A 72,089-nucleotide genomic window follows, 5' to 3' on the forward strand; every position below is an offset into this window, starting at 1 on the left:
GCCTCCTCATTTTGCCTCTTTCCCTGTGCTTGTGTCTATGTATTAGGTAGGTCAGCTACATCTCCTGCTCTTGGATAGGTGACCTTATATAAGCGATGTCTTAGGAGGCCTGCAGTGTGCTTCTCTCAGTTCTCATTGTTCCAGGGGTGACCCCTATGTGGGCTACGTGTGTCCTTCTGTTGTGGCCTGTTTGCTCTCCCTGTAGGCACCCAGGGAGGCTGAGTTATGCTCCTGTCCAGCTGTTGTAATGCTCAGCTGCTTGTAGCTGTTGTGGGCCCTTCAGTCTCTTTATTGGGTGTGGGGAGCCCCAGCACAGTTGGCTGCAAGTTCTATTAGCACATTTGTGTTGCAGTATTTCTTTTAAGTGAGTAGGCCCCCAGCATGGCAGGTTGTTAGGCACAGGGGCTTACAAATGTTGTAAGCCTCCAGCCTTTAGGTCTCTTGTCAGCTCTCTGAGGATTGCAGCTGGGTGGGGCTGGCCTCAGGCATGGGAGCACCCAATTGTTTCAGGCTTTGGAAGATGAGGCAAACCCCCTATGTGGGTCTTTGAGAAGCACAAGTCTTCTGCAGCTGACAAGCCCTGCTGCCCACTGGTCCACAAACACAGTCACCACAGTCCTGCCCCATGTGCATGGCCTGACCTCCTGAAGTGGACTCAGTCTCTCCACGGCAGGAGCCCCACACACTCCACCACTGCCCCACACTCTCCACCTGCTCCTTGTGCACGCCCTGCCCCATTGAAGTGGGCTCACTTCCCAGGCTGCTGAGAATCCAGTCACCAATCTATGCGGGCCCACAAGTTGCCTGAGGGCTTGTTGTTGGGTGAGGCCAGTCTTTAGGGTGGGCTGCCTGCCCTGGCTGAGCTGGATTAAATCCGTGCTCTAGTGGGTGGGGAAGACCCTGGGCTAGCAGGCCCCAGGGAGAACTCCAATGATGTCTGTGTTAGCACGCCCTCACCAGGCCACAACAATGGCCGCCGCCAATGTCCCAGTCCCTGGAGAGGTCTCACTTCTCACTGCAATGCACTCAGAGCCTATCAGGTGAGTCTCTTTTCACCAAAGCACTGTGCACCTTTCTTTCTGGTGATTTTATGTTGCTTTCTGAAACGGGTGGGTTTGTGCGTGGGCCCTTTAAGAGCCAGTTTTAATTTCTTTGTGAACCAGCTTTTTTTGGGGTACTCCCCAATGTTTTAGTAGCAGGCAAAGTCAGATATTATGCCACTCGTCTCGATTGTGCTGGGTCCACAAAATGCCCACAGTGGGGGCTCTCCCCGGCTCAGGGCCCCGCTCCTCCAGGGAGGGCTGTGTACCTGTGGGCTGTTCCTGGGTGGCCATGAGGTGCTGCAGCTTGTGAAGGCGGCATTTTTTCTCTCCAGAAGGGAGTTTCTGCCTCTTCCACCTCCATTAGGATTGTCCTTTGTTGGAGGAGTTCCTCTTATCCAGTTTTCATTTCTGTCTCCGGGGTAATTTTTCCACGAGTAGTTGTAAATTGGCCGTGTCCATGGGAGGAGGTTAGTTCCTAGTCTGCCTACGCTGCCATCTTGACCTCTTCTTTTTTTCTGTAAACGTTTTTTAATAATAGAAAAATTAGGGAAGGCAGCTTGTCATTTGGAAATTATAAACATTCTTACCTGTTTACAGGTCTGAGACTTGTGATAGAGGTAAGCACACAGTACAGTGCTAGCGCAGAAAAGGGGAACTTGGCCTAGCCTAAAGGTTCAGAGAAAGCTTCCTGGAGGAGGGGATAGCCAGAACTAGGTCCTGAAGGATGCACTGGAGTTAGCCAGGCTGAGAAAAGAGGTAAGAGTGATATGGATGTGAAATCTAACATGAGGCAAACCCACAGAGGCCTTTGCATAGGAAAATCCTGGTGTTTCAGTTTTACTAGGGAGTGGGAGATGAACATTGGTCATGGAGGGCATTATATTCATTCATTCGTTTACTCACTCATTCATTCAACAAATGTTTGCTGAGTGTCTTCAATGTGTCAGGCAGTGTTCTAGGCATTTGCAGGTTACAGCTGCAAACAAAACAGACATAATTTGCTTCTTAAGGAGCTTACATTCTGGTGGCAGGAGATCTTATAGTCTTCGCTAAGTCATGAGGTCTTTCTCCAATAGAATAGACACTGGGTAGTTGCTGAAGGGTTTTTAAGCAGCAAAATGACATGGTCAGATTTCTGTTTAAGAAAGATCATGCTAGTCTAGACAGATATAAGTGTGGCTCCAGATACTTGGTGGCTATAATCAGAGTAGCTATAACAGTGCTGATGGGAATTTTGATGATTGGGTTATTTGAGTATAAGAGACATTTGGGTTACATAAGAAAGAATTTATTGAGGCTAAAATGTTGAAATATGGAAGGGTTTGTCATTCTACCTCTAGAATTATTCAAGAAAAGAATGTCTATTCTTTCTCTGTGAAAAAAAATGAAGAAAATGTCTTGAATGGTCCAATTGTTCTCTTAACTAAAGAGAGAAGGTTTAAAGGTTTAACAGATGACCTTTTAGAATTTCGTATGCCTTTATTACTTTATGATTTATGAAGTGAAAATAACTACAGTATTCACTGTACTCAAGCATGGGAGTAAGGATGTGATCAAAGTTCTGCAGGCCTTGTCAGGGTAGGAGGTTTAATTTGCTTTCTATTTTACAGAGAAACTATTTACAGAGAACTTATCACAGGGTAGCTGGCCCATGGAGTCCTCAATAAATATTATGCCTAGTCACCGTCTCCTCCTTCTCCTCCCCCCTACTCTCCCTCTCCCTCTCCTCCCCCTCCCTCCTTCTTCCTCTTCTTTGATCCCGCTGTTTTCATCTGTCCTAGAGGGACAATATTGCTTTTACCATATTATTGTGCATGTTTTAGTTGAATGAGGGATATTAGGAATGTCTACTAAATGGGTTTCATTTTTATTCACCGTGGATGACTATAACATTGTTCTCAATTATTCAGTCCTGCTTTCCCTATAGGAGAATTGTATATCCTCACCTATTGCCAGGTAAACTCACCATGGCTCCCTGAGGAAGACTATATGTCCCCATCTCATTGTCAGGCTTGACTGTGTGACTTGTTTTGGCCAATGAAATATGAGCAGAAGCTTTAAGTGCATTTGCTAGCTCTCTTACTCTTTGTTCTCTGTCCCAGATAGGGGCTGCTCCTTCGTCTTGGGTCCTAGAATGAAAACAGATAGCTGGAGCCAACCCATGGCAGACATAAAATCTGGAGTAAGAAATACCCTTTGTTGTTGTAAGCCACCAAGATTTTTTCAGGTTATTTGTTACTGCAGCATAACATAGCAAAAGCTGCCTGATACACATAATCAATAGATGTTAAACTCAATTACAATGAAAGATAGTGAGAATGAAAAAAATCTTTATTATTACAGATTTCCAAGGTTTATGCTAAACAGTGTTTATTGCAATGAAATTTCACTTTCTTGCAACCCTTGCAAATTTAGAGCATTCCTTGATATTCACTTGTTGAACCCTAAACTGTGGTCCTTAATGGCATAAAAGAGCCCACCCTATGGAAGGATTTGAGGTGTTTAGTGGTGCTGTGTTTTTTTCCAGTTTTACTGGTATAACTGACAAAATTGTAAGATATTTAAAGTGTACAACATGATGATTTGATATATGTATACATTGTAAACGGATTTGCCCCACTGAGTTAACACATCTATCATTTCACATATTTATCTATCTTTTTTTTTTTTTTGGTGAGAACATTTAAGGTTTACTCTCTTAGCAAATTTTAATTACACAATACAGTGTTATCGACTATAGTCAGCATCTTATACATTGGATCCTCAGACTTTACTCATCTCATAACTGAAAGTTTGTACCCTTTTACCAACCTTTCCCTATTTCCCCCACCCCTAGCCCCTGGTAACCACTTTTCTACTCTCAGTTTGACTTTTTCTTTTTAAAGATTCCACATATAAGTGATACCATGCAGTATTTGTGTCTCTGTCTGGCCTATTTCACTTAGCATTATGCCCTCTAGATTCAACCATGTTGTTGCAAATGACAGGATTTCCTTCTTTTTTAAGGCTGAATAATATTTCATTGTATATATGTACACAACATTTTCTTTATCCATTCCTCCATCGATGGACGCTTAGGTTGTTGCCAGCATTTATTATCTCTTGGCTTTGTGATGATTGCCATCCCAACAGGTATGAAGTGATATCTCATTGTGGGTTTGATTTGCATTTCCCTGATGATTAGTGATGTTGAAAACACCTTTTCATATACCTGTTGGCTATTCATATGTCTTCTTCGGGAAAATGTCTATTCAGGCTTTCTGCCCATTTTTAAATTGGGTTATTTCTTTTTTTGCTATCAAGTTGTATGAGTTCCTGGTATAGTTTGGATATTAAACTCTTATTGGATATGTAGTTTGCAAATATTTTCTCCCATTTCATAGGTTGCCTTTTCGTTTTGTTGATGGTTTCCTTTGCTGTGTAGAAGCTTTTTAGTTTGATGTAGTCCCACTTGTTTATTTTTGCTTTTGCTGGCTTTTCATTTATTGTGAAATCTGAAAAAATCGTTGCCAAGACCGATGTCAAGGAGCTTACCCCTATGTTTTCTTCTAGGAGTTTTATGGTTTCAGGTTTTAGTTCAAGTCTTTAATCCATTTTGTGTTGATTTTTGTGTAAGGTGTAAGAGAGGAGTCCAGTTTATTCTTTTGCATGTGGCTGTTCCAGTTTTCCCAACACCATTTATTGATGAGACTATCCTTTCCTCGTTGTATATTCTTGGCTCCTTTGTCATAAATTAACGGACTATATTTTATTTTCTGGTTTAGGTTTATTTCTGGGCTCTCTGTTCTGTTCCACTGATCTTTGTGTCTGTTTTTATGCCAGTACCATACTGTTTTGATTATTATAGTTTTATAGTGTAGTTTGAAATCAGGAAGTGTGATGCCTCTGGCTTTGTTCTTCTTTCTCAAGATTGCTTTAGCTACTTGGGGTCTTTTGTGGTTCCATGCAAAGTGGTGCTGTATTTTAACACATATACTAGCACTGAGGTCTGTTTGAATGTGAGCTAGTGGTCCACAGTAGTAATCCGAATTTCCTATCATAGTTAGAAATGGAATGAAAGTTGCAAAATGTTGTCTTAACTCCTTAAACAGCCAAAGACCATGGCATTCACTTGATTTAATGATCTTCTGGTTTCTAACTCCTATGACTTGTGAATGCATCCATTTTTTGAAGCTGAAGATGATTGCCTAAGTTTTTTTTTAACTGACCTCTCTATCATCAGAATGTGACATTATTAGGAAAGTGATATGATTAGAACACTCTCCTGTGCCTCTTGGTCTGCTTCTTCCCATGCTCGCTTTCCGAAAGGGCCACTTCCTCACTCTGATTACTCCTCTTTCTGTTCTCCCTTCTTCCTACCTTATGATGCCTCAAACCTACATGGCTTCTTTTTTTCTCTTGGGAACTGTCTATGCTGAGCAAGCATTAGGGATTCCTTGATGAGACAAATGCATATGAAGGTAAAATCTCCATTTTTTTCCTTTTAAAAAATTGTGAATGAATACTGAACTGCCTCAGTGAGTGATATGATTGAGTGGCATGATAGAATTGGCTGCCAGCAGAGGGAAGGAATGTTGTGAGGAGGGAGGGACCCTATACTTGCCTTCACTCTAATCCAAGGGGACCCATGACAGGCCACTAACCCAGCCTACCCACTGTCATTAGTTATAAGAGACAGAAGCTGACTTCAAGTTAGCTTAAGCTACAAATATATGGAATATAAAGGACTGCCAACTATTTATCTATTGTTGGGAGGAAAACTTTTCCTCTACCAACTTGTGTTTGAGTAGTTGGGGGCCTGTGAATTAGCTGGCAACAGATATATTTATGAGAAAAGTTTATTTCACGTGCATGTGGGGATACTCAAGAAAAGTTGGCTTGCTGAACAGCCATGGGTAAGGGTTTGTATAGCAGTTTAACAAAAGTGGGGTGCTTTAGGGCTTCAGTATGAAAGTATGGAAGATTCTATTGGTCTTTTTCATCCCGATGCTAATGACAGTCTCCTTCCTAGCTGGAAGCTCCTCAGGAGGGGGATTTATGGCAGCTGAATTCACACCTCCAGAGTATTAAGGGTCAGTCTTCTCCCAAACAGGAAACACACTTGGAGGGAGGTTAATGGCAGCTGTATTTTCAGGAGGCTCTGCTTAAGTTTAGATAAGCTTTCTTTCTGCGGCTGCTGTTTGTTCAGATGTTTTCAGTTTAAAGTAATCTTCATGCCACTCTGGTGGGCTGTTAGTCCCTTTGTCTCTCTCTCTCTCTCCCTCTCTCCCTCTCTCCCTCTCTCCCTCCCTCCCTCTCTCCCTCTCTCCCTCTCTCCCTCTCCCTCTCTCTCTCTCTCTCTCTCTCTCTCTCATCTACTTATCACCCATCCATCCATCCATCCATCCATCCATCATCTTTTAAAAATCACTAATAATTTCAGAGGTAGAACAGCCTGAAGGCATAAGGACAGAAAAGAAATCATCAGGGTTTACTCTATTTTTTTTTTCATCTTTTTGACAGCCTCTTTCCATGTTCGAGGCTTAATGGCTGACCACTACTGGCCCCAAACTCATATCTTGCCAGGTAGGCAGCTCCAGCAGAGAGAGTGCCTTCCCTGCATTGCTCTGGCAGCAAAGTCCCAGAGAGGATGCCAATTTACCTGATTGAGTACATGTGCCCATCCCTGACTCAACTATGACCAGGTGGAAGGGGTGTCCTGACCCGGTCTTGGGGGCACATCTCCCGTTGTTCACATGAAACCACACGAAATGGGTTCTTCACAGGTTTCTGTTTCTAGAAGAGATGGGTTTCCCAACAGGGAATCTCCTTCTGTGACTTTTCTGCCTATCGTCTTTGCCCTCTAATCTCCACCTCCATTTAATGAAACTCTAGTAAAATAACTGGATGTTTCTGAGGGAAATGTTATAAAATCAGTGAGATGGAATAAAATCTGAAATCATGTTTAAAGATTTGTTTCTCCCAGACATAGTTACTCTTAAGTCTTAGATCTTCTCTCTCTTGAGTTTTGTTCTGAGCTTTTGTCTTATTGCAGAGACATACAATAAGCCGCTTCATCTTTCCACTTGGTAATTACACACCCTTAAATTAAGACAACGATAATTTCACAGGGGTATATGAGGTCTAATTAATTAAGACCTGTAAAGCTCTTAGAGATCCTTGAATCAAAGCTACTTGTGAAAGTACACAATGGTAATGTTATGAGTAAAGTTCATGATAATGAGCTTCAGGTCTTTTGGTTGTATTAGAATTGGTATCGAGTATCATTTGAAATATGTGGGCTGAAACTTGGAAATCTTTTTAGTATACAGAGAATATGTCGTATCGTGGTTCGATTTGTATCACAGCCTCTAAATAGTGAGATTCTCTTTGACAGATGGTCAACTGAGGCAGGCTATCTAACTTAACTGAAAATTAACATTGGCAGCTGTTCCTGCTAAAAAGATAATCTGTCTCTCAAATTGAGTGGAGCAATGCTGACCCCTTTCCAACTCCTTTCCTATAATTGCAGGCAAATGACAGTTTTCCTCCTGCAAACACTAAACTCAGAGACATCCAGGGCCCTTTATTCTAGGTCATGTCAAATGGAAGCCACAGCTGCCCTCTATAGTAACAGCCACTGATAGCAGTTCTCATCTCTGTTCAACCCTGTTTTCATCGTAATACTCACTGAATGAAGTAGATCACCACTGGCCTCTTGTTTAGTTTTAATACCATCTAAAATACTTTTGATAATCTTTACTCACAATGTAAAAAATTCCAATCACCATGTTTGGTGGACATGAATCTCCTTCTCTTTTTTAATTTGGAGAAATTTGGAAAATACCTATCTTAGATGGGCTTCCTGAAACCAGACTCTGAGATGGAGATTTCTATGCAGAAGGTTTATTGGGGGCTGTCCCTGGGAACACCACCTGTGAAGGAGTGAGGGCAGAAGGGTTAGGTAGAGGAAGAAGCTCAGCTGCAACGTAGTAACAGAGGCCTCAGCTGAAGCCATGGGCAGTTCCAGAGTTGGGCTGGCCCCTCAGAGATGTATCAAATGAAGGCAAATGGGACAAATTAAGGAAAGCTGTATCCCTATACTGACTAGTGATTGATGAGGGCTGTCCCCAGGGAAGGAGAGTAGCCTTGGATGAGGCTGCTCCCTTCAGTAGAGAGCAACTCCTAGAGAGGGACTGAGCTGTGAGCCATCAGCAGCCAACATTCCCAGCAGCTGGGAAAACAAGTGCCTTGTCCTGAAGGGGAGATCTGGTGATACACTGCAGTCCACTACAATACCAGAAAGTACAGTGATGCAAAGAACCATCACCCCTACCCCTTTGACCTGAAATGAACACTGGTGACATTTTGCCACATTCAATTCGTCTTTCTTCTATGTATATATTTAAAAATTACTCAAGTAACATGAGCATAATCTTCTAAGAGTTAGAATATTACAAATCAAGTTATTTTGATTATCTCCTCCTTTCCTAGTCCCGTCTCTGTGACTCCAGCGGGGCCAGGACTAGGATGAAGCAAGTGAGGCACTTGGCTTGGGTGCAAAATGTGAGAGGGCACGAGAAAACTCAGTAATCAAGATATGTAGTATTTTTTTTGTGTGTGAGGAAGATCAGCCCTGAGCTAACATCCGATGCCAATCCTCTTTTTTCTGAGGAAGACTGGCCCTGAGCTAACATCCGTGCCCATCTTCCTCCACTTTATATGGGATGCCGCCACAGCACGGCTCAACAAGCAGTGCGCTGGTGTGCGCTCGGGATCCAAACCGGCGAACCCCGGGGCCACCGCAGCAGAGCGTGTGCACCCAACCGCTTGCTCACCGGGCCAGCCCCAAGATATGTAGTATTTTAATGTAATATTTAAAAAAATCAAAAATAGTGCAAAAAAGTGATATTTTGATGAACGAAATATCAAAATTTTAAATACAGACAGGATCACTAACTGTGCTATGCGAAGTATACCAGAGCCTGAGGCAAAAGGAAAAATTAGTAATACTGATCCTGTCTGTATTTAAAATTTTGATGTTTTGTTCATTGTGCACTTTTGCATTAATTTTGATTTTTAAAAAATGATGGCATTGAAATATTATTTATCTTACAAACACATGGACAAAGAGAACAGATTAGTGGTTACCAGAGAGGAAGGGGGTTGGGGATGGGCCTAAGGGGTAAAGGGGCACATATATATGGTGACTGACAAATAATAATGTACAACTGAAATTTCACAATGTTATAAAATATTATGACCTCAATAAAATAAAAAAAATTATTTATCTTGATAACTGTTTTGATACTCCCTTAAATTTTGTGCCTCACTCCCTTACCCTAGTCCCAACTGTCAGATGTAGCTGCTATTATACATATAGCACGTATATTTCCAGGCCATTAAAAAATTCTTTTACATATATATACATGTAGTCATCAGCCATCCTGTTGATTTTATCTCTAAAACAGATCCCCAGTCCTCCAACATCTCTACATCCCACCACTACCATCCCAGATTAAGTCACCATCTTCTCCCGAATTTTGCAATGCCCTCCTAACAACAGTTCTACTGGTTTCTACTCTGGTCCCTCTCGAGCCTTTTCTCCACAATGCAGTGATGTTTTAAAAACATAATGCAGGGCATGCTACTTCCCCACTGAAACACCTCCCCTCCCCCCAGTGTCATCTAGAATGCAAGTTTCCCACGTGGCCCCCAGCGGCCCTACATGAGCTGGGCTCTGCCTATTTCTCTGTCCTCATTGTGACTACTCTTCCTCTTGCTCACTGAGCTCCAGCCACACTGGTCTTCTCTTTGGTCCTCTAAAAAACTAAGCTTCCTCTCCCCCTAATAGGGCCTTGGTACCAGCTGTCCCCTCTGAATGGCCTGCTCTCTGTCCTCAGCTCCACATGGATGCATCCTTTTGTCATTCACGCCTCAGGCCTTCTCGGACCATCTAATCAAAATAGTCCCCAGTCACATTTGGACATATCATCCTGTTCTGTTTTTGTCACAGCATTTATTACTGGATATTTTTTTGCCTTTGTTTGTATGCTGCTTCCTTCTACTAGAATATAAGCCCCATGAATACAGGACATTGTTAGGCTCTCATAGTCTTGTTTACCGCCATATCCCCAGTACCTGGAACTGGGTCTGGCACAGTTGATGTTTAATAAATATTTCCTGAATAACTTAATTAATGTAGTCATATAATATATAGAATATTTTCTGTGTAAGAGTTCTTGTTTTTTTTTAAGTAGACTTTATTTTTTATAACAGTTTTAGGTTCACAGCAAAATTGACTGGAATGTATGGAGAGTTCCCATATACCTTCTGTCCCTACACATGCACAGCCTCCCCCACCATCAACCTTCTGCACCAGAGTGGTACATTTGTTCCAATAAATAAACTTGTATCAACACATCATTATCACCCAGAGTCCATAGTTTACATTAGGCTTCACTCTTGGTATTCTACATTCTATGGGTTTGGGCGAATGTGTAATGACATGTATCCATTATTATTGTATCATACAAAATAGTTTCAGAGTCCTAAAAATCCTCTGTGCTCTTCCTATCCATCTCTCCCTCTCCCCCAACCCCTGATATTTTTACTGTCTCCATACTTTTACCTTTTCCAGAATGTCATATAGTTGGAATCAACAATATGTAGCCTTTTCAGATTGGCTTCTTTCACTGAGTAGTATGCATTTAAGATTCCTCCATGTCTTTTCACGGCTTGATAGTTCATTTCTTTTAAGTGTTGAATAATATTCCATTGTCTGGATGTACCACAGTTTATTTATCCATTCACCTACTGAAGGGCATCTTGGTTGCTTCCAAGTTTTGGCAATTATGAATAAGCTGCTATAAACATCTGCATGCAGGTTTTTGTGTGGATATGAATTATCACTTCATCTGGGTAAATACCAAGGAGTGTGATTGTTGGATCACATGGTCCACATGGTAAGAGTATGTTTAGTTTTGTAAGAAACTGCCAAATTGTCTTCCAAAGTGGCTGTACCATTTTGCATTCCCTTGAGCAATGAATGGAGAGTTCCTGTTGCTCTACCTCCTCACCAGCATTTGCTGTGGTCAGTGTTCTCGATTTTGGCCATTTTAATAGGTGTGTAGTGATGTCTCATTGTTTTAATTTGCAATTCCCCCATGACATATGATATGGAGCATTTTTTTCGCATGCTTATTTGCCATCTGTGTATCTTCATTGGTGAAGTGTCTGTTTAGGTCTTTTGACCACTTTTTAATTAGGTTGTTCATTTTCTTACTGTTGAGTTTTAAGAGTTCTTTGTGTATTTTGGATAACAGTCCTTTATCAGATGTGTCTTTTACAAATATTTTCTCCCAGTCTGTGGCCTGTCTTCTCTTGACAGTGTCTTTCACACAGCAGAAGTTTTTCTTTTTTTTGTGAGGAAGATCAGCCCTGAGCTAACATCCATGCTAATCCTCCTCTTTTTGCTGAGGAAGACTGGCCCTGAGTTAACATCCGTGCCCATCTTCCTCCACTTTATACGAGACGCCGCCACAGCATGGCCTGACAAGCGGTGCATCAGTGCGTGCCCGGGATCCGAACTGGGGTCGCCAGCAGCGGAGCGCGTGCACTTAACTGCTACACCATGGGGCTGGCCCCAGAAGTTTTTAAATTTTAATAAGATCCAATTTATTAATTCTTTCTTTTATGGATTGTGCCTTTGGTGTTGTATCTAAAAAGTCATCACCACACCCAAGGTCACCTAGATTTTCACCTATGTTATCTTCTAGGAGTTATATAGTTTTGCATTTTACATTTTGGTCTATGATCCATTTTGAGTTAATTTTTGTGAATCTTTTTTTTAAACATTGTTCTGCTAACTCAACACAGAGTTTTTGAGAGCTCTCTCTCTGTCTTTCTGGATATATACATATAGTTTCACTCTTCACTGCTGTGTAGTATTCCATCATGTGTATATACCACTTTTTATTGATGTATATTCAGTGACGGGCATTTGGGTTTTTCCCTTTGTTTTTTTCATATTGCAAGCAATGCTGCATCCTTGTCCATGTCTTATTGTGCATGTATATAGGTATTTCTCTAAAGGAGATGCCTGGAAGTGGAATTGCTGCATCAGAGTGTGTGCTCTCTGTATGCAAAGTGTATTTCCAGTTTCAATAGATCCTGGCAGAGTGCTGTCCAGAGGATGAGAATACCTATTTCCCCACAACCTAGCCAACATTTGATGTTGTCTAAGTTTAACTTTGCCAATCTTATGGTTGAAAAGTGGTATCTCATAAAAAAATTATTTTCCCCTGATTTTTGGTGAAGATGACCATATTTTCACATTTATTGATTTTTTAATATTTCATCTTCTGTTAAATGACCATTTTCTTTTTTTTGCACATTTTTTTCTGTTGGGTTGTCTTTTTATAGTTAATTTGAAAGAGTTCTTTATACTGGTTATTAATATTTGACTGTTATATTTATTGCAAATACTTTTTCCCAATCTCCTCATTGTCTTTTAAAATTGTTTATGATATCTTTTGCCATATAGAAGTTTCTAATTTGCCTGTAGTCAAATATATTGATTTTTTTCTCTTATTGTTTTTGCTTTTTGAGTCTTATTTAAGAAGGCTTTCCATACCCTTAGATTACAAAGCTATCACTCTATATTTCCTTATAATAATTTTAAATATGTATTTGTTTGTTGATTTATTTATAGGTCTTTTATTGACCTGCAATTTATATTTCTGTGTGATGTGAAGGATTTACTTTTATTATTTTTAATTAATGAGTTTCTAGTTATTTCCTTATGCCCTGCACATGAACTTGTTTCTTCACCGAGTTTATCTTTGTGGGCTGAGTCTTGGTGGGCGTGATGGAGAGGGTGCCATATCTACAGAATCTGAACCACCCACTTACTACTCCTTTCTGCAGACTGTAAATACTTATATTTTTAGTAGTCGTTCGCTGAAAAGGAGGATACTAAGTCACTAAATGGTCAGGATGATAGAACTGTCCATTGTATCAGTGCAGGCTACCCAAGGCCTGACAAATGTCCTTGGGTCTAGATTGGAGAAAACATTCCTCGAGGAAGGCAAAATAGTTGTCCCTTGGTGTCTGCAGGGGATTGGTTTCAACAGCCCTGTGGGTATCAAAATCCTCGGATGCTGGAGTCCCTTGGTTGGCCCTTGGCATCCGAGGGTTCCGCATCTGCGGGTCGTAAACATAGTACACGATCTGAGGTTGGTTAATCTTCGGATGTGGAACCTGCGAATACAGAGGGCTGACTGTATAGCACAATGCTTTCGCAATCAGACAGAATTAGCTTTGAATTTTAGCTGTAATTTTCATCTGTGTAACCCTAGGCAAGTTTGTTAATCTCTGAGATCGAATTTTGATATCCTTAAAAACATGATTATAATTCTTATTTTGCTGGTTAGTTGTGAAGATCTGAGATAATATTACAAAGTACTTGGCACATGTTTAGTGTTCAATCATGTCAATCATTATTATTTCTGGTTATGATAATGACTTTTGCAGAGATGTGAATATTTGTGTGGGGGGGGGACGCAGCGGAAGAATAGGAATTGAGAAATGGCAACCATTCTTGATGGGTTGAGGTGGGATGGATGTGAGGCTGTTGGCACTCCCAGAGAAGCCCAGAAGAGGTGTTGGAGCCTGCCCCACAACAGTGGAGCACTCATGCTAGGCCAGCAAAAAAGCACCTGGGGCTCTAGGCTCTTGCCTAGAGCTCTTACCTATAGTGTGGGAACCCAGAGAAGGAATGTATGAACAGATGGTCTATTGTCTGAGAGCAAATAAACTGAGGCTATCTTCAAGCAGATGTGGAACAAATTATCACATGGGAATGACTTAATAGGGCCTAATAGAAAGCTGGCTAGGGCCAAAGCCGGGAGTTGCAAAAAGGAACTCCAAGGGCTTCCATACCAGGGCACACTTGGAGAATCATTACATGCTTCTGCAAGCGTTGTTGGTTGGCACTGGGAAGCCCTGCACCATTCTCTAAGTAAGGCACAGTGGCTCCTGGCTCGCTGGTGGACTCAGGCTAAAGTGGTTTAGATGTGGTAAAGACAAAAGAGGGAAGAGTAGGTTCTGGAGAACATGGCCAGAGAGCAAGACTTGGTGACCTGTGTAGACCCTTTGTACTCAAAGTGGAGTCCATAGACTGGGAGCATAGGCCTCATCTGGGAGCTTATTAGAAATGGAGAATCTTGGGTTCCATCCCAGACCCACTGAATTAGATCTGCATTTTACTAAGATCCCCAGGTGATTTGAATGCATGCCAAAGTTTGAGAAGCACTTATCTAGGCCAGGAATAAAATAGGCTTAAGTGGGAAGGAGGAGTTGCTTGGAGGATTTGCTTGTTAGACTTCTCAAAAGCAAATACGTACAATTATGCAGCATAAAACATTTTTTTTACCCTCAGATTTCAAATAATCCTATTCCAGAAGTGTTGCATCTATTTCTTGGTCAGGTAAAGAATACTTTGGTTTGGGATTAATTTTATACCCAAATAATCAAAACATTTTCTTCCCTTAGATAAGATAGAAATCCTACTTTAATTTTTTCATAGGGCAGAAGGCTTACCAATATTATCAAGTACTGTGTTTAATTATTTTCTTTGTTTCCAATGAGACTCGTGCTTAATTATGGAACTGTTGTGTAAGAAAAAATGCCTACTAGATATTTACTGAGATAAATCTACTCAGTTGAAGAAATTTGCTCCATTGGGATCCCCTCAAACACTATGTCTTAACATTAAAGAGCCTTCTAGAGTTTTCTTTTCATTTTGGTAATTCCAGGGGAAAGTACCTGGTGAAAATTCATTTCGTTCCAGTTGCCACACTTTGTAATAAAAACAAAACTTCACTTGGCTTCCTATCTTCTAAAAGAGAATTCTCAGAGCATGGTCCCTGGACTAGTAACTTCAACATCACCTGGGAGCTTGTTAGAAATGCAAATTCTCAAGCCCTATCCAAGACCTACTGAATTAGAACCTCAAGGGTGGGCCCAGCAAACTACATGTTTAACAAGCCTTCCAGGTGATTCTGATTCACTCTAAAGTTTGAGAACCACTTTTTGAAGCCCTGTGGTCCAAGAGATGAAAGGTCTAGAACATAAGCAATGGAAGAATGTGCGAGTTGATCCAGAAGATGTGGGGTCCAGTCCCACTGTGACAGTTCGCTGTGTGACCTTGGATAAGGCATCACATGACTCTGGGCTTGAATTTCCTCATTTTTAAAATGGAGGAGTTGGAATGCATGATATTTGATTGCTTATGTCTCTGACAGCAGATGCAGCCATTGGAACAGAGTGAGTTTTCACTTAGGCATTTTCCCCTGGAATTAACAAGATAAAAAGAATAATCTAAAAAAGATCTTTAACGGTAAGGCTTAGATTTTGAGGTGATCCTAACTGAGCAAATTTTTAAGAAATCGAGTAGACTTAATGGTCTTCATTCATATATCAGATGTCTGTTAGTGATAGATAACATTGCCAGTTATCTATCAGATAATCATGTATGGATCCACTTTGCTACAAGTTAGGTATGATATTTGACTCCTTGTATGGCAAACACTTATAAGATCTAACTTATGAGAATTTACTTTCCTTTCTGAAATATTTCAGCTTTTGCCTTGGAATTATACAGAATATGTCCCCACGGGGTTGAAATAGTTATCACAAAGTCAATAGTCAAGGCCTTTTTTTTTTTTTTAGCTCACTTGGTTACACGGTTTTCTTGCACATGAGTGATTAGAAAAAACCAAGTCTAAGGTGATATCAGTGGTCATCAAGAAAGGGCTGCACCCTGGCAGCAGGAAAAAGGATTGCTGACCTCCAAGGATATGGAGAATGCTATAGAATTAGGCCCAATTATCAACGGAATAGGGCCATTTAGTAAAGAGGGCATCACTCTACTGCTCTGTGTGATCACTGATGGTGCTACTGGCGGCTTTCAGTCATGAAAAGTTGAAAGAATTTATGAAAGTCATAAATTCTGTTCAGTATCTCTTTTAGAAGGTAGGGAAGATCATTGTGCATGTTTCTCTCAAAGCCTTGTTTCTCAAAGAATTATGTTTCAGTTACCTGGAAGTTGAACTTACGTAACACACTGTTTTTCCTAACCATGGATTGAATCATGACTGTACACAGAAGGAAAAATGTAAATGGGTACAGGCCGAAAACGGAGACATATCACATCAAATAATTAAAAGACTTAATTTGTTATTTTAAAAATAGCATTTATTGAGATACTTTGAAAAAGATACTTGTAAGTGTGGATTCAGGTGTATTTTATGTGTTGTGGGGTGTTATGTGTGAGTTCCAGAGGCAGAGCCAATCCTTTTATTAAACTATCTTTTTTTCCCCTGGAGATTGTTTCAATAGGTGAGCACCTGGAATAAAAATGAAAAAAATATAGCAGAACATTATCACCTAGGTCTTGGGGAAACAGAATGTAGCCCTCGTTATCCTTTGTCAATTATAGGGGGAGATATCCACCCTATATCACTGAAAGTCGGGGGACCTGGCCTCTTATTTTAGAGTAATTGCATGACCTTGGGAAATTCATAGATACTTTTTGGGTTTCACTTCACTCACCTGTAGAATGGTAAAGACTAGATAAAATATAAGATTTGACTAGATTAGTTAAAATATAAGACTAGACCTATATAAAGTGTAAGATTATAACCTCTATGTAGGTTAGACTAGATAAAATATAAGATCTGCTTCAGGGCTGAGACCCCATAATTTTTTATTATGCCCTCCACTCCATCTCAGCCACATTTTGTCATGGTCATGTTCAATGGCTTTACCCGCTTCAAGCTCTCAGTCTCAAGCATCTCACTCTTTGACTACTACCTCCCATGTTTTTAGCTTACTTCAAATGCACCCACTCTAACAATTCTTTTACCCCACCAGGACCTCCAATGCATTGACTGTACCTCCTCTTCACCTCCTTATATATCCTTATAAACCTTAATTAGAATTCATGGTATATGATTACAATCTTCCCTTTGCTTAAGCCTTCAATTCCCTTACTCCTCTCTTTCTCCATCCCGATGACTTGGTGAAATCATAACCCTGGTGTCTGAGGTCAGGATCATTGGGAAATAGACTCAGATTCTTGTGCAAGAGCTTTGTGGGGGAGTGCTTTTGGGAACATCACATGGGAGGAGTGAAAGAATTAGGATTGGGCAGAAGGAAAATTTGAACTGCAATGCATTTGCAGTAGAGGCTTCAGCTGATCCTTTGGGGTATGCTGAAGAGCTGGGATGACCCTTTAGAACCATCTCACCGTGGGATAAAGTGACTGGGCTCTTTTACCCCCTTCACTGACCAGTCACTAGGTGTGGGAAGCCCTGGGAAGTGGGCACACGGCAGCTTTCTTCAGCTGAGGGCAATTCCTGGAGAGTAATTCAGCTGAGGGCTGTTGGCCTCCGACACTCCCAGCAGCTGGGAGAATGAGTGTCTCAGTCCTCAAGGGGGAATCTGGGTGGCGCAGCACAACATCCACTCTACCTAGTGAAGGCCAGCTCTCCACTTACTCTAGGTCTGCAGCTGAGCAGTTGATTGAAGCTGGAAAGAAAGTTAGAACCAAGCTGAATAATCTCACTTCAAATTCATCATCGCCAACCTCAAGTAAGCCTCAGTCCTGCCCACAATGCTACTACATTTCCCTATTTTCACCTTGCTCCTCCAATACCTTTTCCTCATCTTCACTTTTGAGTGAAAACCTTGTGACTTCACTTGAGAAAATACAAATAATTAGAGAACTTCCATGTTTTTCTTCCACCAATATAGACATGTACACACGAACCTATCCTTTTGCTACAATGGTGAATTGTTGATGTTTCCAAGTCCAATTCCTCCTTGCACTGGATTCCATTCATTCTAACCTACTCAAGGGAATCCCTTTTACAAGTTTCCCCTTTCTCTCTTGCACTGTCGTTTTCCCTCTTTGCACTGGATCATTCCCATTGACATAAAAACACATGGGCAACATTTTCTATCTTAAAAGTACCCTGCCTTGACCCACATCACTCTCTTCAGCTGCCACTCCTTTTCTGCTCCACTTTACAGAAAAACTCACTGAAAGAGTTATCTGTACTCTCTGACTTCTTTTCTCTACTTCTCCACTTTTCTCCTCATTCTTTTTTAAACCCTGTCCAATATCTCCTACTACTTTGCTGAGACTGCATTTGTCAAGGTCTCTAACATCTCCATGTTACCTTACTTGGCCCGTCTGCAGCATAGGGCATAGAAGACCATTCTTTCTTTGAAACACACTTTCCTCACTTGGTTGTGGGGATACCATCATCTCCTGGTTTCCCTCTTATCTCACTGGCTGCTCCCTTTCAATATTCTGTTTTGGATCCTCCTAATCTTCCCAACTTCTAAATTTTGGACAGCTGCAGGGCTGAGTTCTCTAACTTATTTCCATCTCTTTCTACACATAGTTGCTAAGTGATTTCATCTAGTCTAGTAGCTTTTAATTCCAGAATTTTCTCCCAAACTCCAGACTTACATATCCAACTGCCTATTTGATATCTCCACTTGGATAATAATAATAATATGTAATAGCTAAGTGAATTGAATGTTTCCTATATACCAGGTATTGCTCTAAGCCCTTTATGTATGTTTATTCAAATATTGAATGTCCAATAGGCATCTCAAACTTAGCAAGTCTAAAACTGAACCTCTGATTCTTATTCCCACCAAAGCCAGCTCCTCCCTCAATATTTACCACCTCAGTGAGTGGCAGCACCTTTCGTCCAGTTGTTCATGCCTCAAACTTCGGCATAATCCGAACTTCACTCTTTCTCTCATATTTCACATCTAATGCATCAGCAAATTCTGTTAGTTCTATTTTAGGAATACATCCCAAACCCAAACAGTTCTTATCACATTTATCACTGCCACCGACCAAAGGTTCCATCATCTTTTGTCTGGAATATTGCCTCCTTACTGGTCTCTCTGCTTTCACTATTGTCTGCTCTCCAAACAGTGGCTACAGTGAGCCTTTAAAAACATGGGTCAGATTATGTCTTTCCTTTGCTCGAAACCACCTAAGTCTTTCCCATCTCAGAAAAAAATTCGAAGTTTTTACTGTGACCTACAAGGTCCTAAATGGCAGGCCCCTAGTCAACTCTCTGGCTTCATCTCCTACCACTCTTCACCTCCATCACTGTTGTCGTGCTGCACTGGCCTCTTGCTGTCCCCCAAGCCCCCTCCCTAAGCAGGTTTCCATCGTAGCACCTTGTGCATTTGCAGTTCCTTCTGCTTGGGAAACAGGTTGACATAGGTGTCATTACGCCTGATTAAAATTGGCATTTTTAGATTGCTCACTGGAAGAGTTTTATTTACATGTATGGTCTGATTATCTTGAACTAGCAAGCAAAGCCATGAAGTTATTAATTATTTTTGCATGACCTTTTTAGGTAAACAGACATTCTCTATATAGAATTCAAAATACAGAAATAGATTAAATATGGAATTGCAGCTAAGGCTACATCTTTCTACTATTAAACTCAATAATCGTGGTTTAGTTTTAGCAAACCAACGTAATCCATTGTATTAAATTAATACTAATCATTTGAGTTTTATTGACTCTGTAGTTTTGTTTGCATTTAATTTATAAATTAGTTTTAGTTTTATGTTGAATAAGAGCAATCCGCATAAGGAGGTTATTTTTAGTTTTATGTTTGTGATTATATTTAAGTAATATTATAATAGAATGAGACAAACTATAGTCTGCAAGCATATTTGTCCTTTAAAAGAGGTCTATATATTAAGTCAAATTTGAAAAACACATTTTAGGTGATTTCATGATGACTTTTACAATAAAATTCCTTATAAAAGAGAAAGCAAGGGAGAAAGCGTAAAAGGCTTAAAAGTTTCAGACCAAAGTTAAAAAATAGGAAAAGTATTGACAGTACATTTAGCCAATTATAAAGAGAACTGCAGAAAAAGAAGTTGGTAAAATTGAAAAAAAGTATGTTTCCTGGCTAAGGAATTATTAAACATTTAGAGCCAGGAAAGAAGTCTATATTAATTTTCCAGACACTTTCTACTTTGCATTCCTCCATTCCATTAAACACCTCCAAATAAGAAAAAACTAGAGACCTGAAGACGAAATCAAATAGCATGGAAAATACTGAGAGAGCTTTTTCCTATAATAAAGCTAAATGTATCCTTGCCTTTTTGGTTTTTTTGGAAATGGTTCTCATAAAGAGATATTTGAAGTTGGTGCTGTGAGTATCTGGTGACTGCAAGACAAAATGAAACAAAAACAAAATACAAGGCGCTTCTATAAACTTGGCCTTCATTTAAAAGGGATTCTTGGAAGGAGTTTTGAAAACTTCCAAAGTTTCCTCATAATTTTACCCGCCCCCCCCATTGCTGGCGGAATGAATAAGCTTTATAAAACACAGTTAAAGTCATTGAACAGTTAGTTAAATCAGTGTCTGGCATTATAGAGAGATTGCAGTAGGCCGAATTCTAAGATGGCCCCTCAAGATTCTGGATCCCTGGTGTACATGCACCTTCTCCCAGTTCTTCACTCAAACAGTAATCTCAGTGTTGTTATGAAGGGATTTTGCAGATACAACTAAGGTCTCAAATCAGTTAACGTTAAGATTATCCAGGTGGACCTGACCTAATCACACAAGCCCTTTAGAAGCAGCGAGTTTTCTCCCAATGATCACAGAAGAGGATGTCAGAGAGACACACATTGGCTGGCCTGGAAGAAAGCAAACATCCGCATGAACTGCCTATGGGGGATACAGGTCAAGGAATTTTGTGCAGCCTCTAGAAGCCCAGAGCGGTCCCCAGCTGACAGCAGGAAAAGAGGACCTCGGTCTGACAACAAGGAAATGAATTCTGCCAACTTCTTGTGAATTTGGAAGAGGATTGCAAGCCTCAGAGGAGAACCACAACACTGGCGACACTGTGATGTCAGCCTGGCAAGACCCGAGCAGAGAATCCAAGTCACACTGTGCCCAGAATCTTACCTATAGGACTGTGAGATATGAAACATGTGTTGTTGTTTTTAAGCCAATAAGTTTGTGATAATTTATATAACAATAGAAAACAAATACAGACATCATTTCTCTTTTCAACCATTTATATTAGAATAGTATAGAAACTGTCAATGCTGCCTTTTAGAGCAAGAATGGGTGGAAGTAAAAATCATTATTCTTATTTATTCCCTGTCCCCAAATTTAATTAAGATAGGACTATGTCCCAAAAAGCTTCATAATGCCAAAGAATACGCAATAAATAATAGAAACCCAACAGCAACAAGGAAACCACAGGGTATAACACGGGGTGCTGAGTTCCACCAACTCCAGCTGTGAACATCCAGCTGGGAGTCTAGACTTAGTCTTGAGGAACCTCTGATGAACTGTGCCAAATTACAGGTATAAGCTCAGTTAACAAGGCCTCTGGGGATGAACTTCATTTATAAGAAGTCAGTTTTAAGTAACAGAGACTGTTTGTGGTAAATCAACAATATAAACTCTGACTGCATACAAGGCATACACCAGGTGCTATGAAGGCAGAATTGTTGGCATATCCTGGTTGGTGACAAAAAATACCTCTGAGCAGGTACAAGTTGAAGAGCATCTCTTGTCTTGCAGATTTATTCAGTAGGAGGCTGTCTACACCAGAGGCTGGCAAACTTTTTCTGGAAAGGATCAGATTTTAGGCTTTGTGGGCCATGTGGACTCTGTACTAAACTCTGCTGCTGTAGTGTAAAATCAGCTATAGGCCATACATAAACGAAGGAGCATAGCTATTTTCCAATAACACTTTATTTACAAAAACAGTGCGCTGGATATGGCTCAGGGCTGTAGTAGTTTGCAGACCCTGCTCTAGACAGGTGAGTGGCATCTGGGGGAATAGAAAGGAGGGTACAAATGTCTGAGAGACGTTATGGAAACAGAACTCACAGCACCTGACAACTAATTGGCTTTGAGGAGAAGGAGAAGATGAGAAGATGACTTCAGACTTTCTAGTCTAGGAGGACAATGACACCACTATCTGAGATGGGAACAAAGATGGAAGAGATAGTGTGTGAGAGTGTGTGTGTGTATGTGTGTGTGTTGGAGGGGTTGTGGAGAAAATGGGTTGGGTATTGAAGTAATAAATTTGAGGTGCCTTCAGAATATTTCTGTGGAAAATTCTAGGAGGCAGTTAGAAGTGTAAGTTGAGAGAGAGAGAGAGAGAGAGAGAGAGAGAGAGAGAGGCTGATTTGGGCAATTTGGGAGTTATCTCCACGGAGGTGAATGTCTTGAAGCCATGGGTGTAGATGAGATCACACGTGGAATGTATGTAGAATATGAGCTAAATATAAAAGTGCTCTTTAAACTGTAAGGCATTACACAAATGTAAAATATTCTTATTATTAAATGTGACAAACAGAAGCATAAAAGGCAGTAACAACCGTTTTATGTCTCAGAATCCCTGCTAGTTCCCAATTATTGCATTTTCATCCTGTGATGGCCTTTGAACAGCTTTTTTTCCCCTCTCCTTGCGTGCACACTGAGATGCTAATGCATTAAATAGTATCCATGTGGTGGCATAATGCCTTTTTTTCCCCCAACAGATACTCTCAAACCTCTTTTGGTAGACATAAACTTCTAAGAGGGCTAGGACAAAGACACAGAGATACTGCTTTGATATTAGGGTCCAACGCTTGGAGTTTTATTTAAATGAGGAATGAGGCAGTAAGTTTAGGAGTATCAATATTTAATCACTTAGGACAAGAGACACAGAATGTAGGAGCAGAGTAGAGCAGAGATAATATCAAGTTACAGATGAGGAAGCCCTGAACCCTTGAAAAGTCTTTCCTGTGGGGAATTGCTCTTTTGCCTAATCTCAAGGACAACAGTGCTATCCTTTAAGCAGGCTTGACCTGCATTTCCAGGGCATTTCAGTTATCTATTGCTGCTGAAAAAATGATTCCAAAACCTAGTGGCTTAAAACAGCAACCATGTTACTATATTTCATGATTTTATGGGTCTGGAATTTGGATACGGTTTGGCTGGCTGATTCTTCTGTTCCATATAGAGTCAGTGGAGGTCACTTGCTGGTATTCAGCTGGTGGATGGGCTGGTCTGGGAGGTCCAAGGGAGCTTCACTCACATGTCTGGCACCTTGATCAGATGCCTGGAAAGGTGGGCTCAGCTGGGACTGGGGACCAAGGCACCTACACGTGGCCTCTCCAGCATGGTGGCCTCAGGATATTCAGATTTCTTACATAGCAGCTCAAGGTCTAAGAGGAAGTGATCTGGAAAACAAAGTATATGCTGCACGGGCTTTCGTGAGCCAGCCTTGAAGTGACATTGTGTTACTTCTGCCATATTCTACTGGTTGAAGTGATCATGAATCTTTGAATCTGCCCAGATTTAAGGGGAGGGATGATAAACCCTACCTGTAGATTGGAAGAGTGTCAAGTAATTTGTGACTGTGTTTTAAAACCACCACAAAGGCCATCTGGCAGAAAGATGTGCCTCCTTGATGACAGCTCAGATGATATGGATGCTAGGAAGCCCTGCCCTCCCAGGCCTAGCGTTTTCTGGAGCGATGGAGATTGCAGCATTCCACGTGGGTTACATATTGGTGGGATGGGTTCCCCTACTGGGAGAGCAGCTCTTAAGATCAGGACTTAGATGCAGGTAGTTTATTTTGGGAAGTGAGCCCAGGAAACAGTAGTGGAAGACTGGGAAGAATGAAACAGGCAGGAAGGAAAGCCAATCCCAGGATGCATTGTCAAGTTGGTCACTGCTGTGGGTTTCTGAGGCTCAGTTCTGCTGAGATCTTCTGAGGAGCTGTGTGGCTGCACCTCAGAATTGTCTGTCTAGAGCACAGAAGATAAACTCACCAACTCCCATCTCCCATTGATCAGGGGCTGCCTCACGGGATGTTGGCTTTCTCTTTCTTTCAGCTCTACACATGCATAAATCTTGATGGTAGCCCATACTGTAGCATCAGAAAGATCCTGGGTCAGGCAGCCAGACATACAGTGAGCTGAATTGAGGTGCTGTCAAATTACACATGCATGAAACTTGTTGCCATAGCAACTGATGGGGTAAAAAGTGGGCTGGGAAGATGTGAGGTGGTCACAAGAGGTACCTGATATGCATGCATATGCTTGAACTTCCCCATTGATTAATCCAAGGATGCAGGCTTTAAGGCAAGGGAGTTACACAGCATAAGCAGATACAGTATTGCTTGTTTCAGTTTTTTCCCTTCCCCTGGATTCCCGACTGAGACAGAGCATGCAGCTGCCAGGGACACTCTCCTCAAGGCTCCTGTCACCATTCCAGAAGAGCTTACATCAGTAATTGATGAACTCCTGTTTAAGAAAAGGTTTGCACGGATCAGACTTTCCTAGTTTATGAACAAACAGCCCTAGCAAGGGCCACATCCTTATCCCAGAGAAGAAACCAGAGTCAGTGACTGGTCCAGATGTCCCCAAACAATGCCCCTGCCCTCAGCTCTCCAGTGGACAGGAAAACCCATTCCCCATAGTGGCGGACTAATAACCATTCTCCATTCTCTAGTCCCACGAGGGGAGTTAAAACCCATCATGGCTGCCGATGTTTATCATTGTATCTGCTTGACAGTATCAGAGGATGAACCAATGGATGGAAATGGAAAAAGCAAGGAGATTAGTGTAATCTCAGAGGCCAATTTCAAGGCCCCTAGTGGGGGAGATGATAAGTTCACCTTATTCTAAGTGAATCCGTGTGTGAAATCCATATTTCTATATAAAAGGAGGGTGGTTCATCTCTTTATAAAAGGAGTCTCCAGGGGACTAATTTGCCTATTGAACTCCCCTGGGGCATTTTATTTGTGGTTTCATTTTATTGAAAGCGTAGGCCTGCGTGGCACGCTGTAACGGTTCTCAAAATGATTCTAGACCGCGGATATTTTGTTTCAATGAAAGCTTTTGTGAAAGTTCAATAAGTGACTCAGATGGAAAAGGGCTGCTCTGCTTCAAGTTGGGGATAGGCACCTGTAATTGCAGATTCTTTTCTCAATCTCTCTTCCTCCTTCTGCTTTCCTTGACCCTTGAGAGATAGCAACACACCTTGTGTAGCTCCTAAAATCACAGTTTGGAAGTCTCTGATATGTAGTATGAGTTAGAAATGTGTCCTCCTGCAAACAATAGAAAATTGGACAACAGTGGCTTAAAGAAATAGGGAGTTACTTTTCCTCACTTATCAAGAAGTTTGGAAGTCCGTGAACACTATTGTTTCAGCAACCTCAGCCCTTTCTCTATTTCTGCTATGCTTATTCTATTGACTTGTTGCCTTATGCTTGCAAAAGAATTGCAGCATCTCTAGGTGTCACATCTGAGTTCAAGGCAGAGAGAGAGTTGAAGGGGAATTTTTTTTTTTTTTTGCCTTCTGAGGCTCTATTTTTTGGGAGAGAGGGGAAGTGACATATTACCAGAAGACTGTCCTTTAGATCTCATTAGCCAGAAATAGGTCACAGGCCCGTTGTAGACCAACACTGACCAAAGAGCATGAAAGGATAACTTAATCCAATAATGATTTATTTCCTGAGGCTAAGAAAGGGGTCTTTCCTCTCTGAAATCACAGAATCTCTGCCTGGTTCTTGAACAAATCAGGGTTTTATTAGCAGACAAGTAGGGAATGGGGAAGGGCACTTGGATGGGCAATTGCATAAACAATAAATTGTCAGAGCCAGTGGGCCAGGAAACCTGACTGTGAGTTCTAACTTGGCTACTTGACATATTGTGAAACACTGGACAAGCCACTTGACATGGCCTGGCTGCAGTGACCTCATGTATAAACTGGAAAACTCGAGTGCCAAGTTTCCTTGTTGCTCCTGTATTCAATGGTTCTGTGCAATTTTAATAACTTCCTGAATGTTCATGACTAAACCAAAACTGGTTTGTAATTGAAACAGATGCCCTAATGGAACTGTTCTGGCTCTAAGAACTGGCTGCTTGTATTTTCATGCAGTAAATTATGTGCTGTGGATTTCAAAGAAATTCCACTTTTTTTTAGCCTTTGAGGAAAAATCAGCTCTCTATTCCCACCTCCCCCCACATAGTTAAATTCTATATTTGAATAGTACAGCTTTCTTCCACATAATTCTTATTTAGTTTTTCTTAATAGAAAAAAGAAAAAAAACAACCTTCCTATTTGGTATAAAGCTCCTTCTAAATAACAGAAAATTATGACCAGCCCTCTGATTGATTGTCCAATATTAAAGTAGATGTATTTTTAAATATATAATTGCAATTAGTGTTTGGCTGTATTGAGCATACAATTTTTACCAGTTGCTAACAAAAGTAAAAACTGAAGATTCCTATTGGGTGATAGACCTATGGTTAGCACAGTATCTGGCTTTGGTAATTATTAGGTAAATGGTTTTTGAATTAATGAATTATAATAAGAAGCATAAATGAGCCAGAGTAGACTAGGGTAGAATCAATTCCTCAGAGTTAGGTTTTCATAGTTTTAATATCCTTGATGTTATTAAGGAGAGCATTGGAAAAGAGCTTATTGAAAACATTTGATTGATAGCTAATATTATTTGTACATTAGTTAACGTACAAAGGAAGTCAGAAATAGCATGGCGTGCCAATTCATTCACTGACTATTAGTTGAGTGTCTTCTAGGTGCCAAGCACTCTTCTAGGTAGTGTGATACAACAGTGAATGAGAGAGACAACGGTTCCTGGTCCCACGGAGCTTGCATTCCGGTGGAGGAGACAGACAATAAATAAGTAAGCAAAAACTATTTCAAGTAGTGATAAGTGCTATGAAGAAAATGAAACAGGATAATGTGATAGTGAGTGGGTGGGTGAACAGCATTAGATGGGGCGATCATGGAAGGCTTCTTTGAGAAGTTGACATTTGAGCTGAGACCAGAAGACAGCTAGCCATGTGGAGATCTGGGGGAACAGTGTTCTTGACAGAGGGAACAGTAAGTGCAAATACCCTTAGGTGGTAATGGGCATGGTTTGCTTGAAGATGAGTAAGAAAGATAGTATGGCTCAAGTGTAGTGAACAAGTGGGGGGCAGTGGGAGGAGATTAGTTGGGAGAGGTGGGTTGCCAAGGGGCAACCCATATAGAACCTTGTAGAACAAGGATATTATTCTAAATGCAGTGAAAATCTGTTTAAGGTTTTAAGCAGGGGAAGGACAGGATCTGCTTTAAATTTTTGTGGGATCTTCTTTTTGCCAGGTGGAGAATAGATCAGAGGGGGCAAAACCAGAAACAAGGGCATTAGTTTGAGGGCTATTGCAGTAGTTCAGGTGGGAAAAGATACGACCTTAGGGGCAGGGAGATGGGGAAAAGCGGATAGATTTAAGATCTATTTTGGAAGCAGTGATAGGACTTGCTAATGGATTGTATATGGGGATTGGCGATGGAAGGAAAGAAATTAAGCATGGCTTCTAGGTTTTAGCCTGAAGCGACTGGGAGGAAGGGGTTCTGATAATGGGAAGATGAGGGTGGAGAGAAGCTCTTGGGGTGAGGGTGGTGGCTGGCAGTCAGAAGTTCTGATTTGGAAACGTTCGATCTGAGCTGCCTTGCAGACATCTACATCTTAGAAGTTTACTTTGAAGCAGGGGCTTTACAAAGGAGTCCTCTTAGGAAGGCAACAGTTAAAGACAGAAGAAAAAGGAGTAATCCTTAACAAACTCTCAATAATGGATTATCCACAATGCTGTGCCTCCTGCAACCCCTCCCTTTAAGTCTACAGAAATAACTCTTCCAATGTAATCTCCCTATCAAGAAAAGAATTGAGAACACACATGTTTAAGAGCTTCAGTATGGGCTTCCCTAATCCCCTCTTCACCTTTTGGATCAGTCCAAGTGCTTACATCAGCAGAAAATCTAAGCAAATAGGGGCAACTTTGTAGAGAAATGAATTGTGGAGAAGTCTGCTAGGATTATCAAGAATAATGGAAAAGAAAAGAACTGTCCTCAAATAAGCACAAGATAAAATACCAGAATGATGCAGGGAACAAACCAAAAAAAAAAAAAATAAAAAACCCTAGGGGTTATGTTTTCATTCTAATAAAAAGCAAACATATAGGCAGGAAATTAGTTTTTTAAAAATTTCACTTGGTGAAGCTGTTCAAATAAAATCTACATACTTTTAACTATAAATTGAATAGAAAGGACTTTGGGTGTCTCTGAATTTGGGATCCAAGTTTTATGCTGTTGATGTGAATAGAAGGTGTGAGAGCTAGAATCTGCCAGGTTTGAGATCTCACAGGCCCCTGTAAGGTGTCTTGAGGTGGTGTTAAGGCAAGGTGAATTTGATACTGGTCTACCTGTGATACTCTAGTCCCAGGAAAACATGAGATTTTCCTCAGAATTTCTTGGTCTCTGGTTATGTTGCTAAGAATTCTGTTATGGCACACTTCATTCAGGCAAATGGATTGCTTCTCTTTTTTCCCCGCCCTCCCCATGGCCAGGTTCTGGCTTAATGCACCTTTGAGTAGGGGCTATCCTCTGGGTTACTCACTCAGGCTCTTAGCTCTCTCTTCCTCCTTCCTCTGGCAAGTGAAGGGCTGCAGAGTGGGTGGATGATCAGACTGGGAGACACTTGACTTTGACGGACAGGCCTACGGAGATCTTGAAAGTTTCTCTAGAGTCTCATTTCAATGTGACATACAGGTTTTACTTGTAGTAGTGTTTTTTAAAATTGTGAGTGGTGACCCACTAATATGTCATGAAATGGATTTAGTGATACTGACCAAGATATTAAAGAGTAAAATAAGATAAATAGAATAAAAATATCAGTGTGCATTGTGCATAGTAAGGTAAGTATTGTTTCATGAACCTTCATTCATAGATATACTTGTATGTCTTGGGTCATAATGTACAATGTATTTTTTACTCCAGGTCGTGGTTAAAAAGAAAATTTGAGAAACACTGCCCTGGAGAGTAGGGGCTGAGAATGTGGTCTCTGTGGTTGGAAGGCTCATAGAGAAGAATCTCAGCTCCATAATTATCAGCTGCCTGGCTGTGGGCAAGCTTAATCTCTTTGGGCCTCAGATTCCTCATCTGTAGAGTGAGGATAAAGATACATCCTGCCTCAAAGGGATGTGTTCGTTGAGAGGATTAAAGCCTTGACTACAATTCCTGACACAATAAGTGTCCAATAAATAGCAAGTATTGATTATCTATGAAAACTGCTTATTAACTTGTTGTGAGTGTGTGTGGCAAGAGAGTTGTAATTAAAATGAGTCATATGGGCCTGTTTCCAGTGTATAAAATGGATATGGTCCTGCTGAGTCCTCCTTAAGCTTCAGTATTCACTATTGGTCTTCCATCTGGAATGATACCTGATACCTTATTTTGATGCACTTGTTTAAAAACCAAGACTCCCTCAGTAGGAACACAATTCTTAAGATTTTCGGAATCGCACAAATTGTACTTTGATCTCTATGTCCCTTTACCAAAGGAATAAGACTGGGAGTAGTGGATACAGTGATTGGATAGGGTTGTACCCTCCCCAAAGCCTCCTGGTATGGGAAGCACAGGGCCGTGCCCCTCTTGCTCCCTGTGGGGTCTCTCTATTTGTTGAAGTCAGCCTTCTGCCTCTAGGAGTTCATTTCTTTCCTTCAGGCTGTGCTTCTAGTAAACTCATTCACACTAAGCTGTTCTGTGGGTGCTTAAGACAATTATTAGTAGTTTATTTAGGAATAACCTTTTTATTATCATGGTTGTGTGTTTTTTTGACATATTTATTAAGGCATAATTTACATACCATAAGTTCACTCATTTTAAGTATACAATTTAATGATTCTTGTATGACCAATTCAATGATTTTTGAATTTATAGAGTTGACTAACCATCACCACAATCCAGTTTTAGAACATTTCCATCACCCCAGAAAGATCCCTTATTCCTATCTGTTACCCTTCCACCCCCAAGACCCAGGCAACCGGTAATCTACTTTCTGTCTTTATAGATTTACCTTTTCTGGATATTTCGTCAGATTGAAATCATACAGTGTGTGGTCTGTTGGATCTGGCTTCTTTCATTTAGCATAATGTTTTTGAAGTTCAGCTACATTTTAGCATGTTTAAGTACTTCATTCCTTTTTATTGCCTGATAGAGTTCTATTACATGGATATACATTTATTTCTCCATTCCCAGTTGATGGATATTTGGTTGTTTCCACCTTTTGACTGTTATGAATAATGGTGCTATGAACATTCATGTACAAATCTTTGTATGGACAGATATTTTTATTTATCTTGGGTAGACAACTAGGAGTGGAATTGATGGGTCATATGCTAAAATTGTGTTCAATTTTTAAAGAAATTGCCAAACTGTCTTCCAAAGTACAGTCATGCATCGCCTGATGATGTTTCAGTCAACGATGGACCGCATATATGATGGTGGTCCCATAAGATTAGTACCATGTAGCCCAGGTGTGTAGTAGGCTATACCATCTAGGTTTGCGTAAATACACTCTATGATGTTCGCACAATGATGAAATCACCTAATGATGCATTTCTCAGAACATATCCCTGTCATTAAGTGATTCATGACCGTAGTTGCACCATTTTACATTCCCACCAGCAAAGTATGAGGGTCCAGTTTCTGTACAACCTTGCCAACTCTTATTGCCGTCTGTCTTTTGATGAATAATGATGTTGAGCATTTGGCATGTATTTATTAGTCATTTACATATTTTCTTTGCTGAAATGTCTATTCAAATCTTCTGCCAAAATTTTAACTAGGTCGTTTGTCTTCTTATTGTTGTGTTGTATGAGTTTTTTTAATATATTCTGGGTATAAATCCTTTATCAGATATATGATTTGCAAATATTTGCTCTCAGTCTATGGCTTGTCTTTAAATTTTCTTAAAGGTGCCTTTTAAATAGCAAAGTTTTTAATTTTAATAGAGTGCAACTTATCAAGTTTTCCTTTATGGATTGTGCTTTTGATGTGGTATCTAAGACCTCTTTGCCTAACTCAAGATCATAAAGATTTTCTCCTATATTTTCTTCTGAAAGTTTTGTGCTTTTACCTCTTAAATTTAGGTCTATGATGCATTGTGAGTTAATATTTGTGGATAGTGAGAGGAAAGTATCTAAATTCATTTTTTTATGTGGATATCCGGTTGTCCCAGTGCCATTTTTGTTGAAAAAATTCTTGTTTTTCTATCAAATTGCATCTATACCTTTGTAAAAAATCAATTGACCATAAATGTAAGAGTTTATTTCTAGAGTGTATATTCTATTCTGTTGATCTATGTGTCTATCCTTATGCCAGTACTATACTGTTTTCATTACTGTAGTTTTATAGTAATTTTTGAAATCAGGAAGTATAAGTCTTCTGACTTTCTTCTTCTTTTTCAAGATTGTTTTGGCTATTCTGGGTCCCTTACATTTTCATATAAATTTTAGGATCAACCTCTTGATTTCTGCAAAAATGCAGCTGAGATTTTGATAGAGACTGCACTGAATCTATACATTAATTTGGGGAGAATTGCCATCTTATTCATACTGAGTCTTCCAACCTGTGAACATGGAATGCCTCTGCATTTATTCACATTTTGTTTAATTTTTTTGCCACAATGTTTTATAGATTTTAGTGTGCAAACCACAGATTTCTCTTGTTACATTTATTCCTGAGTATTTTATTCTTTTTGATGCTATTAGGAATAGAATTGTTTCTTAATTTCATTTTCCAATAGTTTGTTATTAGTACCTAGAAATACAATAGATTTTTGTATATCGATATTATATCATGCAGTCTTGTTGATCTTTTTTATTAGTGCTAATAATTTTTTAGTGGATTCCTTGGTATTTTCTATATATTAGATTATGTCATCTGAGAATAAACAGTGATATCAGTGAAAATGATGGAGTAAGGAATTCCAAAAGTTTTCCCCTCCATGACAGCAATGGAAAGTGTGGCAAAAACTGTCAGAATCAACTTTTTCAGAACTCTGGAAACTAACCAAAAGCTTGCAGCAACCCAAGGAGGGCTTATTCAAGAAAAATGGCTGAATATTGACAAGAGTTTTGTGGCATTTTAGCTTACCCTAGTTTCATTCACCAATCCCCACCTCAGTCATAGCCTTGACAGTAACAGCCTGTGTTCCCAGTACCAGTACTGGAGGGAGCGGAAGGACCTCATTTGCAAAGAAGTGTCTTTAGTTGATCTGTCTGTTGGCTTTCTGGAAGACTTGCTCAAAAGGCATGTCTTTATCTCGCCTAACTCCAAACTTACCCAGTCCTGATGTTACTACCTGGGGGATACTTGTAGAAACATTTACAAGCAAATGTTTTAGTCATTGCTGCCTGAGGCAATGGATAACAGCTGGGCCAAACAATAGACTAACAAAAAAGTTTGGGAGGAAAGGCTGAGATGTGTGGGGGAATAAAAGCTTTGAAAAGTTCCAATATATTCCTGGGAATCTAGGAGTCCTCATGCATGCCTAGGGCTATGTGCATGCTCAAGAAAGATCTGAGCAGGCCCTGAGCTCTCACCTCTGGCTGACCTTGAGGCTCTACACAAGCAAGAAGTGAAGGCTAAGGCAGAGTTGTAAACTGCCTGGTTGAATGTTGAAGGTGTGCCCCAACACACACACAGAGTCTCTCTGTAAAGACTGGGAGATTATTTGGTTCCAGGCATTTAAGAAAATCTCTGTCTAATCATTGGCTGACCACCACACTAACATACAGACTTGGTGAACAAACATGAAAAAGAATATAGACCTTACAGATTAGATCAGAAAAGTTGTTAAACAAACAAACAACAAGTAGCAACATCAACAAACTCTTGGGATGAGGGAGAACCTGATTTCCAGAGTTGCCACTTTAAAATATTCAAAACATCCAGTTTTCAACAGAAAAATTATAAGGCATGTGAAGAAACAACAAAGTATGGCCCATAGGGAGGGGGAAAAAACCCCACAATAAGTAGAAATTGTGCCTGAAGAATCCTAGATGTCAGACTTTCTGGATAAAGACTTTAAAACAGGTGTTTTAAATATATTCAAAAAGCTAAAGGAAACCATGTCTAAAGAAGTAAAAGAAAGTATGAGAACAGTGTTTCACCATATAGAGAATATCAATAAAGAGATAAAAATTATAAAAAGGAACCAAATAGAAGTTCTGGAGTTGAAAAGCACAATAACTGAAATGAAAAATTCACTAGAGGGACTCAACAATAGATTTAAGCAGATAGAAGAAAAAATCAGAAAATTTGAAGATAGATCAATTGAGATTATTCAGTCTGAAAAAGAGAAAGATAAAAGAATGAAGAAAATTTAACAGAGCCTCAGAGACCTGTGTACACATAATGGGAGTCCCAGAAGGAGAGGAGAGAGAAAGAGGTAGAAAGAATATTTGAAAAAATAATGAAAAATATTAATCTACACAACCAAGGAGCTTAATGAACTCCAAGTAGGATAAACTCAAAGAGAACTAGGAACGTCTTCATTTCAAATCTGGATGCATCTTTGATTTTTTTTCTTGCCTGATTGCACCAGCTAGAATCTCCATTACAATGCTGAGTAAAACTGGTGAGAGTGAACATTCTTGCCTTATTCCCTTGTCCTAGGGAGAAAGCATTCAGTTTTCACCGTTAAGTATGATTTTATCTATAGGTTTTTCATAGATGATATTCTTACTTTGTTGAGAGTTTTTATAATGAATATGTATTGGATATTGTCAAATACTTTTTCTGAATTTATTGAGATGATCATGTACTTTTTGTCCTTAATCCTATTAATATTGTATACTATGTTAATCGATTTTCACATGTTAAACTACCCTTTCATTCCTGGAATAAAAATAATCACTTGGTTACGGTGTGTAACTTTTTTTACATGTTCCTGGATTGAGTTTACTTAAAATTTGTTAAAGATATTTTGCATTTATATTCATGAGGATATTTGTCTGTAGTTTTCTTTTCATGTCATGTCTTTGTCTGGCATTGGTATCAGAGTAATACTGGCCTCATAAAATGAGTTGGGAATTGTTTCCTCCTCCTCTATTTACCTGAAGAATTTGTGAAGGATTGGTTTAACTTCCTCTTTAAATATTTGATTGAATTAACCAATGATGCTGTCTTAGCCTGGGCTTTTCTTTGTGGGAAGATTTTTAAATACTAATTCCATTTCTTTACCTGTTACAGGTTTAGTCACGTTTTTTATTTATTCTTGTGTCAGTTCAGATAATTTGTGTCTTTCTAGGAATTTGTCCATTTTATCTAAGTTGTTGAATTTGCTGGCATACAGTCGTTCATAGTATTGCCATTTAATCCTTTAAATTTCTGTAGGGCCAATAGTGATATTTTCTCTGTCATTTTTGAATTTGGTAATTTGTGTCTTCTCCTTCTTTTTCTTGGTCAGTCTAGCTAAATTCTTGTCAACTTTGTTGATTATTGCAAAGAACCAATTTTTGGTATCATTGACTTTCTCTATCTTCTGTTTTCTATTTCATTGATTTCCATTGTGATCTTTGTTATTTCTTTCTTCTGCTTGCTTTGGGTTTAGTTTTCTCTCTTTTTTTTTTCATTTATTATGGTAGGAGCTTAGGTTATTAATTTGAAATATTTCTTTTTTTAAGTATAAGCATTTGCAATTATAAATATCTCTCAAAACAGTGTTTTACTATATCATAAAGTTTGATGTATTATTTTTGTTTTGATTCAGTTCAAAACATTTTCTAATTTTGCTTGCAAGTTTTTCTATGACACGTTGATTATTTAGAAGTGTGTTAATTTCAAAATATTTATTGATTTCTCAAATTTTCTTTTGTTGATTTATAATTTAATTTCATTACAATCGGAGGACATACTTTGTATGATTTTAATCCTTTTAAGTTTATCTAGTCTTGTTTTATGGCCTAGCATATGGTGTATTCTCAAGAATGTTCCATGTGATCTTGAAAAGAACATATATTCTGCTGTTGTTGGATGGAGTGTTCTATAAATGTCAGTTAGGTCGAGTTGGTTGATAGTGTTGTCCAATTCTTCTATATCTTTGCTGTTTTATGTTTAGTTGTTCTATCCATTATTGATAGTGGGCTATAGAAATCTTTAACTATTATTGTTGAACTGTCTATTTCTCCCTTCAGTTCCGTCAGTTTCTGTTTCGTGTATTTTGGAGTTCTCCTGTTAGGCATGTATATGTTTATAATTGTTATATCTTCCTGATTAATGATACTTTATTTATTTATTGAAAATTTTAAAATTTATTTGTTTTTTTAATAGTCACCATGTTGTACATTGTATCTTCAGAACTTATTTATCTTGTAACTGGAATGATACTTTATAATTATAAAATGTCCTTCTTTGTTTGTAGTAATATTTTTTGTCTTAAAGTCTATTTTGTCTGTTACTAGTATAGTGACTTTCTCTCTCTTATAGTTATTATTTGCATGGCATATTTTCTCATACTTTTACTTTCAACCTAATTGTGTCTTTGAATCTAAGTATGTCTCTTGTGTACAGCATATAGTTGGATCTTGTTTTATACCCAGTTTGACAATGTCTGCTTTTTGACTGTTTAATTTCTTTTTGTTTTTTAATTGAGATTTTAGTTGAGATAATTGTAGATTTATATGCAGGTCTAAGAAATAATGCAGAGTGGTCCATGGTACATCTTGCCTAGTTTTCTCCATTGGTAACATTTTGCAAAACTACAGTATAGTATTACAACCTGGATATTGACATTGATACAATCCATAGCTTATTCAGATTTCCCTAGTTGTATTTGTACTCATTTGTGTGTTGAGGGGAAGCCAGGAGTGGTGAGTTTAAGTCCTACACAGTTTTATCACCTGTGTACCTTAGTGTATCTACCACCACAGTCAAGGTACTGAAAGGCTTCAACACCATAGGGATCCCTCATGTTGCCGTTTTATGACCACTCCCACTTCCCTGACACCACCACCCTCGCCCTTCCCTGACCCTTGGCAACCACTAATCTGACCTCTATTTCAAAAATTTTGTCATTTCAAAAATGTTATATAAATGGAAACATGCATTATGTAACCCTTTGGGATTGGGTTTCTTTGCTCCAAAAATATGGAACATTTCACAAATTTGCATATCACCTTTGCACAAGGGCCATGCTAGTCTTCTCTGTCTCATTGCCATTTTTGTGTATTTGCTACCAAAGTGTGCAAAATCATTTATTTTTAATGTAGGTATTGATGTATTTGTATTGTATCTCCTAATTTTTATTTGTTTTCTATGTCTCTCGTATTTTTATTTCTCTATTCCTCCTTTACTACCTGTCTGGTGTTAAATAAATTTTTTCTAGTGTACCATTTTAATTCCTTGTTTTTTGTTTTTAATTATATTTTTTGGAATGATTTTCTTACTGGTTTATCTGGAGGAATTACAGTATGCATCTTAACTAAAAACAATCTATTTCAGATAATGCTAACTTAATTCCAGTAAAATATAGAAACTTTGTTCCAATATAGCTCTATTCTGTCCACCCTCCTTTGTGATATTATTGTCATATATATTACTTCTTTATATATTATATACCCCAAAATATAGTTTTATAATTATTCTTTTATGCAATTGTCTTTTAAATGAGAAGAAAAGAGAAAAATTGTCTTTATACTATCTCTTTTATTTACATAATTGCCTTTACCCATGCTCTTTATTTCTTTATGTGGATTTGAATTACTGTCTAGTGCCATTTCCTTTCAGCCTGAAGAACTTCCTTTGGTATTCTTTTTTATGCAGGTCATATTTGTCTGGGAATGTCTTCATTTTGCCTTCATTTTTGAAATATTGTTTTGCCAGATGTGGGATTATTGGTTGACAGTTTTTTTTTCTTTCAGTACTTTGAATATGTCATCCCACTACTTTCTGGACCTCTACCATTTATGATGATAAATCAGCTGTCAAACTATTGAGTGCCCCTCCCCATTGTATGTGATGAATTGTTTTTCTCTTGCTACTTTCAAGATTTTCTCTTTTTCTTTGCCTTTCAACACTTTGACTACAATGTATCTCAGTGTGAATTTATTTGTGTTTTTTCTGCTTGGAGTTTCTTGGATGTGTAAATTAACGTTTTTGATCAATTTTGGAAAGTTTTTGGCCATTATGTCTTCAAATATTTTTTTCTGCCCTTTTCTCTCTCTCTTCTCCTTCTCAGGCTCCAAGTATGCATATGTTGGTACACTTAATGGTGTCTCACAGATCTCTTCGGCTCTGCTTATATCTCTTCATTATGTTTTCTTTCTTTTTTTTGGATTGAACAATTTCTATTGATTTATCTTCAAGTTTGCTGATTCTTTCTTCTGCCAGCTTAAATCTGTTGCTGAGCCCCTCTAGTGAATTTTTCATTTCAGTTATTGTACTTTTTAACTCCAGAATTTCAAAATGGCCCTTTTAAAATGATTTCTATTTCCTTATTGCTATTCTATATTTGATGAGTCATTATTGTCATATTTTCTCTTAATTCTTTAAACATGGTTTCCTTTAGTTCTTTGAACGTATTTATAATACATGCTTTTAAGTCTTTGTCTGGTAAGTACATCACCTAAGGTCTTGCAGAGACAGTTTCTACTGCCTGCCTTTTTTCTTGTATATGAGTCACACTGTCCTATTTTGCTTTTGTTTTTTGCACGTCTCATAATTTTTTGTTGAAAACTGGACATTTTTGATAATCTCTTGTAGCAACTCTGGATTCTGATTCCCCTCTCCCCTGGGTTTGTTATTGCTATTTTTGTTTTTTTGTTGTTTATTTCTTTAGTGACTTGCCTGGACTAACTCTATAGTGTCTGCCTCCCCAGTAGTGTGCAGCTACTGATGTCTCTACTCATGTTTTTAAAAAAATAATTCTTTTTTAAATTGAGGTATAACTAACATATAAAATTATGTTAGTTTCAGGTGTACAATATAGTGATTCAATATTTGTATATACTGTGAAATGCTCACCACAATAAGACTAGTTAACATCTGTCACTATACGTAGTTACAAAAAAATTTCTTTTTCTTGTGATGAGGACTTTTAAGATTTAGTCTCTTAGCAACTTTCAAATAAGCAATACAATACTATTAACATAGTCACTGTGCTGTACATTATATCCTTATGACATTTATTTTATAACTGGAAGTTTGTACCTTTTGACCCCTTTCACCCACCCACTATCCCCACTTCTGGCAATTACCAATTTGTTCTCTGTATCTATGAGCTTGTTTTTTTTCTTTTTGATTCCACATATAGGTGAGATCATATGGCATTTGTCTTTCTGTGTCTGACTTATTTCACTCAGCATAATGCCCTCAAGGTCCATCCATGTTGTTGCAAATGACAAGATCTCATTCTTTTTTATAGCTGAATGGCATTCCATTGTATATATATACTATATCTTCTTTATCTATTCATCCATCAATGGACCTCTAGGTTGTTTCCATATCTTGGCTATTGTAAATAATGCTGCAATGAAAATAGTGGTGCATATATCTTTTTGAATTAGTGTTTTCATTTTCTTTGGATAGATACTGCCCCAAAAATTAAAAAAATAATTCTTGATTTTATTTTTAAGCCTGGCTTTCTGGGGTTACTTCTTGGTCAGCATAGCTTAGCAGTTAGCGAAAGATTGGTCAGAGGTTGTGTTTAAACACCTTGAGTCAGTGAGGTTTTTATCCTCTGTCAATGGATCTGTGTGTTTGGGAAATAACATTCAAAGTTTAAGCAGTTTACAAGTCCTTCACAGCTTTTACTTTCTGTGCTTGCAAATTTTCACATTCATCCAGGGGCAAGTAGTTTACTAAGACCCTCTACAGTCTCTTCTGAGTGTGAGCACAACCCCGTGCACACACATAGCCTTTCAGACCCCAAGGGATATGTGAGAGCTTACTAAGGCTGACTTTGACTGTCTTGATACCTGGATCTCACTGGTAAACTTTTCACCTTTCTGCTGGTATGCCCAACCTCAGACTAGCTTCAATTTTGGTCTTCTCTGATTAGTTGCTGCCAAGATTGCTATTGTTTTCAAAAATGCCCCTGGGCATAGGTTTTTCCATGCTCACTCCAAATCATGTCAGCCCCTTTAGCGGTGGAGCTGCTGGTGCTCATGGCCTGCCCTGTCCTGGTAGAAATGCCTATGCCTTGGAGCTGGGGGCTAGGGCGTGGAAGAGCCTCAGGCAAAAACAAAGTAAACTCTCCCTGTTCTTACTGAGATTCAATATTTTCTCTTGAATAAATGCTAATCAGTTTTTTTTGCCTTTGATCAATTTCCAGATTCTAGAAATGGTTGTTTTTGACAATTTTGTCCAGTTTTATTGTTCCTTTTTGGGAGGAGGATTTGCCAAGCCCCATCTGGATGTCCTGCCCCAGTAATGGCCTTCTGTGGTTGTGTTTGCCACAGACAACACCCAAATTGGAAGGCTTTTCAGAACATAGCAGATTCATATCCAGAGTAGTGTCTCAATGTCTTGAGTGGGGCAAAGATGGAGCAAGTTTCAGTGATATATCTCCTTAATATCTTATCAACTTTCAAAAGGAGACTTATAAAGGGACTGAGCATCCTGTATTCAGAGAGAGGATGAGCAGTCAATGTCCCAGAAGTTTGCCACTCCACATGGCAATGAATGTGAAGGCTGGTGTGGATGGGGTCTCCACACATGCATTTGAGGAACAGTCTTCAGGATGGAGAATCAAGAAGGAGGGGGAAATGTTTTCCTTCATAAGAAGTTAATTGTGGGAAATGAGAAGATGGAAAACCACCTGTGGAGGAAACTGCCAGGATAAGAAAAATTACTAAGGGCTATGTTTCTCTTCCTCTTTACATATTTATATATCTACAAATTATTCTGTGTCTGTTTGTCCATGACTCGACTCAGTGCTCTCTCTGGCCTGGCTGTCAATATACTCATGAAGCTGAGCATCCTTCATAGGCAGAGGAAATGATGGCTCCTGTAGTGTTATGGGGTCTCTGTGTGTGTATGTGCCACTGGGAACTCCTTCCCACACAAAGCTTCTTGGGGAATCAGAGCTGCTATATGCAAATACAAACCTTTGACATGTTTTTTTCAATTAATCAATGACTCTTGCATAGAATAAATGAAGTTATTTTTTCCCCTCACCAGTTTTAATTCATGGGTTATGATGCTAATGAAGGTTGTTTTTTTTTTTCTGATGTTGCTTCTTCTTTTATGCATTGTCTTTTGCTTATTTTACTAATTACCTGAGCAATAACGCAGTGTCTAAATTGGTCTAAAGGCATCATTTTAAATTTAAAAACAACATTGAAAAGCAATATTCCCCACAAGTGTGTGTCTTATGAATGAGGGTGAGCATTTAACGAATTACTATGCAGGAACCACAGGCAGATTACAGAACAAAATGCCTGAAGGGAGCAGCAACTCCATAACTCTATTTTGAAAAAGTAGATCTGTTTTTATTTTATCTTTCTCAGTTTTAGCCAGTGTTTTAAAGAGAGATGTGATTTTGCAGCTTTGGGGAGCACTCGTCTATTTCGGGCAATTCTCAGAACCGAGAACTGGAGGAATTCAAGAACAGGGCTCCAGTGCTGTGTTCTAAAAAATATTATAGAAGCAGAGACTCTTCGGTTTTTAACGGCCAAGCTCTGTCCATTTTGTGAGCAAATGTCATACTAAAAGTCAGAAATACAGCTTAGAGAATAGCTTCAGAGGACAAATGGGAGGGGAGGTCCAGGCAGCTATAACTTAGTGCTTTAGTCATCTTTAATGGAAATGGAGCCTCTAGCCAAGCCTAATATATAATGTATCATAAAACATATGTCTGTCAGTCTCCCAGGTACAATAAATAGGGAAAACACAGACGTCAAAGGGAGGCTATGGCAGGCCTTGCAGAGGGGCTCAAATTACTTGGCTTGTTGTGGAGGTTTGAAGGCTGTGGGAGAGGAATGATGTAATGTATATTTTTAGTGTTTCTAAGAAGTGACTGTCTCCAGCCCTGTCCCGGTGGGCCGTGGGAGAGGGAATGAGAAAGGGAGGGGCTGGATTTATAGATCTGCATGGGAAAATTGAGTTGGGCGCCTGTTTTACAATCGGTTAAGCTCTTTCTTTTTTATTTGGAGGGTAGTATAGCGGGGAAGAGATGGGACACATCTAGCTGATGGCATTTCCCAGAATGCCCACCACCTTTGCATCTCACTGTTGCCTCATCCTTTTCCCCTGGTGAGACAGTGGCCCAGGGCACCCTAGGAACGATGGCTGTCTCTGTCCCCATGCTCAAGAGCCCTAGTTACCCTCTCGTTCATGGTGCCCTCAGCCACCATCTGAATTTCCTGCTGTCCCAGCATGTTCTGCCCCTCACTAGACAATCCTGCTTGGTAAATTCTTGTCCTTTCCCGTTACTGAGCCTACTCCTTTGAGTGCCAGTTCCACCTTGAGCTGAAAGACCTTGGGTGTAACCTCTATGACTCAGTTTCCTAATCTGTATAGTGGGAAGAATAAGCTATCTCTTTGGGACTCAAATACAGGTCTGCTAACTTCAACTCTAAAGTGTGTTCTGTGGCTCACCACAGGACCCCTACACTCAAAATGTCATCTTTGCTGTGTTTTTGTAAACTATGCCCTGCCTCTCCCTGGAAAAGCCTACTGAAATAGTTTCCTACATCAAGTCCGTTCAAAATAGATCAACCTGGCTCCATTCATTACATTTATGCTAAGAATTCTCTATACTTTTGGATCTTTCTATCATTCTACCTCTCCTGTGTCTCAGCACACAGATGAGCATGTGCTCAAGCATACGCATGTACACACATACAGGCATATACACGCTCATGCTCATACATAGCACCATGGAGCATCGAGAGTGTGGCTCTTTATGTGATATGATTTGAAGTTGTACTGAGACCAGAGTCTTTGCCCTAAAATGTGAGGAAAGCAGCCCTTTATCCAACTTTAACAGTCTAGTTTTTTTGATTCTGATGGTTTTTCCAAGCATGTTCTGCTAGGAGCTACTAAATTATCCCCTCATACTCGGCATGCATGGGCCCAGGTCAGGTACCTAGAGACTTGGGGTGGGCTACTGTCAGGGGGGTGACTGGGCACCCAAGTCCAACCTGACTCATATGCCAATGTTTCTCTGGATCAACTCAGTCTGCACAGCTGCATCTGGTATTTTGACGTTGCTGTCACTTATGAATATTTAAGCATATTCACACTTGCCCGGTTTCTCAATGATTTTAAAACCCCCTTCAGGGCCTGAGCTCTCATTTTGTCCTTTTCTTGTCCCTTCTAATATTGTTTATAGGGATCTTTATTTGATAGAATGGCTCTAACTTTTGACCATGCCCCAGTGTAAGAAATACATTTTACACCTCAATTCAGTATGTATATGCATGTATACAGATATATAAGTGACTGAAACAAGGCTTTTCCAAAACTGTATTAATGCTTCCTATGTGCCAGGTCAAATGCATTTTGATCTATTCTATTCTGTTGTATCCCATTTTAAAATGATGCTCTTGGGGCCGGCCCAGTGGTGCAAGTGGTTAAGTGTATGTGCTCTGCTGCGGCGGCCCAGGGTTCACAGGTTTGGATCCTGGGCGTGCACTGACGCGCTGCTTGTCAAGCCATGCTGTGGTGGTGTCCCATATAAAGTAGAGGAAGATGGGCACAGATGTTAGCCCAGGGCCAATCTTCTTCAGCAAAAAGAGGAGAATTGGCAACAGATGTTAGCTCAGGGCTAATCTTCCTCACCAAAAAAAAAAAATGATGCTCTTCAGCCACCGTGACAGAATTGTTTACCAAACCCATTTGCTCTTCTGGGCACACAGCTAGTCTACATTTTCCAGCTTCCCTCATGGTTTGATGTGGCCAAGGCACTGAGTTCTAGCTAACAAAATGTGGTCAGGCGTGATATGTGCCTCTTTCAGGTCTGACCCATGAAAACCTTCCATGTGGGATCCACCAAGCCTTTCCCAATCTACTGGCTTGATGCAGATAAATGTGGCAATCTTGGAAGCCACATGTTTAAGATGGCAGTGTCTCAAGATGGAGTGAGCCTGAGCCTCAATCCCGGAGTCTGTGATTAGAACACATATTTTGAATTTTATGTGAGGGACAAATAAGTTTCTATCATTTTGAACCACTATACATTTTGGGTTTGTTTATCATAGCAGCTAGCGTTATCCTAACTAATATGCCCCCAATAAACTCATCAGTTGATTCTGTTTTTAGAAACTACATGTCTCATTCTTTTTAATTTAAAGTTTTCCAAATAGAGACTTTTTACTGCACCCGACACCTCTGATTCCTCTGAGAACCCACCAGACCCACAAGCAGCACTTCGTAATTGAAGAAACCAAAGCACAAGAAACTGCTAAACAGATGTTGGATGCAGTTGTCAGAATGCTTATGACAAGTATTTGGGCCCACATTTGCAGACCACTAGTACTTAACCTAATCATCTTGTGTTCACAGCACAGTGTTCCTAAAAATGGCAACTGTAGGATGTGATAGTGAGTTTAACTTGATTAGTATGGAGATTTCTTACTATGGAATTTTGAATAAAGCAAAATTCCCTGCCTAGGGTGCAGAACGAGTAAAAGGACATTGTTAAGGATGGTCAAAGCACAGCCTGACCTTCCCCTTACTTGCACTTTCTGAGACCTTTGGGGTTTTATGGCCCCTGATTATTGCTCTTAAACTCTGGATAAACTCAGAATAAAATTAGCCTGAACAGGAGACAGGCCAGCCACAAATTCCTTCATCCCTGGGGGAAATAATCAAGAGAAGAATCCACAGCCTTGTAATTCTTCAACTTCCTCCCCATAGCCCTTGTCTTCCCTCTCCCTGTCTCTTTTCCCAGAACCCAAACTGAAAAGCCTGGTATTGCAAAAACCCCTTTGCTGGGCTTTTTCTTACACAGTCCTGACTTGAGAAAAGTGGCTTATGTTTTCCATCTGTCACCTTCTTTCTCATCCTGCTACGAGGGATACTAATAATACCTGATCTCCGTAAGCTCTAAAACTTCTAATATGCAGCCCGAGTTGGGAACCATCTTGGGAGCCTGCAGCCAGATCAGTGCTTCTCAAACTCTCTGTGCATATCAATCACTGGGGGATCATGTTTAAATGTGGATTCTGTTTCACTAGGTTTGGGCTGGGCCTGAGATTCTGTACTTCTAACACGCTCCTAGGTGATGTCTCTGCTGCTGGTCCTTGGACCACGCTTTGGGTAACAAGGAGCCAGGTGACCTGGTCATATTGCTCTTTACCATTGGATGCTGCAGGCTCTCATCTGGCAGAATAAGAGGAGTCAGGGATCATTTTCTGCCTCTCGTATTCATCAGATGATCTAACTTTATTCCACAAGACAGGGACTGTGAGGATTAACAGCCATCTCCAGACAAGGTAGGATGCTTTTGTCAGACTCTGACTCCTAATTGCTGGGTACTCAGGTTACGTGGTGATAATTATGAGATTCTTTGTTTAGCTGGAATTCATTTTTTTATATAATCCTCCCTAAACTTTTCTAAAATTTTCCCTTTGAAAATTTCTCTCTCTAACAAATAACCTATCCCACTGAATATTTTATACCATACTTTTATTGAAGAAATCATACAATATTGGCACTAGAAGGGATCTTGGAACCTAGCTCACCCACTACCCTGCATTTGAGGAGACTGGAGAAACTGCAGACTCATTCCTAGTATTGAAGTATAATCATCAAAATGTTAAAAACACGACTCTCGTACAAATATAGAATGAACATGTGTCAAAGATTTTATTCATCTCATTAATGAGGGAACTAGCAAGATGGTGAGGCTGGTTCAAAGGACAGATATTTATATATAGTCAGTCAAAGGAATGCTGAAATGAATTTGCTAATAGAGATAAAACTAGTGAACGTCTTATGGGACTGTAAAACTGTAACCTGTGGGGTCACCTTTTCTACTGGACAAAAATATACAAATTAACATCTAACTTCACAGTCTTGGGGCCTCAATCAGATAGGGAATAGCAAAGCCAAACACAAGTGCATTCTTCTGTACAATTAAATAATTCTTGGGCGAGCCTGGTGCAAATGACATTGCAAGGATATACAGTCATTCTCCTGCTTTGGTTCTCAGTTTTGGATAATTTTTCTTAACACTAGACAGAACCTGAACCAGCACCAGGATCCCAGCACACTTTTAAACTTCCCTGTTCTTGGCAGATCAGCAATGACATCACTTTTGGCAGCTGTTTTTAAGTTTTTCTCTACCGAGACAATGATATCAGATGTCAGCCACATGTGTGACACACTCTCCTGGGCTTTCCCAGGGTTCTATGGGGACTCTAACACCATCCCTTTTTCTCCCACTAGAGAAAGCATATGTATACATGTGACCCTGATGTTGTTATGAGGGATATGTATATATCCCTTGTAGTATACATGTATTCATAGATATTCTTTTTATTTAAGAAATTATTCCTAAGCTTTGCTACTTAAACTATTATTAGTAAAAATAAGTTTCCTCACAGCTCACATCAAAACTGACCTCAACATATTAGCATGGCATGGCACGGCTTGAGAAACACTAATTTATGAGAGCAAAGCTCCCACATGTTTTGCAAAATCGCATACTGCTTTGATTGAATTTGTTTTTGTTTCTTTGTATCTTGCCTTGCTTTGTTTTGTGGAATTTCAAATTCCGTGTACTTGGCCTGACAAGAAGAAGTGCTGGAACATATGAAGTTTGAGACACATTGAGTGATCCTTAACCATTTACAGCCCAACAATTATGGCTCTGTGGTCACTGGGGACATGAGATGAGCTTCTAGTTCTTCACATGGTGTTTGCCAAGCTTCTATCTCAACTATCCAATGTGGGGTGGAGGGGGCAGGGATGCATTTTTTAAATCCTCTGGGTCACGTGTCTCAGTGGTTTCCCTCTGCTGAGATGATGCTCAGTCAGGCTCATGGTGGCTTCAGGGTCATGGTGAACATCCTTTTCCTGGACGTGTCCTGAAACTCAGAGGAGGCTTTCCACGGCTGTGTTGGCCATGGCTGATGGGGAGGTAGAAACCCAATCCCACTGGGGTATGTGAGGCTCTTTCTCTTGGAAATTAGGACCTTGGAACAGAGAGAGACAGCGTTGGAGAGGTGTTGGCACCAAGTCCCTGCTGACCATAGCTCTTTAGGGAGAAACTCAGTGAACGCCTTCTCCCAAAGGCCCTGGAACTGCCCTAGGGCTGCTTCATCTGGTCAGCTAATAATTCATTTGATTCTATAAGATAGGTTAAGTATTTTTCTACTAAATTTCACTCCACCTTTTGTTGTTGTTGATTTTGTCAAAATTGGTTTCAGTTGCTTAAAAGTGAGAACACTTTTTTTTTAATTTACTCAGTTGAATTCTGTTGTTTTTTTTTATTTATTTTTTCCCCCAAAGCCCCAGTAGATAGTTGCATGTCATAGCTGCACATCCTTCTACTTGCTGTATGTGGGACGCAGCCTCAGCATGGCCGAAGAAGCAGTGCGTCGGTGCGTGCCTGGGATCCGAACCCGGGGCCGCCAGCAGCGGAGCGTGCGCACTTAACTGCTAAGCCACGGGGCTGGCCCGAGAACACTTTAACTGATAGAGGCCTCCCCAAAGTGATGAAGTAGATGGAGGCTGAACTGGCTTGAATGAAGGGACTTTGGTTCTAGCCTTAGCTCTGTCACTCATTTGGTGTGACTGTGAATAAGCCATGTAAATTCTTTGAACCTTGATTTCCTCTACTATGATCAAAGGGGGTGGACTAGAAGAGTCTTAGGGTCCCGAGGCAGTTTTAACAAGTGGCTCCCAAACTCTTTGACATCCTTCGTTGAAAGGTGGAGTCTCTGTCCCTTCCCTTTCAATCTGACAGGCTTGTGACGGCTTCAACAACAAGCAGTGGAAGGAGTGATGCCGTGTGACTTCTGATGCTGCATCCTGAAAGGCAACGCAGCTTCTCCTTTGTTTGCTGGGACACTTGTGCTGGGGCCCTAAGCCACTATATAAGAAGTTTGGCCCCACTATGGAGGCCTTACTGTGATGAAGCCCAAACCACATCCAGGGGCCACGTGTAAGTGTTACAGTTGAGTGTCAGCTGAGCTCCCTTCCAATAGCCAGTATCAACTGTCAACCATGTGAATGGCCATCCTGCATGTCCAGCCCAGTCTAGCCTTCAGATGACTGCAACTCCAGCTGACATCTGCCTGCAACCACATGACAGACCCCAAATGAGAACTGTCCAGCCAGGCTCTTCCCAAATTCCTGACCCAAATTCTCCTTCTAGATTCTTGTGGGCCTAATAAAATTATTGTTTTACGCCAATAAGTTTTGGGCTTGTTTTTATACAGCCATAGTAATGGAAACTGTCCCCCCTCGCCTTGGATACTCCTTCACCCTCACCCTCCATTCTTCTATCTGTCCATCCAGTTCCTCCATTTAGCTAGAATTTTTTAAAGTCTGACTCTACATTGGAACCGGGGCCTCAAAGATGAATCAATCACTGTCCATGGCCTTGCAAAGCTTCTAGAGCATATGGGAAGGGGAAAACGCCATGAGTAAAACCAGCTCTTACCACAGGAAACATTATAAAAGAGTGGCAAGAAGGCAGGGGCAGCAAGATTTGGAAAGTCTGCATTAAGAAGGGATAAATCTGACTGGTGAGTAAGATAGATAAGGTCCCGGCTGTCACGAGTGGACGTCCTAATGGAAGAGACAGTCAGTAAAGGAATAAACAACTAACCAAGGGAATACATTGGCAATGGGAAGGATGAGGTGGAGTAGGTGAGGCTGGAGCATGGAAAGCCAATTATGAGACTCAGGTAAAGTCCAGGTGAGAGAGGAAGAGGACTGAGTGAGAGAGAATGGAGGGAAGGCTGACAGGAGGGCAAGCAGCAGTGGGTGCTAGACTGGGTTTGGCAATCAATTGAAGTGGCTGACTGGGTTGGCTGGCCCACATCATTTCTCGGCTCTTGGTTGGAGGGCACTTTGCCTCTCCAAGGGGCCATCCTTGGAGTCTCCTCACTAACCTCCATATCAAAACTTTGGGAAAGGTTGTGACAAAGTCATTCACATGATAGTGCCATTGACCAATAATAAGATTTAATGTGGTGCCTTTGCGTGGGGCATCAGTAGTCTAAGATTTAAACTAAAGTAATGAAGCCCTAAGGATCAGAATGTCTGGAATTGACAAAAGACGAGTTGTATATGACTCAAGTCAGCCAGAGTCAAAAATAAGTGAATGCATCAGGGCTACATGAAGGACCATCCAAGATCTCTTCCTCTTTCTCCTCTGGGTTTCTCTCTTTCTCCCTGCTTCTCTTTGTGGCTCTGCAACATTCTTCTCTCTTTCAGGTTGAGTGGCTTTGTCTGCATTTCTGAGCACATAAGCCAAACATGGCAGCCCCAAATAGTATCCTCGGCCTCCAAGTCTGTATCACCTTGCATGTCAATCACCTGTAGTTAACTGCTGAACCAGCTGAGTCTCACTTCCAAGTTTTGGTCAAGAGGCCCTAAGCCAGCTTGGATCCGAGTCTCCCTTAGTACACTGAGCTGTGGGCGGGCTTGGCCAATGAGGAAAATATTGCCTGGGCAGGTTCTCTCTGAGCAGAGCCCTGTGTGGGGAGGAGACGGTGGTCACGTCTATTGCACTAGAGGTGAGCTTTTGGGTACCCCAGGATGCAGACTCTATCTGATATCTGATTACTCATAAGGCCGAATTTGTCCTCAGTAACCATTCTGGAGACTATTGGCAGCTATTGCTAGGAGCGTCCTCCTCTTAGCTGTACTGTTCCAAAAGGAGATGAAAAAGATCAGTGACAGCTGGTGGTTTGTTTTTATTCTTTTAAGTCTCGGATGACTGTAGTTGTCTGTTAATTAGCCTCCAGGAAAGCCCTCCTTTACTTTGTTTCCTGTGATGGGCCGATGGGCATTTAAGCCTAGACATGGTGGCACCTCCACTGCAATTTTGCTTGCCTTGTATTCCCAGAAGTTAAGGTAGAAGCGTCTCCTGTTGACTCAGTTGCTACAATAAAGAAGAGAGTCTTGTGCTTCTGAGAAAATCCTGCCCACTCAAACCTCAGAGAGGGCCAGGGCACTAGCCTACATTGAGCTTCTATTGTGTGCCAGGCACCGTGCCAAGAACACTTCCACCAGCCTCCTGCATTGATCTCATAGCAACGATGTGATGCTCAGCAGAGAGAAGTCCCATGTGGTGGATGGGTTTATAACCACACAGCTTCTCATTTAGTTATTACCTTTTTTTTTTCCTGTACGTGGAATCATCACCGTTCCCCTTGTTTCTTGGAGCATGAAGTGAAGTCACAAGGCTCTTAGATTCCTTTTTTTGAAGTAACACAGCACAATGGTATTAGAAAAGAACCCACCCCTAGAATCCTTTGGTACTTCTAAGCAGGGATGGTGTCCATGTATAGGGGATTTGCTATGGGGGGTATTCTTTTGTGAAGGATGAGGGACGACAAGAAGAGAAACCTCAAATGGAAGGTCTAAACTTGCTTTGTTTGAACTTAAGTTTTCTTCTAAAGAGCTTTAACTTTTTAGTATCTTGCCTCTTGGAATGGAAGAATTCCTTAAATTGGCTTCAAACAGCAAATTGCATAGTAGTGTGCACATTCTCAGGTTGATTAAACATTGTTTAGTTGCGATAATGGAATTCCTAATCACTTTAGAACCCTCCAGGATTGAGCCCTAGTTTCCTGCACTGGGAAGCCTGCCAGGAGAAAGGTGAGCAGGAAGTACTGATGTTAACATTTAACCCAAAGGCTCTAAACGGCTGGAAATTCTGTAACCATAATAGAAGATTGCTGAAATTCACTGGCCACATCAATGACACAAGGCACCTTATTTGATTTTCACAATGATCCTAAAATGTAAGCAGTATTATTCCAGCTTTAGAAAGAAGGGAACTCTAGATTCAGAAATTAAGTAACTTGCTCTGGAGAAGCATAACAGTGCAGAGCTTACGGGATGTGAATTCAAATTCTGACTTATGGCTTCTTAGGTGTGGGATCTTAGCTTCAGCTTTCTCATTAAATTTTTATTAGTGCAAAAAAAATGGTGATGGTCAAAGACCCATTTCATAGTATTTGGGTGAGGATGAAACAATGTCCTGTATGTTTGGCTCCTGCTCCGACTACCCCACAAGGCCATGCAGCTCACAAGTGGCAAACCTGGGACTTGAACTCAAGGCTGTTGGATTCATAGCTTCTAACATTCTACACTGCCTTCCACGGGGAGATTTTGATTCAAAATGAAAATCGACTGGGGTCAAGGAAAAAGTTTAGGGCTCAGAGTTAGCTCCTAAGTTTGACGGATGGGTAACAGTCCCTCTCCTCCATACATCCACACATCCACATTTATTTGAGAACATGTGTGTATAGATTTAAGGAGAATTCTATTAGGATAGGGCAAGAGAAATCATACCATGATGTGGAATGTACACTTATTGACAGATGTTAGTTCTGCTAGACAATCCTTTTGTTCTTATTGTTTTTCTTCCTAAATGAACTTCATTGAAGTAATAATTTACATAGAAAAAATGCACCCACTTTGTTTGATGAGTTTTGACAAATGTGTACATCTGTGAAACCACTATGATAATCAAGCTATGAAACATTCTCATCATCCCAGAAAGTTCTCTCATGTCTCTTTGCAGCCAATTCCCTTACTCGCAGCCTTAGGTAAACGCTGATCTGCTTTCTATCACTATAGAATCTGCCCATTCTAGAATTTCATATAAATTAAATCATAGAGTTTGTACTCTTTTGTTTCTGGGTTTTTTGGCTTAGCATAGTGTCTGAGAGTCATCCATGTTGTTATGTGTATCAGTAGTTTATCTCTTTTACTTGCTGTGTAGTATGTCCTTGTATGGATACGTGCATGTGTTTATCCATTCATCCTGACGTGCAATCATTCAGCAAAGGTTAGGGCCAGACAGAAGCACCTTAGACCTGAGCAACTGGGACCCCTCCCTAGACCCTGGGCTTCAGAGGACCTCCCTTTGGCCCTCCTGCAGACATGTCCTTCCCCATGAGGTGAAATGGCTGTGGAGTCAAGGGGACATGACCACCTGGAACCCTTGCCTAGATACCCAGAACCAGACAATCCTCTGCCCAAAGGGCCCCGAGTCTGCTGCCTTTCCACTGGATCAGTCCTGCAGGTGGACAGTTGCTACAGACTAAATGTTTGTGTCACCCCCAAATTCGTATGTTGAAACTTAATCCTCAATGTACTTGGAGGTGGGACCTTTGGGAGGTGATTAGGTCATGAGGAGTATTAGCTCATGAATGGGATTAGTGCCTTATAAAAGAGGCCCCAGAGAGCTCCCTTGCTCCTTCCACCATGTGAGGACACAGTGAAAAGATAGTGGTCTATGAACCAGGAAGTTGGCTCTCACCAGACACCAAATCTGCCAGTGCCTTGATCTTCGTCTTCCTAGCTTCCAGAACTGTGAGAAATAAATTTCTGTTGTGTATAAGCCACCATCTCTCTCTCTCTCTCTCTCTCTCTCTCTCTCTCTCTATATATATATATATATATATACACACATACATATATATATGGCTATATTCTGTACACATACATATATATATGGCTATATTCTGTTATAGCCATCTGAGTGGATTAAGACAACAGTGCTGTACCCTCAAGCCTGAGGGGTGGTGGTCTGCAGGGGAAGAGGGGTGTGTGTGTGAGGGGGTGGAGGGAGAGTGGACCTTGGATGTGCAGGTTGAGCTGCCTATGCTCATACATGCAAGTCTCCTCATAGGAAGAGAAGAGGGGGCCTGCTGCAGGCTGGGGACCTTTATTTGTATTAATTCTTCAGCCCACAAGTGATGGTTGGGAGTAGGGCCATAGGAGCGGGAGGAGAAGGGAGCAAGAGATTCTCAAGAAGAAATAGAAATTGTAAAGAGACAGAAAACTAATTTTAGAGGTCGCAAGACAGAGGATTTTCGAATTGGAAGTGATTTTAGATTTCATGTTCTCTCATTCTTTAATTTCACAGATGAGAAAACTGAGGCCCCAAGAGGTTAAGTGACTTCTCTAAGGTCACACAGCTAGTTAGTGGCAGAGCCAAGATAAGAAGTGAGATTTTCTAATTCCTAGGCCAGAGGTCTTTTAATATATACAAGAGTGGTGGTCTTCAAACTCTTTTATTTGCATATCCTCTAAATTATTTTTGTTAAACTGTGAACCTCCTTCACATATTTTGAAGTTAACTTCTAAAGTAATTTTAATCATAAACTTAAATAGTTGCAGAAGATTTAACTTCCAGTATATTGTAGATATTGTCATTTTAAAATGACAAACTCTTTTGTCACACTTGGAAGTGGAATCTAAATACTATAGCCATTTGCTACCCATTAACATCCATTTAAAAAACACATGAACAAGTTCTTCCATAATAGACAGAAATTTTATATCATTCTTTTTCTCTTTGAACTTGAATTCTCTTTCTATTCTCCCCAAGAAATTATCCTAATATACTTTATGCTTGAAAATTTTTATCATTCTCTTATAATTTCCTGCATATACACACATATACACATACACACATATGCATATATATTGAAATTTCACATTGCCATTTTCTGTGTCCTTTCATTCATTTATTAAACAAATATTTATTGAATGCTTATTATGTTCCAGACATTGTTCTAGGTGCTGTTCTAGTACACAAAACAGACAAAAATCCCCGCCCTCATGGAACTTACTTTATGGTGAGGGAGACGTTCAATATACAGGATAAATAACTAAAGTATGTATAATTTGAGATATTGAAAAGTTCTAAGAAGAGAAACAAAGCAGGGAAAGGAGATATATCATGTCAGGTGGGAGGTGGTGTTGACATTTTCGATAGGGTGGCCTCCAGAAAACGTGACTTTTGCAAAAGATCTGATGGAAGCAAAGGACCCAGGTATGTGACTATGAAGGGAAGAACATGTTATGTAGAGGGAATAGCTGGTGCAAATGCCCTGAGGCAAGAAGGCCAGCATGGCTGGAGCCAGGAGATGGAGAGTGGGAGCCCCTGGAGATGAGCTTAGAGGTCATGGGTAGTAACATTATGTAGGACCTTGTAGGCTGTTTTAAAGATTTTTAGATTTGATTGATTATGGAGGGTTTTGAACAAAGAAATTATGTCATCTGACTTAAGCTTCAACAAGATTTTTCTGGCTGCTGCGTGGAAAATAGACTGTAAGGGGATAAGGACTAAAGCAGGGAGAGCTGTTAGGCCGGGCGCTTGATATCTTTCATTTGCTCTTCAGATCTACTCTCCACCTTTCTCCACCCTGCTCTGTACCCTGGGATGCTGACCTCTAGGGGCTACAGCAGTGGGCTACTTGCTCTCTGGCTTCCAGTGGGCTCAGCTAATGGGGACTAGTAGGAGATGAGAGGGAGGGAGGAGAATAAGATTGGGGCATTTATTCCATTTATTCCTCTGGTTCCCTCCCTGTCTCTACTTAGGGCCAAAACTCCTGTCAGGTAGTGGTGTTACCCCCATAGCTACCCTTTTGGGGTTCTAGTAACTGCTCTCTTCTGTTGCTCCTTTAGGTCTAGAGGCGGACATAGCATTCCCTTCACGTGAGTCCCTGATGCTTCATCATTCCTTAGCCCTGGCTACAATGTTACAAACATAGTCCCTTAAACTCTCTTCAGTTGCCCCTCAGCGTGCCATCTATTTCCTACTGGGGCCTTGGCTCTTTCAGTTATTTATTGCTGTGGTAAAACCACCCCAAAACTTAATGACTTAAAACAACCACAATCATTTATTTGCTCATGATTTTAGAATTTGGGCAAGGCTTGGCAGGGAGAGCTCATCTTTACCCCATGTGGCATCGGCTGGGGTAGCCAGGGCTGGAGGATTCACTTCCAAGATGGCTCACTCCTATGGCTGGCAAGTTGGTGCTAGCTGTTGTCTAGGAGCTCAGCTGGGGCTGTCAGCCAGGGGCTTTGATCCTCCTCCAAGTGGGCTGTGAGGGCTTCCACACAGCGTGGAGGCTGGGTTCCAAGAGGCGGGAAGCAGAAGCTGTCAGTCCTCTTAAAGCCTTGATCTGGAACTGGCACAGCATTGCTGCTTCTATACGCAGTTGGCTGAAGCAGTCAGAGGCTAAGCCCAGGTTCAAGGGAGTAGAAAGGAGCACAATGAATTTACGGCCATCTTTAATGTACCATGCTGACTGAGACAGGCTGTTGCCGTAATCCAGGTGAGAGATGATGATGGCTTGAACCAGGGTCACGGTGAGAACTTGTTAGATCTTAGTTATAGTTTGAAGAGAGCTGACAGGGTTTGCTGATTGGATGTGAGCTGTGAGAGAAAGAGAGGAGTTGTGTTAATCTGTGTCTTCTGAGAAGCAGATGCCCAGATGGAATTAAACATGTAAGCAATTTATTAGTATTATTTCCTATGTGCAAGGAAATAGGGAAGAAGCCAGGGAAAGCTGGGTGAGCCATCAGACCATGATGGGAGTCTGCCCCTGGATGAAGGGGAGAGGAAGAAAAGGTTGGGTGGAAGAGTAAGGCCACCATGTAGTCTAAAGAAGGTTTGGCAAAGCTGTTGGAAAGTTCTGGAGCCAAAGTTGGCCAACAAAAGAGTCCTGTGTCTCCCAGGAATGGGTTTACCTTAGTATCCCTGCCACACTCAATTATTGGTGGGGAGCAGTCCATGGAAGAGGTGGCCTCAAGGCAAATGCGATGATGGATTTCAAGCCCAGCATCTGAGGCTCTCAGTCAATTACACTCCCTGTAGAGGAGGTCTGTAAGGCACATTCTCATGACTGCCTCAGGGTCAAGGACAACTCCAAGGTTTTCAACTGAGCAGCTAAAAGGGTGAGAGTGCCTTCACTGAGCTGTGGAGGCCTGCAGGAAGAGCTGGTTTGAGGAGGAATATCAGAAGTATGTTTGGGACACGTTAAGTTTGAGATACCTATTACACATCCCAGTAGAAGTATCAAATAGGCAACTGGATAAACATGCCTAGATTTTGGGAGATGCTCGTGTTGTAGATAATACATTAGGGACAGTAAGACTCTAAGTGTTTAAAAAAAATTTCTTCTCAATGAGGTTATCATTACTATATTATTGGCACTGAATTGATCAAAACAGCATAAATATATACCAAATTTTAGTAAATAAAATGTAAATTATTAAATATAAAAGTAAAATTTTATTGGAAATGCATCTCTTTATAAGATATATCTGTGGATGAATATTATTTATTGCTAGAAAGCGATGGAGTTCAGCATCAACTGTATTCCCATTTTTCATACTTATAGATTTAAGTGCCGAGAAATCTTGTTCACATAAATATGCAGATCAGAGTGGAAAGAGTTTTATTATAGTAACATCGCTTGGTTCTTTAAGCTCCTTCTGCATCATACACTGAAGATCCTGTAGTAAACTATTATCAAAAATGATTTTTAATTATCGGCTGACAATTCCAGTAGATTTTCCTGCAGTTCTGGTGAAAGCAAAGAATTAGACAACACTTGACTTGCAACAGGATTTGTTACTGAATGATTAGAGTTATTTGCTTTGTCAACACCACCCCCAAATTTGAAATTGTCCCTCTGTTTGATGCCTAACATATTTTTACTGCTTGGGACAATGCACCAGTGGAAGATTATGGAAGGATGAGAGGTGGGCCTTTTTCAGTAGAGTGGAAGAGGGCAATTGCAAAAAGAGAAATGCAGGCCTGCTTTTCCATCACAGGCATGTCCCTAGGCAGATTTTAGGAAAGGTCTGAAGACTGAATCCCTTGAAACCCTCTGGTATGCAGGATGGAAAGTCTTTTCATACCTCAGTTTGTACAGTACGAAGCAGAGTGATTGGGAAGATCCTCGGACAAGGTTCCAGAATTTATTCAGAAGGCAACTGGAGCAGCCTACCAGGGCATATTGACATAGGGACACTTTGGGTGGCTGATCTAGGAGGCCGTGGGTTGGTGCAGGGCGAGGTCTGTCCCTGAGCCTGGAGGAAGGTGATTCTGCATTCCTGGTGTCTCAGGCCACGCTGAAGAATAAAAGCCCAGGTTTAAGAAGGCGTGAGGATTGGAGAAAGCAAAGTGATATTGGTGCTAGCGGGGCAGCCCAATGTGGAAGATGGGGGGCTTTTAAGAACCCGAGCAATGAGTTAGGCCGCTTCAAGTTAGTTTCAAAAATTGAGGCTAGCTGTATGGATTGGGGAAGAATTTGGGTTTGGAACCAGCCCTGAAGGGTTGTATGAGGAGAAAGGATAGTTAGGATGGGAGGGGGAGAAATTATTTAATCTCAAGAGCTCTGGCTCCTTAGGAGATCCTTTTCCATTCCCTTGGGTGCCATAAAGTCTCCTCACAGTGAAGGTGGCCAGGCAGCCTGCTATGGGGCCACCCCAGCCCTTTGCCTCCTTCTTGGTGTCATGGAGAGATCATTGCGTTCAAGTCACAAGGCCAAGGTTAGACCTGCATCTATCCCCACTGGTTGTGTGGCCTTTGGAAACCTCCTTTCTGAGCCTCAGTTTCCTTCTCTAAAATGGGAACAAAAATATTTATTTCTGCTGCTTTTTACTGTTGTAAAAGTCAAAGGTGGATGTCTGTGAATATGCTTTCGAAACTATGATGCATGCGCAATTCAGTTTAGTATCAGTGAGTCCCCACTATGTGCCAGGCACCATGGGATGGGGGAGTGAGATGCAGAAGACTGTGTGAGGGCAGAAACCGGCTAGGGTGGCAGCCAGGTAGTGACAAAACTCATAATAAGGGAGAATGAAAGACAGTTGCTGGCTGTACTGGCAAAGCAATCTGGAGCCACAGAGGGAAGCAGTGATGAATTTCAACTCAGGGGATCCAGGAAGGTTTTCATGGAGGAGGAGGGGTTTGCCTTGGGCCTTGAGGGCTGAGTAGGAATTTGCTAGGCAGAGAAGTGGGACAAAGGCATTTCAGGCTGAGGCACCAGCAAGGTGGTATTATGGAGGCATGGAAATGCCTGGAATGTGCAGAGGACTGTGGACCTTTAGGTTAATTCAGGTTAGATCCTTTTTTTCTATTTGAAATATTACTGTCGTGAGTAATCATACACACATGTCCTTGTAAGTTTCCCCAATTATTTTCTGAATATAAATATTTAATATGAGATCAATGGATCAAAAAGCCCTTTTTAGACCTTTGAATTCATAATACTATGTCACCCTCCAAAAAGGTTGTGCCACTATCCTCTGTACGAGAGTGCTGGCTTTACCACACCCTTCCCCTGAATCTACAATGACTTTTTATGCCAACATAATAAGATAACAATTTCTGAGGATGGCATTTGATCTATGATCTATGATTTGACCCCAAACCTTCTTTTCCATCTTGTTTCCATCTCAGGGGCAGTGTGTGTAGTGGTTAGGGACACAGCTCTGGGGGACACTGCTTAGGATTGCATCCTGGATCTACTGCTTCACAGATGGGCTGAGCATTCCTGCAAAGGTGACTGAGCCTCCCATGCCTCCATTTCCTCATTTTTGGTTTTCAAATTTTTCTATGACGATTATGCATTATGTTTGTCATTTTAAAAAATCTTATAAAATGTGAATGATTTGACATGATGGGTCTCTTTGAAAGGTCAATGGCTGCCATTAGGAAAATGAATCTGAGAAGGCAGGGGTGGGAAACTGGCAGAATGGCCTGGATGGAGGTGCTCGGGGTGGGGAGGGGAGAATGGCGAGGGCTGAGATGCTGGTGGTGACGGTGAGAAGGGAGAGGGAGGCAAATATAAGAGACAGTGCTGGGTGAAGGGAGTCAAAAGGCACAAACTTCCAGTTATACGATGAATACGTCCTGGGGATGTATGTACAGCATGGTGACTATAGTTAACAATACTGTATTGCATATGTGAAAGTTGCTAAGAGAGTAGATCTTAAAAGTTCTCATCACAAGAAAAAAATATGTAATTATGTGAGATGATGGCTGTTAACTGAACTTATTGTGGTGATCATTTTGCCATATATACATGTATCAAATCATCATGTTATACATCTAAAACTAATACAATGTTATATGTCAATTCTATCTCAATGAAACTGGAAAAAAATATACAATCTAGCTTACAAAACATATATTATTTATATAATTTTTAGTTTTAAAAATAAATGGAATGTAAGTTCCATTATTAAAAAAAAGAGAGAGCAGAGAAGGCTAGCAGGGGGAGACTCAGTGGGCCCCATGAGGGCGTGGAAGAGTGTGACTGGGTAGGTTTGAGGCTCCTGTCTGGTGTGCCTGAGGTTGCCCTCTGCTCACTTCCCTTCCCAAGTGTGGGGGATGCTGCAGTTCTCTTTCACACCGACTCTGCCTGTGGGGAAAATATTGGGCTTGTTCAGCATGCCAGGGAGAGCTGGCTTTTATTGCTAGCTCACTGCACCACTAGTTTTATCCCAGCTTCAAAAATGTGCTTTTACCGGCAAATGCCATTTTGATGAGACGATCTCTTTCTTGTCCTCCCCCTTTCCTCTCTCCTCTCATTCTTCTTAACTCCTTTATTACTGTGTTGCTGGGTATGTACCGTGGGCAAACGCTGTGGCAGGTGCCATGGGGGACATATAAAAGAGACAACATGAATCTCACTCTTCAAGGGACACAGAAGGGCACCTCCAATCCCTCTTTGCTTCTTTTCCCAGAGGACTTTGGAACTCAGCATGACAAGGGAAGAAGAGAAGGAGACCATTGTTGTTGAGTACCTCCTGCTATGTGCCAGGTAGCACGCTAGACACTACATACATTTTCTCGTTTAGTCCTCTCAACAACTGCAGTGGTAAGTATTATTACCTCATCTGATAGAGGAAAAAATTGTGGTTTAGAGAGTTTTAGTAACTGGTGCCAGGCCATGAAACTAGATATTTGAAGATGAGTCTGTTGGCTGACATTTGACGCCGCTCTGCCTTCACTATCTTTACATTTATTGGCCAAGGGACCGTGGAAACCCACATTCATCCCCCTCCTGCTGTTTCGAGGGCCTCATTTATAATCATTCTCAGAGGGAGCTGAGGGGGATGGAAGTGAAGTGATGAGCAGAGTTCTTCCACGGCTTCCAGTAGCTGTTGCCTTTGAAAGGAGTCATGCGCATTCGCCCGGGGCACGGAGGGCTGTGATTTCCTTGTGCTAGTGGAAGTTCAGGAAGGGCCAACAGTGGTGAATTTTCTCCAGTGACTTCTTCTGTCAGAGTCCTTAGGGCTATCGCTGATAATCTCACTGGATTACTTGTGGTGTGAGGCAAGCCAGACCTGGTTCAGCAGGAAATCTAATGTCCTAGTTTTTTGTGGAAAACCCTGGAAACCACAATGCTGCTGCAGCTGCGGCTTCTGACTCAGGAATTTTGTGATGATGAGAAATGAGGCGATTATGAGAGATGGGCTGATGGCAGGGCCTCATAGCTGAAGGGAAGAATAAGTTAGCAACCAGGTTCTAGGCCCACTTGGTTTTATCCGTGGTGTGGCTTCTTTCAGGTCCGTTGATTAACCCTCTTGAGAACAGTGGAAGCTTGGCTACTCTGCGGCAGCCTGAGGCATCTCCCAGGACAGCTTGGGAGGCCTCGGTTACTAGGAGTCCTGAGGTGGTGGCTGCCATGAGAACTGCGGGCACCCTCAACCATGCTGTGATCAGCACTCTGGAGCTTCAGGTCCCCGTCTGACCATCTGATACCCCAGGAAGTTGTGTTTCTTGTTCAGGGAGAGGAGGACATTCCCCTGGCTCTCACTCCCAGGAGCTGACAGAGACTTTTAAGGCCACATATCCCTTGGGTTCCTCTCTGAGGGGAGCTCCAGTAAGCTCTCCTGGCAGGCTGGGTAGGAGGCTTCCCTCTGGGAGTCCATAACATCGTATCCACACCTTACGCCTGCATTTATCTCATTAAGTTGAAACGATCTGCTGCTGAGGTTAAGTATAGATCATTAGAGGCAGATAGGGGAGACTGTCCCCAGCACCTAGCGTGGTGCCTGGCGCACAAGAGATGCTCTGTCAATGGTGACCTGTTTGTTGAACTCAGAAGGCTGTCCTCAGGGACTCAGGTTCTTTCTACCTTCCAGACCTGCTTGTGTCCTCATAGTCATAAGATGGCTGATCCATTCCTACACCTCATGTCCACCTTACAGGCACTAAGAAGGAGAAATGGAGAAAGAGGAAAGGATGACCTTTTATCAAGTAAACAAGGCTTTCCCAGAAATCCCTGGTGGATCAGTGTTATATGGCTACCTCTAAGCAGCAAGGGAGTCTGGGAAGGTATATGTTTTCACCCGGGCTTGTCCTCTTAAACAAAATCAGAGTTCTTTTAGTTAGTATGGTAGTGTATTCATTTTCTAGGGCTGATGTAATAAAGTACCACAAATTGGGTAGCTTAAACAAGAGAAATTTATTGTGTTACAGTTCTGGGGGCCAGAAGTCTGAGCTCAAGGTGTTGGCAGGGTGGATTCCTTCTGAGGGCTGTCTCTCTTGTAGCTTCTGGTGGTGTGTTGGCAATCTTTGGCATTCCTTGGCTTGTTCCTTGGTATCACACCGATTCTGCCTTCCAAGGCTGGGTCGTAGAAGGCCTTGAGCCCCAGCTTGGTTCTCTTGGGACACTCTAGAAGAAGCCAGTTGCCATGTTAGAAGTCTGACCATCCTGAGATCGCTGTCCTGGAGAGTCTGCCTGTAGGTGCTCCAGTCTTCAGCCCCAGCTGGGCTCCTGGCCAACAGCTGGCATCAACACCTGCCCTGTGCATCCAGCCCATCTTCACATGGCATTCTCTGTGTCCAAATTTTCCCTTTTTATAAGGACATAGTCATATTAGATTAGGTGAATTAGGCCCACCCTAATGATTTCATCTTAACTTGATCATCTGCCAAGACTCTATTTCCAAATAGGGTCACATTCACAGGTAGTGGGGGCTAGAATTTCAACATCTATTGGTGGGGAGACAATTATAATAGGTAGTTTTAAAATATGCCCTCCAAATTCTTCAACACTCCTCCCATCAAGAGGTGAGGTCTTGCCCCTCCCCTTGAATGTGATTGGTCATGATTATGCCTGCTAATAGAGTATGATGGAAGTGACTACCAAGGCTAGGTCATAGAAGGTCTTGCAGCCCCTGACAAACTCACATTTGAATGTCCAAAATGGTGGTATCATCTGAATGTTCAAATAATTGTTTTCGTGGGAGAAATTGTTTCAGGGATAATCACTGTTAACTGTTGTAATGAAGGTGGTGATCCCTGGTTTGCCCTGTCATCAAGAGGCCGCTTTGCTTGAACTGGGGGTAAGTTGTCATTGGAAAACACAGTGCTAGCTTGTATAACTTCTGTGTCACCAAGAAGCAGATGCCTCCTCTCCCCCATTTTATAGGCAGAGGCCCTATAGGTAGCATGTTTCTGGCAGACCCTGAATTCTATACCATAGTTTTCAGTTTCCTAGATTATTCCGGGGACCCCGGAGCCAGACTCTACCTCTCAAATGATGGGTGAAAACAGGGGCTTATCTTGTGATAGAATTTTCTGAACGTGCCAAAGGACATGCTGTGCTGACCAGCTCACCTGGGAATGTCTATGCTCTCTTTGGTGTCCAAGTCCTACTGCATTTCTGTCCATGTGGCTCTATTCCTCTGTGTGCTTTACTAGGTCTCAGGACTCGTCTTTTCTCTTTTCTCTCTTCCTCATACTGTGCCTAAGCTAAATCCTTGCTTTGCTAGACCTCTCTTGTATTTTCCTTGACTTCTTCATATTCAACTTCATGCTTTGATCAATCTCCCCAACAGCAGTTGCCAAGCAACTTCCTTCCCCTTCTACAGGTTCTTCCTGAAATTCCATCTGTTTCATCAAGCCCTTTGCTCAGCCGCACTGCTGCTCTCCAGTTTTTGTTTGCACTGTGTTGAACTATATTATTAACCAAAGGGATGCTACACGGAGCAGGATGCAGAGTGGTTAGGGCACAGGCTTTGGAGTCAGAGAAGCCTGGGTTCAAATTCTGGCCTCACTACGTACTATGTGACACTGAGCAGGTTATTTAACCTTCCAAGCCTCCGTTTCCTCTTCTGTAAAATGAGTGTAGCAAATTATATTTTCCAAGGATGGCCACAACAATTTCTCCCATCCCACACGCTTTTCTAGAACCTTGCTACTTTCCCTCAGAAGGTGGGGTCTATGTCCCTTGCCTTTGAATCTGGATAGATTTGTGACTTTCTTATAACCAATTGAATGCAGTGGAAGTCATGCTGCATGACTTTAGAGGGTAGCTCAGGAGCCATGGTTCCACATCCGCTAATTTAGTGTTCGCGGTGACTTTCTAGAACATAACTACCTCAAATAATGAGAATCAACTGTCCATGAACAGAGACGATGCTCAGTCAGCCCCCAGCTGCTCTAGCCTCCTGCAGTTCTAGCTTCAATTGCTGTCTGATTGTGGCTGCATGAAAGACCTTGAGCCACACAGCCCAAGAGAGCTTCTCAAATTCCTGACCCTGAGAAACTGAGATAGAATAATTTTGTTTTTAAACAAAGCTATTTTAATGTCTTATTATCATTATTTATATATTTATAATACTTATTATTTGTTAATATTAAAAAATGTTTTATGCCTCAATAGTTATCAGAATAATGGAGTTAATGATGCACTCCTCATCAGGTTGGTGGATTAAATGAGATGGTGTACATCATATTGAAAGGACTAAATGCTTTTTATGAAGTGCCATGCACTATGCTACCATTAATATTATGAGTCCTCTGTAGAAGCCTTTATTTTTATAGAAACATAGATTAATCCACTGGAAAGAAACTTTAAAGATCACCCAGGCTAATCCCTGGATTTTCAGGGCAAAATCAGAGGCCCGGAGAGGAGAAATTGTCTGCATCACACAGAAAGTTGATGGCAGAGTATAAATTAGACGTAAGGCTCTGTCTCTGTGCTGAATAGAGAAGCCTTGTAACTGTTTCCTTGCATATTTCAATTATAGATGTGCCTTAGTCATTGAACAAGCAAAACAGAATATGACTCAAATACACAGAGGCCTTGAATTTTAACTCATCCTTTTAGTCCTAGAATCACAGGTGAGACGATTTTTTATTATTGATCTTCACAAAAGAGAATTGTTCAGAGGGATGAGAATTGTGCACTGGGATATGCCTCAGTAGATACCAATGTTATTATTGGTTTTTGATTAAGTACCTGAATGAGGGCTTGGTCTCTGGGTGGTAGCTTCCAGTGCCCGGTGACAGGCCAGAGCATCAGCTGCTGCGAGGGTGAAGGGGTGAGGGAGGTGATGATGTCTGTAGCTATGGCCTTAAAAACTCTTCATTTCAGCTGCTGTTGACAGTAGCTGGACTTTGGCCTTAGTTCCCATTATATACTAGAAATAAGACATTTCTCAGGTGGTTCAGATAGTAATTTTTTGTTCTGTATTTTCTGGGTAATAAAGTGTCATCTTGGATGACACAAAAGAAAGTCAACAAAAACCTACAAATATTTGTGCTTGTGGGATCTGGGCCAGGCTGGTGAGTAGTGACAGGGAGATATAAATGGCTCAGGCTGGTGAGTAGGGAGGGGGAGATATCGGTGGGACCCACAGCCTAGAGTTAGGGGGTTCCAGGTACCACAAAGGAAACTAGAAGCTCAGGGTCAGCAGAGGTGAGAGTTCATTCACCTTGCAAATTCTTTACAAAATATCTGTCCCTTTAACAGCACTTTGGTCTATAAATGTATACTTTACCTGCTGCATTTACTAATGAATCTTCTCTCCTTGCCTAACTGGCATAATCTATCATTTTGAGAAGAAAAATTTAAAAGACTATAATGTTGAAGTAATGAAATGCCATTTTGGATAAACTTAAAAAGTACTAAAGCCAAAAGCAAAATCAAACCAGCAACTTGGCCCTATACTTTTTCAATCTCTGATGACTCAGGACGGTCCTGTGAAGTGCTTTGGGACAGTCCTTAAGGGTTCCTTTGTTTGTCTCTGGCCAAAGAGCCATGGGGCCACATATAGAACAGTGGTTGCTTTTGCCCCACTTCCTTACCCTCTGCCAGGAATTTTCTTTTTCCTTCTATGCCCTGGGTGCTGGGAACTCAAAACTGTTGTAAGCCAGAACTTAAATTTGTTCCCCAACAATTAATGGAAGACAGATTACATCTCCTTCCTCTGATTCTTTACGTGGTGATGTTACAGTTTAAGTCTCAGAAAGAAAAGTCCCCTTAAAGAGATAGGATGACTTCCAGGTCTGTAAGCCATCACATAATGTATCCACAGTAAAGGGATTCAATCATAATGAGTTAATTAATAATTCAACAGATATTTATTTTGTAACTCCGAAAGAGGGAATGTGTCCATCAGAGGATACGTTGGTCCCCTCATGGACACATAGACAAGGACATGTCACCTGGGCTAACAGCAGTTCTCCTCCAAGCATTGTACAGGGCAGAGGCTGCCCTGTCCCATTGGGTCCTGGGGCAAGTAGATCCTGATTGTGCAGATAGATGCACCAGACACTCTTAACCTCATGGCACCCAATAGTGATTCCTCCATCCAAAGCCCTTGCCTGAATCCATGCCCAATAAGCAAACTGTTGATTACAATCTGCTTTCCATGCAGATTTCTTCCAGGGAGAGGATGCAGTGGTGCAAGTGTCCAGCCCCACCTGCAGACAGGTATTTCTTTGTGAATCAGTAATCTGGCATTCCTATTTTAAGTATCAATCTTCCTGAAGGATGTGGTTAATGGGAATCTGTCCTGGAGAGACAAATCCACAAACCTTTCCTGGAGGCGCCATTGAATAGTTTGGGACAGACAAACAGAGGTGAAGTAAGGAAACGTGTCAGGAGCAAATTTTTGGGAGTGTTGATATACACTGAAAAAGGACTCAGTGGTGTTAGGCAGGAAGCTCAACAAATGCCTAGCAAAAGCGTGTGTGTGTCTGGGTTGGGGGTGGGCAGACATAGGGGCCTACCTTTGTAAGCCTTAGCTCAGAGTTTTTCAAAGTATGGTCCTGACCTATTGAATCAAAATATTTGGGTGTGGGGCCCAAGGATCTATGTTTTTAACAAGCTCCCAGGTGATTCTGATGCTCACTCAAGTTTAAGAACCACTACCCTGGTCCGTGTTATCTTTATACAATTCAATCTCCCTCCATACTAGTGGCAGAAATAATGAGTGAAAGGATAACATTATGCTTCTAAAGCAATTCAACACATTGAACTTTCTCTCGTTTCTGTAGCTAAGAGAAGCAGAGCTCCTCTAACAAATGAATTTTTTATGAATTTATCCCCCAGCCACCAAATAAGCCTATTTTCTAAAATTTTTAGCATCCTAGATCAAATATCTATTACATAATTAAATAATTTGGGGGTACAAATATTGGGGCAAAGGGGGACAAACCATAAATGTGAGGTTTAAAAAGGCATTCAAATATTTTGTTCTCAAAAATGGGATTATGATGCTCTTAAACAACTGTTAATTAAATAAGCATTTACTTAGCAGATACTGTATTCTTTGCACCAAAGGCTACCTAGAAAAATTTGAGTAGGGGAACTTTCTCTTTCTTTCTACCTTTTCAGAATCCTTCTTTGCCCACCTGGTTTTGGCTCCAGGGCTCTCATACTGGTCCCTGATGATTCAGACTGGGCACTGATACAGCCTGTGGCACAAATTTAGCTTTCTTTTATTGAAACTTAACTGTGTTGAATTGCATTCTTACCCACTACTCAACCAGTTGTCTCTCTGGGAAGCAATCTGACTAACTTATCCATGACAAGTGTTGCTAAAGGATAATAGCCGAAGGTATTCTCTCTAAGGACCCTTGAGGGCCTAATCTGTCAAATCAGATGAAATGCATTTCTGATGGTGATGTCTATGGCATCATAGAAGGAAGGAGGGAGGGAAATATTTGGGCAGGCAGAACTTCCTAGGATTCCTAAAATTGTACCATGGAGTAGACTATTGTTATTAATTTTAAGGACAGTTTTTCTTAAAGCTGAGGTTTGAATGAATAGTATAAGGATATTGAATAGAACCAAAGACCCCAAGCCAAATATAATGTGTGATAAAAACTCCCATGTTCCAAAGAACATATGCAGAACTCATTAAAATTTAAGAAAAACCATCCAGAGACTATTACCCCCAGCAGCATATTTAAGAGGAGACTAGCAATTCAAGAAGGGGATTTAAGGAAACTGTAAGTGCTTAGCTTTTCTCCAGTCCTCCCAGTGTTTCCTTGGGATGGAACAGAGCACTGTGATACAGCTCTTGGGAGAAATATATGTGCTTCCTTTGGAATTTAGGAGTGCTTGGGATCAAAGAGACTGATGCCCGCTTCTCATCTGGAGAAGTCTGAAGGGAAAGGCTGGCTGGAGCAGCTACAAGAGCATCCCAAGGGTAGGTGGTGCAGGATAGGCTATACTGTCACCGTTTAGTGGGTCAGGACTGTGGACAAGGTAGCTGGAGTCACCTTTCAGGGACTCTGCCCAAGAGAGTGGCTTGTTGGGGCAAGAGGGTTCCAGAAGTAAAAAGCTTCAGGATTTCTTTCAGGTGGAAAAGCTGAGGGGGTCAGAACCGATTAACCAGTGTGTCATCAGAGCCAGGAGACTGCTCCCCAGGGGTCCCCATGGACTATCCAAAGATCCAAAGACCCCACTCCCCTTGGATCTGCAGCCCAGAGAAGAGCCTGCACTTTGGTGACTGTCATGATAGAGGCACGCTATAATAGCATCATTGACATGAGATGTTGCCCCTTTCCTATAATCTTCTCTCTATCCCAGAGAAGCAAGCAGAAGTGTGCAAGATGGGGGAGTGTATCCTTGGGTTCAATGAGAGGAGTAGAATTACTATGAATGATATAGTATAAGGGATTTATTATAGGGATTAGACCTTATACCTTGTGGGAGCTGATGGAGAAATCTATGTGGGACCATTGCCTCTATGTCTGGTATTGGGGCTAATGTCTCTATAGGTCAGCCAGGCCAGCTAGTCAGGAAGGGAAGCTGGATATGAAGTGGGGAAGAGCAAGGACAAATTGGGACATGTGAGGACAAACTGGAACTTATTGGCAGGGATGACTTGTGGGAGAATCTGGCACTATCTGATAGAGTTGCACACACGCCTGGCCGAGGACCTAGAGAAGCAGAAGGGGGAGATCCAGTGGGAGTTGAAGGAGCTGTGGGCCTGGGTGCTGCCCACACCAACAAGGTGAGCTAGCAAATAAGCAGCAAAGCATCTGAGTTGCTGCAGTGCCTGGCCCCCTTCTCCCACCTTCAGAGCATAAAAATGGTGACTCCTTCACTTCCCTCTTGGGCAAATTTCTCTTGTGCTCCGCCCTCAGACCCATACAGGAAAGGGAATTCTGGGAAATGTAGTTCCAGCTTAGCCAAGTGGCTGAACCACAGGAGAAAGAGTGGAAGGAATTGTTATGACTTCTTTATCCAACTTTTTGGTTCTCTGAGCCAGCGGTGAGGCCTGAGCCAGGGGAAAGGGCTAGGCTTTGAATTGGATTTGAGATTCAAGTATTGACTCGGATTGGATTTTTAAATACCAAAATAGGGCTTGTTCTTAAAGTAGCCTAAAAGTCAGGAGATTTGTCTACGATGTTTTCAAGAGGAAGGGAAACTGGTTTGATGTATCATGTTCGAAGGCAATAGTGAAGAAAAATACAGCTATTTCTTGTTTATGCCCAGTCAGGTTCAGCCTGTTTAATAAACCAGTTCCACAGGCATTTAACTCTTGTAAGATCAACTACATACATTGCTACATTTTTCTATGTTAGTCAGTCTGTCTATTTCATATAATTTAAAGTATTTAAAATTCTATTTTGCATCTGCTCTTTGTTAAATATTCTCCACCACTGTATACTTTATATGTGCTTATAGAAATTTATATTACTATATAGTGTTGCATTGTATATACAAAATCGCCTATACTATTCATTGTAGACAATTTAAAGTGCTTTTCAAGGGTTATTTTCACAATATGGGATTTTCACCTTATGTGCTGATTGCAGAAGCTAACACTCTATGTAAAATGAAGGTGTGGCTCTTCTGTACCCCAAAATTCATGGGCAAGGGAGAGTAGAATAAAGAAACCATACGGCTTTTAAACTCAATGATGTGCCCAGTACATCCAATTCATCCAGTCCCTTCTAGAGTAGGTGTGTTTTCACATTTTCACTTTCTAAAACAATAACATGTTAGAGATGAAAGTGACCTTAAAGGTCATTATTCACCCTCATTTTAGAAGAGGGAATCCAGTCCCTAGAGAGGTGAAGTAATGTGTCCAGGATCTCATGGTGTCTTGGTGGCAAGTCCAGAACTAGAACCTGGAACTCCCATATCAAAATTGATGTTCCCTTCTATCTGCCAAGCTATTCTTCATCTTGTGAGTCTCTCTAGCAGGCACTGTGAGCCTGACACAGTTTCAAGCTGTCAAGGGTCCCCATAGCTTAGTCCCAGGCCATTGTGCTTGGTTTATTCTGGGACAGACAGGGATGCAGGACTGATCTCAGGAATGACAAGGGCTCTTCTGTTTCAGAGCTGGCTTCTCATCCAATGGAGGATCCCAAGGGTGGATCGGATATTTTTTCCTCCTATTTGTTCCCTGGCGAGCAGCCCAAACCTCTTCCTTGGGCGTGCACACTGCCCACTGCCCACTGCCCTAATGTGGTCCAGGCCCCGGGGCTGAGGCTTATCTGATGACCATGGCCAAGACTACCACTGTGGGCACATCAACCACGAGGCTGTAGTCCCAGCCATGCACAGTCTTTTTAAAACAGGGTTAGACGAGCACTCTGATCTCAAGAGTTTGAACTTGCTCTTGGAATCAGCTTTCTATAAGCCTCCTCTGGTATTCCCTTCTCAGTGCTTGCCTCTGTAAAGGGTTGTAACCTCTTAGAGTTCTTTGTGAAAGAGAATGATCATGTTCATCCACTCCTCCCCAGCCCAGCTGGTTCCAGGGAATACAGTTATAATTCTTCTCAGTCTCTTTGAGACCTCAGATACTGGATGCTCTTCTTTCCCCATCAGATGTTTATCTTGATTTTGTACCTTTTCCTTCTAGAGTTCCAAAGCAGGTAAAACGAAGCCTTCCTGTGACATTTGGAAACCCCACTGCTCAACCTTTTCTCTGTACCTCAATTGGAAAAGCAAGTAAGATCTCCTGATACCCCCAAATTTCTAAGCATCTTGGTTTTAGACAACCATGAAAAGTCCAGGCCTCTGTTTTATTTGTTTATGCCTGCTGCTCAGGGCTGCTCCCCCCACCACAGTGAGCGCTGCCTAGAAGAATTCATTTGCATCCTCTGCTTTCCCTCAAGACAACATAAAGCATAACAAAGCCTATACAAAGAGCAGCAATGCCTATGAGCAGGGAGATTTTTTCTACTTCAAATCAGTACTGCATTTTTCCTGTTGTTTTTGGCAGCTGACCACATTGAGGCCTCTCAAATAATTCGTTAATTGTAACGAGCTGAAGATCTCTCTCACAGAACACACATCTGATTCATGCCTTCTGCTTTTTCCTGTGCAGCCCTGACACCGTGATGATGATGCAACTGGCATATAAATCTTCTCACTCACACTGAAGCGGGGAATAAAAGCAGAGTGTGCACCAGGCCCCCAGGTACTGTGGGATAAAAGGAGGCAGCCGCAGAGCCAGAAAGGAGTAGATACTGTGTTCCACCAAGGTATTTCCCAGGGTGTTTTCCAAGCGTGTGTGTGGGGGAAAACACTCCAAACTCTGGAGAAGCTGCCATCCTTGAATTGCCCTCTTGGTGTGTTCTGGAGTGTTCTTGAGGGCTTGGAAGGAGGCCAGGGATGCTGCTGAATCTATTTCAACAATGTTTTTATGTTGTTTTCCTAAGGGTGTTAGGAGAATTCAGAAGATGGGGGTTCAGCCTTTGATCACAACCTCGTATCAACAAGTGCTCAGACATAGACTTAATAAAGTAGCTGGAAACAAAAATCTTTTCCTGCCTCTAGCTAGGCAAGTCCTAACAAAATGGTGATCAGGAAATATCAGTCTTCAGAGGGTTTTGCTTTCTTTTTCTGGCCCAAGCTGCTCAGGCCAAGGGTACCCACCATGTGACAAACCCTTGTGTGTGGGGGGGCTGGGTGCTGAGGATACAGTATGGAGCAAGGCAGACACATTAAGGAGACCTGAAAACATAAAGGAGGTTAAAGAAGAAAGATGCGACAATTCTAGGCTCTTCTGGAGCGAATCCTTCAGCATATATATTAAAATATGCACATATATATTAGGCCTTATATAGATTCTCATCCAACCAGTTTCTATGTCCAAACAGCTGCCTATTTTAAACCACAACTAGATATTTCAGATTTTCTATCTTAAGGCTAGTGGTTCTCAAAGTGTGGTCCAGCAGCATCAGCATCACCAGGAACTTGTGGCAAATGCAGATTCTCAGGCTCCACCCCAGACCCACTGACTCAGAAACTCTGGGATGAGGCCCAGCACTCTGGGTTTTAACCAGCCCTCCGGGGAATTCTGATGCACACTCAAGTTCGAGAACCGCTACTGTAGGAGAATCTGTGCTCACTGCTTCTATTATCATTGTCCTTTTCTTTCCTCTAAATAGTAACCAAAGTGGTCAAATAAAAATCAGGTAGAACACTCCATCCAAGAACATAGTGCAACTGTTGCATGTGTTCACTTGCTAAGATCGCCTTGGTCTCTTCCAGCACCTTGTTATGAAAGTGGGTGGCGTAGGAAAAAAATGAACTGTAGGCATGATGACCTAAGAGATTTTTAATGACTCTAATTCTGGTGGGCTTTTGTTCCATGAACAACTCACCTTTTCTTTGGCTTTGGGGAATTTCTTTCTTAGTAGAAAAATAATTTGAGTTGCAAAGGGGCTTCATATTAGATTTCTGGTACAGATAAAAGGGACATAGGGAATGGATTGTCTTATAAGATGTAATGCTGTATTGAATTGAATGTCAAGTTAATGATCTATTTTCTTTGAAGTTAACGTTATGGAAGATCTTGAATCAAAACGATTCAATAAGGCAGAAAGGCAGCAAATTCCTTTTACTGATTTACTTGGTAACTTGGATTAATTCTCCTGCCGTCTGCCTCATCTATTTGCCCTGCTTCCTTTAATGACAGACCTGTACAGATTGTGTTGGGTAGTGACGGTGGTTCACAAATCTAACATCTCTTAAATATGACATTTTTGGCGTGAAGAATTCCTATGTATATTGGGCAGATAAGCGCTTTAATATTGTGAAAAGGGGGTCTTGGTTGACCTTCTGCCGAAGGAGAGAGAATTTCCCATTATGCCAAAGGGTGAACACTGGAGCTATGCCAACTGTCTGCCTAATTGGATCCATTAATCTCTGCTGATAAGTCAGCCAATGTACAACCCTGCCCAGGTAACTACCGTGAGTAAATAAACATCTGTTGAGGACCAACTGGGTATGGAAGATGCTGGGAGTTTAGAGTTCAGGAAGAAAAGAGATGTGTTCTTTGCTTTCAAGGAACAAGGAACTTAAACGCTGAACAAATACACCTTTTGAAGAAAGCCCTAACAGAGTGACCAAGTGTGGGCATTATCAGCACTGTTAAAATGTAAATTGGAGCATGTCACTCCTTTGTGCAAAACTCTCGTAGACTTCCCATGTCACACAGCATTTTAAATGCTCTACCCTTACTAGGCCCTCCATGTCCTAGTCGTCTGTGACCCTTCTGATGGCATCCTCCTCCTACTCATCACTTATTGACTTCCTGGTTGGGGACCCTGCCAGGCACAATCCCAACTCCCTATTCCCTTTGCCTCGAGTGCTTTTCCCCTTATGCCTGCCTTCCCTGCACCTCCTGCCCCTTAGTATTGGTCACCATTTAATATACTCTGTATTTTTTTACAGGTCTTGCTTATTATTTGTGTCTCCAAGTAGAATGCAAAGACCATGAGGGCAGGGTTCCTTGTTTGTTTTATTCAGACAGTGAAAGAATGAATGAATGCATTTGGATAGGCCAATGGACAGAGGACAGTTTTTTGTTTTTTTAAAGATTCACCCTGAGCTAACATCTGTTGCCAATCTTCTTTTTTTTTTTTTTCCTTTTCCTCCCTGAAGCCCCAGGATATAGCCATATATTCTAGTTGTAGGTCCTTCTAGTT

At 41.1% G+C, this 72,089-nt stretch overlaps 1 non-coding gene across 1 annotated transcript; it reads right to left on the minus strand.

Annotated features, from left to right (window-relative positions):
• Nucleotides 1-36,085: 36,085 nt before the first annotated feature.
• LOC131401525 (U6 spliceosomal RNA) lies at nt 36,086-36,192 on the minus strand. The gene has a single exon (XR_009217723.1). It is a non-coding gene; the product is annotated as a U6 spliceosomal RNA (small nuclear RNA).
• Nucleotides 36,193-72,089: the final 35,897 nt, after the last annotated feature.

This window comes from Diceros bicornis, chromosome X, assembly GCF_020826845.1.
Source record: "Diceros bicornis minor isolate mBicDic1 chromosome X, mDicBic1.mat.cur, whole genome shotgun sequence".
In the NCBI taxonomy this organism is placed as follows: Eukaryota; Metazoa; Chordata; class Mammalia; order Perissodactyla; family Rhinocerotidae; genus Diceros; species Diceros bicornis.